Below are 71,502 nucleotides of genomic sequence, written 5' to 3' on the forward strand. Positions count from 1 at the left end.
GAAAAAGTGGTATTAAAAGACTAGGGTATGTGGAGGGTAGCTCAGTGGTAGAGCATGTGAGAGGTCCTGGGTTCGATTCCTAGTACTCCCTGCAAAAGACTAGGGTGAAGTAGGGAAAGATGAAAAGAATATCCACCCCCTTCCTAGCTCCAGGCACCTGGCTCCAAGCGATGTGTACCTCCTTCTATTTGAAAAGCACAGGACCTAAAACAGCATGTCCCAACCATCAGCTGGGAACTGATCCAGGCAGATGTGTCACCTAGCTATGTCACCCAGGCAGGGGACAGGAAGAGACTTCTCTGCACAAAGTCCAAGCTGCACACTAAGGATTATTTTTCTACCAGGTAAAGTGATGGGACACTGAGCCAGAGCCAGACTGTGTTACTCCAGCACTATATCAGGAGCTTCGCTCAGGCAGAAGTGAGCGTTGGAGCTTTCAGAGAGCTGGTCTGAACAGGGCACCGTTTAGAAAAGGAATTTCCGCATTTCCAGGTTCTGAATTTCCTGGCCCTATCCAGAAGAGAACACTAACTAATCTGTTTTCTTTATAGAGTGGATCAGCCCAAAGGAATCAGGTAGAGGTGACAGACAGGTCTCTTACACAAGTAAGGAGGCCAGAGGGTGGAGTTGAACAGGCAGATTCCTAGGAATGAACTTCAGGAGGCATTGTTCTGGGGGTGACACAAGACAGCTGCTCCTTCCAAACATGTTACCCCATTGGCCAGTGGGGAAGCTCTTAGATGATTGCTGGAATGGCCTGATCTTGAATGTACAAATTTCCTGGCCACAGGGGACTTGTACTTGTGTGGACTTAGAACCTCTGTAACAAAATGCACTCTGGGGAAAAGTGGGGGTGTTTTGGGGGGAGGAGCAAAATTTTTAGTGTTGAAATAAAGCCACTGCAATACTCATCATAAGTTTCCCCAAATATATTTGCCACTCAAGATGGTGGAATAGTAATGTACATATGTAGTAATGTGCATGAGACTGGAAGTCCTTTACAGAGATAAGGATCATTGAAATTTTTCTAGGGTCTTTTCCACTCCAAATCCCTGCTTTCACTGACATAGCATTTTATGATTCTTGTCCTTTCTTGAGGTACTTCATTGAATATTTCTTATAAGTCATGTTAAGAGGTTGAGGGTATCCTCAAATATTTATAGCAGCAATTGTTACAAATGTAAAAAGGATATAACCTAAAGGCACATCAATTGGGACCTAGTAAGTCATGCATTATTATGATGATTTACATAGAAAATAAAAATACTATGCAGCCATTAAAATTTAAGATGAAGAATTATATTTATTGACATGGACAGGTATTTATTACTTAATATCAAGTGAAATAATTTCTAGAAAAGTATGTAGGCTATCATTTATTTTATATAAAACTGTACATATGAAAACTGAATATAGATAATACTTTATGTATATCTATATATAGAAATATGGGTAGAAGATTTTTAGTCTCCCAAATATTAACAGTGATTACCTTGGGTATAGAAATTTGATATAAATATTTTTAGTTTCTGCTTTGTTCTTTTCTATATTATGTAAACATTTTACAAGGAGTATGAATCATTTTTTTCTAATAAAGCTATTAAAATGTTTTTAAAGTATTGATCTCATGAGTCAGGGAGAAAGCTGAGATTCAGGGAAGTTGATAACTCAATAAAGCCACAACTGCCAGTCCAGGAAGCAGAACATACCCCCATACCATGCATCCCTCAATTTAATACCCACCCTTGAGTCCTGCCTCCAGCTGGTTAAGATACTGGGGAAGGATATGGCAATGGGGACCGGAGGGAGCTGGAGATCAACATTCAGATCAGAGGGGACTCATATGCTTCTGATGTTGTCTGCATCCCTATTATCTCTTCAAAGCAATTAAGCTATGACCACAACATTACCGGATCCCTATTATACAGCATGTTCTTGTGGGCTGGCAGTTGTCCAGGTCTTGAAGGAGCAGACACAAGTCTGGGGACAGAGTTAAGTTGAACCCCTTTCTTCTAATCCAAGCCTATTTTACATCCTGCCAGGGAAATGACGTTTTCAATCATGTTCTCCACTTGAAGGAAGAAGGAATGTGAAGCTGGCTGGGTGCAGTCCAGAGGCCTGAATGCATAAGGTTCTGGGTGGGAACAGCATGGCCAGTGATCTCCAGGAGGAAGTCCTGAGTTTCTCTTACTTCCATCTGCCCCTTCCCACCCCTCTCTAGTCACCAACCCACATTTGTCCACACTCCGAACTGCAGCACCAGAGACCCTCGCAACCCTTCCTTCAATACTCCTAGAGTTCTGGGCACCTTCAGCTCAATTCAACTTGGTGGAAAATTAGCATTAGGACAGGGGATTGGGGCTCCCTGAGCCCAGTGGCTTTCTAGAACACTGTCCATGTCCATGTCAATAAATATAATTCTTCATCTTAAATATTAATGACTGCATAATATTTTTATTTTCTATGTAAATCATCATAATAATGCATGACCTACTAGGTCCCAATTGCTGTGCCTTTAGGTTGTATCCTTTTTACATTTGTAACAACTGCTTTCTAGAAATTGGGATTTAAACAATAAAATCTCAAGAATGAGGTAGTGTATTAATCTCCCATTACTCAACTACAGGGCACTTACAGGGTCAAGGTGGACCCCTGAGCAACCAGTTCCCATCTTAGCCTACCCACTTCGAACACAGACACAGATTCAGAGCAAAAGGCCCATTTCCTCAATGGTCTTCCTTTGTGCTGCTGGAAACTTCTCCCCCCATTCTTCTCTCCCTGACCCCAGAACCTGCTGCTGCATTCCCTGGGAATATTTACCTGAAATTACTGCTCATGGATATGAAAAAGTGCCATTAAAGATGTCCCTGTTCCTTCCTGATAAGGACACAAAGAGAGAAAGTAGACCCTGACCCTGTGGGCAAGAAAGAGGGGCAGGCGGCTTTTGATAGAAAGAAGTGGATAAATTTACACATCCTGGTTAATTCTGAGCCAGTCAGAGCGTCTACAAATTTAAGTGTGGTAATATCTGGCCACGGAGTCAGCCCCCTTGCAGAACACGAATAATCACAGATTTTCCACCGTAAGAGAGATACAGAATTAAAAGCAGTCACTGGGAAGGCTGGGAGTTTGCTCAGTGCTCTGGAGCTTGCTCGGTGGTCTAACACTTACCTAATACATGCTTGCTTAACTTGTGAGGCATTAAGTAATGCTCTGTTACAGACCATCTTGTATTATTCTCATCTTTCATATTCGTAGGTCTCCATCTTTGTTTCCTGTTGGACCCTAATCCTTAGCACAGTGCTTGATACGTTAGTGGTTGTTAAGTGGAAAAAGTTCCTCAAAACAGCACAGTGCTAGGCAAGAGAAGACACTTGGATACTAATTGGTATATAAGAGGAACAGAATACCTCAACTGAACTAATTCCCCCAGACAAGACAGAGTCCCTGGGACCATCAACCCCTCAGGCTTTATGTAGCCTTTTCTGAAGGTGGCTGAGTTGTAGAAGGGTCAGAACAAGGAGGGTATAAAGAGTACAGACAGGTCGTACCCTACCTTCTGCGATGCAATCCATACACCCTGGCGCCCAGGATTAGGCTGCCTCTCGGCCAGCTCCTCTGGGAGAAATCTTTTGACTCAGGTCTACAAAAAGAAAGATTTTTCCACTCTACTCCTTCCCAGGACCTAGTGGATGAGATGTTGTGATAGAAATTCTTAAGCTATTAACGTTGCCAAGTCCCAAGATATCCTCCTGCAATCGCCGCATCTGGCTGAAATTTCTCTTTGAACTGATATGGTGAAGTTGGGACAGGCACGCGGTGTCCCCCCAGGGGAGAATGGTTTAGATAGCAGCATAAAAGCTTTTAACTGCAAAGCCTTCTCATACCCAGTCTCCCCTTAACAATACTCCTTTGTCCCTCCTCAGACCACTAAGCTCCTTGTATCCTGGCAAAGGGAGGCACAGAGGGGAGGTGACCAGATTGGAGTTTGGCTTTTAATCTCCAAAGCAGAAATTCTTTTAAATCTGCCCAGCACCTGGGCTGACTGCTGAGTCAGAAATGAGAGCAGTGGAATGGGGGTTGGGGGAGAGGTGTGTATGTGGAATGGGGGTCCCCAAGTTTCCTAGTCAACTCTATCCCCAACAGATTTATGACCTTCACAGTTAAACCCACATTTAAAAGTATGAAGTCGTGTGCTTTCAATGCACGTTCATATTCTCTCTTTGATTTCTTTAGCTGTGGCCTTTTCCTCTGTTAGTCTTATGAACCTGCACTAATTTTCAGGACTGACTTACTGCATGCACATTAATGTCTCAATCTTTATGGATGAATTCACATTATCACAGAACTGTGAGCTCTTTATTTTCAGGCTCAAGGTGTTCATGAGTACAGCATAGTCCTCATCCACTGTATTTTTAAAAGCGATGATGGAAAAAAGAGAGGGAATATGATTTTTAAATATCTGCAAAGTAGGGCTGAGGATGTAGTTCAGTAAAATGGAGCATGAGCTTAGCATGTGCGGGACCCAGATTTTGATCCCCAGAGCCAAAATAATAATAATAATAATAAATTTATAAAATATGTATCCCCAAAGTAGGGAGAATTATTATTTTGAAAGTTGTGCTAAAGTATATATCCCTTTCCCAATGAACATAAATGGCAAATCTTCTAATAAACCTACAGTCAACTTGATCATTAATGCTGGGTCTCCTTTGGTACCTCTTGCCATCTCTCTGTGACATAAACATTCAAGGAACCCTTAATAACCTTTTTCATTTACTTCTCCTATCACAATTCAGTAGTTCCATATCTGTGCAAAGTCTACAAAAAGTCTGCCTTTGTAATGTAACCTATAGACATACCTTAAGGTAAATCATGAAGTTTGGATGATAACATGTTACCCAGCTCTACCAACTCCTGCAAAAGTAATGATGTTGTTCAGCATCTGTGTCTTCAGAACCTCCTACTGCTTTCTTGAGATTTTATCTGTTTCTCCCTTTGCTTTCTCTCATACCTGGGAACCTTATAAGGAACAATGAGATACCCCACATCTACTATAATGACCCAGATCCAAAGCACTATTACCACCAAATGCTGGTAAGGATGGGGAGCACAGGAACTCTGAATCATTGCTGATGGAAATGCAAAAATGGTAGGGCCACTTAAGAGGTCAGCTTGGAGATATCTCATAAAACTAAACATATTTTCACCATAAGATCTAGAAGTCATGCTCCTTAGTATTTCACAAAGCTGTTGACACATTATGCCCACACCAAAATCTGTACACAGTTTATAGCAGCTTTATTTATTTATTTAGTGGTGCTGGGATTTGAACCCGGGTCCTTACACGTGTACTGTGGTACATCTAAACAATGGAATATTATTCAGTGCTAAAAAGAAATGAGCTATCAAGGCATGAAACAACATGGAGGATACATAAATGTATATTATAAATGAATGAAATCAATCTGATGAAAAGGCTATAAATTGTATGATTCTATCTATGTAACATTCTGGGAAGGGTATATCTATGGAGACAGTTAAAATATTAGTGGTTGCAGAGTTAGTGGGAAGGGAGAAATGAATCAGCAGAGCCCAGATTTTTATGACTGTGAAAATATCCTGTATGATACTGTAATTGTGAATATAAGTCGTTATACATTTGTCTAAGCCCATAAAATGTGCAATATCAAGAGTGAACCCTAATATATACTATGGACTTTGGATGGTGATGACACGTCAACATGGGTTCATGAATCGTAGCAAATGTAGCTCTCTGATGGCAGGATGTTGATAAGAGGGAATGCTGTGTGCCTACAGTGTCTGGGAGCACATGGGAAATCTCAGTACCTTTTGCTCAATTTTGTTGTGAACCTAAAACTAAAAATTAGAGTCTAGACTGGATGTGGTGACATACATCTATAGTTCTATGTGGTCCTGGCTACTCAGGAGGCTGATGCAGGAGAATTCCAAGTTGGAGGCCAGCCTCAGCAATTTAGCAAGACTGTGTATCTAACATTGCCTCCCACACACCTCCCAAGGGCGCTGAGTCAGATATGAATTTCCCATCTGTTTGGGGGCTACCTAGTTGTCTTTCCCTTCCTTTTGGTACAGCCTCTTGGCTCCCCCAACCTTTGGTACCAGGGATGAACCCAGAGACACTCAACCACTGAACCACATTCCCAGCCCCCTTTATTTTAAGTTCTGAGACAGGGTCTTGCTAATTTACTTAGGGCCTCGCTAAGTTGCTTTGAACTTGTGATCCTCTTGCCTCAGCTTCCTGAGCTGCTGGTATTACAGGCATGAGCCACCATGCTCACTCCCTTGGCTTCTGTTTTACTGCTTACCTCTCAGTTATGGTGTGTGGGGCTGCTCAGGCTCACACCATGGGGACCAGCTGGGTCCTTCCTTGGCCAAGAAGAAAGGTGAATGCATGGCTCAGGACTCATCTTGGGAAACTTTGATACTCTTGATAAAAAGATTGCAGTCTAGTTTTTCTGGCAGCAGAAACACTTGAGGAGTCTCTCACTTGCCATGTCCTAGGCCCTCAAAATTGGTCTGCTCCTAGTCTTTTCAAACTTGTTTTTATTAGCATTTCCTTGAGTCTGAGAGCTACCTGCTCATATCCTTGTAGTAAATTCCCTTTAGACTTTAGATAGCTAAAGTCAGTTTCTGTTGTTTGTGGTCAAAGAATCCCAAATGGCACAGATTTGCATTCCTTAGCTTCTTTTCTTCCTTTCTTCCTCTCTCTCTTTTTTAAACAACACTGGGGATTGAACCCAGCGGTACTCTACCAATGAACTACTATATCTCCAGCCCTTTTCATTTTTTACTTTGAGACAGGCTCTTGCTAAATTGCCCAGACTGGGCTTGAACCTGTGATCCTCCTGCCTCAGCCTCCTGAGTTACTGGGATTGCAGGCCTGTGCACCATACCTGGAGCTTTCCTTAGCCTCTTTATGCTCCCTTTCCTTCCTATTTAAAGAAGGGGTTATTGCAGAGACTTCCCGAATTTCAAATACAGCATGTTGCTGCTTATCTAGAGCGTAACCCTCCCCCACTTCTCTTTCACTCAGCTTGTTTTCTATAAAGCTAATTCAAATAATTCCAAACACGACATTGCCTTCAACACTGATGCTTCCTCTGCCTCCATGCCACTTCTCTGGCTTATCACAGCGTCTGTGACAGAGTGTATGTGGTCCTTCTTGATCACTAATTTCTGAGCTCAGCTCCCTCCCAGACCCTTTCCCATCTGGTTGCAGACTAGTCCCTCCAAGAAATTACTTTCGAGTCACATTTGTCCTGAATTGCGGTCAGAGGGCAACCCCGGGGGAACCAATCCTCTCTAACAAGCATAAAGAAATCTTTCTGATTCCCTTTGAAGGTCATCAAGAACATTGCTTATGGTGGAGACAAGAGCAAGCCCTTTATGGATGGTGTGCTTTGGAGGAAAGACAGAGAAGTTCTTGTCCTTAGGAAAAGACACCTAAGAACTGAACATGTTCAAGGTTCTTTAGAGACTAAAAGGATACTTGGAAGACTCTTCTTTTCCCTGACTGGTGGCAAAAGGAAGGGCTGAAGAGAACTACCATCAACTGCCTATTGTGGTGGGACTTTCTATGTCATGTAGAGTTACTGCCATTCATGACCTACACACTATGTGCCTGGAATCAAAGGAAGCTCCTTATACACACCATCTTATTTTTACAGCAGCCCCAGGGATGGGTGTTATTACCATGTTCATTTTGCAGATGAGGAAACAGGCTGAGAAAGGCTAAATGAACTGCCTTAAGGATGTCCAACTAGGATATGGAATCTAAACTTCAATCCAGGTCTGAGGAGCACTCGTTCTATTTTATAGAATGAGGTGTCACCTGAATCTAGAATTGCAAATAAAATCAAGAACTTAAAAAAGAAATCCAGGTCTTCCAGAGCTAAATCTACCTCTGTTTGTTCCCCACTGCTCTACTTGCTTTGGCAAGACTAGAAGGAAAAAGGGGCTGGCGTTCTTTGGCGTGTATTAGTGTAGGGAGCTTGGTTTGTCCCATCTTCAATTTGTACTTGAATCACTATAACCATGTTGACTGTGCCTACTTTCACAAAACTGTGTGTGGGTCTCAGTGTTCTTTGGGGGGAAAGCTAGGGGACCACTCATGGGTACAGATGCTAGTTTTAGGTCTACTGCTTCTCTGCCCGGTACATGCCTATTGTAATTTGAAATCTTGGTAAGATGGAAAGAACCTTGGATGGGGTGCCAATAGACCTGAGTTTGAACTCCTTTTTGCTTTTACTAGAAATCTAACCTTAGCCAAACTATACAACCTTTCTGATCCTTGATTTTTCTCATTTACATAATGCCCTGCCCAAAGAGAGGAGGCACTATATAAATTGTTGTTAGAAAGATCCCTAATGTAGGAATGAGTAAAATCCCGATCGTGTTGTTAAGTCTTGAAGAGAGCTGGATAGAGACTGGATGATGCCAAGCCTTGTATCTTAGTTCCTAATTCTTCCATCTTTCTGATCCTGTAACTGGCATCGTGGCTACCATTCTGAGGATGAAAATATTATCATATAGAAAACATTTTGACTTTAAGCCTTATTTTTTTCTACTGATTTTAAAAGAAATTTGTGACTGTGGGCCCCTAAAAATATTGTTGGCACTAGAGATTAACCTACTCTACTGTGCTTAATGGACAAGTTTCAGGTATTCAGTTCTTGCTACCTTGCAGCCCATTATGCCTTCCTCTGCTCAACGCTGCCTCCCAGAGCCCAGAAGAGAGCTGAGCCTGCCAAATATGCAGAGAACTAGAGTGGGAGTACTACACCTCCTGCAAGGGGTGTCCCTCTTCCAGCTGGACCTTGCTGCTAGATTAATGAAGCTGTTTCTTGCCAAAGTAATCCTGAGGGGGTCTCTCTTCTGTCTCTCTGACAATGTCCTAGGCACAGCCCACGTACCTGCCTGTAACTCTTCTCCCTTCTCCCTGCCTTACCCCCAGTTTCCTATAGGAAATAAAAGTTTCCTATTATTGAAAGCCTATGGTGTGCTGAGAACTTTACATGAATTATGATATTGAGTCATCATAGCATGCTTATGAAGCAGGTAATATTATCTCCTAATACAGAGGAGAACAAGAAGGTCAAGAGCAGTGGCACCTCATGGCTGTCTTTCCTATACAGATTTGAGGAACCCAAGATAATGCCCTGTGTCCCTGTTGGAAATCCAGTGCTTTTCTTAGAGAAAAATGGGTTGGCTACCCCCAAAACAGGGTGTGTTCGGGAATGGGCTTAGAGCTCCTAATTCACGTTGTCCACGCCTAGTTTTGGGATGCAACTTTGTTGATCTGTGAACATCCTGGCCAGGGATAGGAAGAGAATGGAAAACCCATGTTCCCCATCAGGCAATTTTGGGAAGACATAGGATCAAATTAGGTTTCAAAAGTAGGAAAGCTGCCCAGTTTCTTGTCCAGAATGGGGTAGACTTGCTGGATCAAAGTCAGGTTCATCCTCGAATACTCCATGTGACCTTGGACCTCTGAAATGCTCTGTCCCTGTGGCATTTATAAAAAAGGATAAGGACTGCAGTCTCTCTGGTTATCCCTCTCCCCATTTACTCCTTCCAGGTGTGTGTGTGTGTGTGTGTGTGTGTGTGTGTATTGGGAGTTGAACCCAAAGCTTCCTGCATGTTAAGTACTTGCTTTACCACTGAGCTACACTGCCAGGCTCAGAGAAGCAGCCATCACACCCCTAGATCAGGCCCAGGCACACCTGGGGTAGACACACATAGGGCATGTTGAGAATTAGAAAAGGGCAACCTCTCTGGATGGGTTCCTTTTAAAAAGGACAACTCTAGGTAACATAAATGCCATTTTCAAAAATATCCCTTCCTCTTGCTGAGGTACCTAGCACTGGACTGGAGTAGGAATGGAGGTTTTCGTTCCCATTCCCTGCTCAGTAAGACCCAGGATCAGTGTGGGGAACTGTCATGGTCCTCTCTCCTCCTCCACTTTCTCTGCTTCTGGGCTATCCGAGTTCCATGTTGGGGACTTCCAGATGGGTCCATTTTTTTCCCCACCTCCCAATAGAAGAACCTAGATTCTCTTCAGAAAGAACATATCGTTTAGTTTAGTGTAAAGCAAATTGTGGACTTTGGCGGTACACGCCTTGCCTTAGGCAAATTCTTGAGTTCCGAGAGGCCTCAGTTTCTTCATCTTGGAAATGGAAATCAAAAAAATAAACTTGTAGGACTGTTTCAATGAATGGACTGCATGGAGCACAATGCTGGCTGGCAGGCACATAGTGTCTGCCCCTCCATGTGAACCGTGACCCTCAGGTAGCCTGGGTCTGCACGATGTCCATAGTGGATGTTGTACACGGGTCACCACAACTCCTACAAGCAGAGAGGCGAGGGCCCCCTGCAGACACCTCCAATGCAGGAGGGGTGACCTAGGAAGGGTGGCCGAGGAGCCCTGCGCAGTAGCCACCTGCGCTGCCAGGGTCAGGGGCGTGTTTCTAGGGCGCCCGGGGCTGAGCCAACTCCTGGCGCAGGGAAGCGGCGGGAGGCGGCGGGATCGGAGGGGGCAGCCCGCCCGGCGGGCGAGCGGGCGCGCAAGGAGTTAAGCAGGGCCGCCGGCTGAGCGCTTGTCAGACGCGAGCATGTGCAGTTTGCACCGCATCCGTACTATGGGTGAGTGCCGCCGCCGCCGCCGCCGCCGCCGCCTGGGGATCCGTTCTGCCCGGGCAGCGGCGGTTGCAGCCCTCCAGCCCCCGCGCCGCCGCGGCGGGCGCCGACACACGATGCGGGACTAGGAGCGGCGCGGGAGAGCCAGGCGGCGTGGGGGAGGCACGGCCGGCAACTCCGCGCGGGGGGAGCCCGAGCGCCGGGCGTGGGGGCGGGGAGCAGGCGGCGCAGGAGAGCGCCCCGAGTCCTGGCGCGGGAGGAGGAGCGGGAGCCAGCCGGGGAGACGGCGCTTCTGGCGGCACCTGCGCCCCGCGGGCGGCCGGCCCTGCCCTGCCCCTGCCCGCGGCCCCGGCCCCGCACCGGTAGGTGCCCCCGATGCCCGCAGAGAGGCCTTTCCGCCACCGGGAGAGGTGGCCGAGCGGGGCGGGCAGCGCCAAGCGCTGGGGGCGCGGGCGATGGGGGGCTGTGATGGGGAAGACCGGGCGACCGTGCTTGGGGGCATTGCCGGATCCCGCTTCCTCTTTGCTTTCGGTTTCGAAGCGGCTGCCCCAGCTGGAGAGCGAGCCGCAGATTAGATGGTGCGCCGGGGCTTGGATTCCCTGCGGGGGATGGGCGCACAGGGGGGCGTGTTGGGGAAAGGGGTGCCCATTGGCAACTTTCCCCGCCTGAAACAAAGGGGAACCGGGGAAAGGCGAGGGTGAAGGATCCGGCTGGAGATCTCGGGCAGCAGAAGGTTGACACCTCTTCCCCTAGGCGGAGAGCACCCCGGAGGCCGCTTCGAGGGAACAGAGGGGGGCGCCAGTCTAGGTAGACACCGGGGAGCCACGGCCTGGGAGTGGGAACCACGGACCCTCCTGAGTTTGAGACAGGACTTTGCTGAAGGGGAGGGAACCCTGTCAAAATGATCCTGTTGCCTCCCCAATGGGGGAATGCATAAAAAATCTGGGTGATGGTGGGCTGCACAACTGGGCGTTCTCCATTCCCCAGGCCCCTGCCCAGCCCGGATTTAGAACCGTCCCGACCCAGCCTTAGGCTGCCAGCTCTTCATCTGCCCTCCCTGATCTCTGGTCCTTGGTGGGAGATGCAGGACTGGGATGGAGAGCCATACAACCCTGATCCTGGCAAGGACAGGGAGGCATTGGCTTCTTTCCCAGGTGTCTTCCTTCCCTCTTTCTCTGCCCAGTCAGAAACTGACCCTCTTTGCTTCTTTTCCTGTCTCCTCTCTTTTTCCAGGGTTTCCTGGGGGGTTATGTTTGGTTGCTTCAGGTACAGAGCTGGGGGTGGCAGGTTTTGATGCTGCTTCAATACTCTTCCGGGAAGTAAAGAGCAGGACCCTGGGGAGCTGTCTGCCAGCGTAACCTTGGGGGCTCTGCTCATCCATTCTCATGTGGTCTCAGCACCCTAGTAACAAATGAACTGTTACTGTGGCCTTCAGGGTTGGATCATCAGGAAGCCTAGGTTTCTCTCTGCTGTGCCAGGAAAAGGGTCAAGAGAAGGGTTGAGCAGCCTGCCTTGGGGGTGGTACAGTGTCTTTCTCTCTAGAAAACAAATGGGCCAGGTTCCAGGTCCCCAGGCCCTGACCTTGTGTCCCCAGGAACGAGGTGTCTTGAGCTCCCAGCTGGCTTGCATGTGACCACTGGCTTTCATCCTGTGGCAGGACAGCCTTTAGGGAGTTCAGGTTTTTCTGTGGTTGGAAGGCAGACCTGCTTGCCTGTGGAGACAGCACACACTGGAGGGCTCTGAGCTTCTGAGTGACTCTTCACCTAACCCGTGAGTGAACTAATGATACAAGTGTTTGGGCCAGGAGTGGGCCTACTTAGGACACCTGACTCTAGAGACATGGATGAAGCTAAAGTCAGGTCCAGACGCTGGACCAGAGAACCCAGCTAGCTGCTTCTGTTGACTTATCCCCTCTAACTGGACAGGGTTGAGGATTGCTCATTGCCTCTTTAGGTTTATCCCAAGCTGTTTATTCATAGATGAAGAGGATGTTATGGAGGTCCTACCTCCCACCCCAAGGGATGAGAGAGTGGGCTCTGCTGTGAACTAACTGTTCCTCCTATGTACAGAATATAAGATGGAACGTGATACTCCCCTGACTCCCTCTTTGAAAATGATGAGGCATGAATTTTTACATTTATAAAGTGATTTAAGAGTCTTGGGTCCTTGAATGAAAGAGATTAACTGCGTTAGTGAGCCTCATACTGTGTTTATTTCAGTTGTATCGGATTTGCATATTGTTTCTAAAGGGAAAGGTGTCACTTTACAGGAAAGGGCTAAATTACAGCTTTTGTGATAGGGAAAGCTTAGTGTTAGGTTTAAAAGTATAGTTTTTATCAGAAAAACTGTTGCTGCTGTACACAGGCAGCATGTCTTTTCTATCTGCCTCTGTTCCTGGGACATCTTGGAACTCCTCCCTAGGGGAGTTTTTCCTGGGAGAGATCCAACCAGGACATTAGTGACAGTCACCCTCTAAGCTCTAGGAAGGGTCTCTGATGATGTTGGGGGCTCTGATGTCATAGAGAGGGACCTGGGTACAAGCAGTAAAGGGAGGCAGCCCGACCTTATCAGCAACTCTATATCAGATCTGGCTGTCCTTGAGGGATGAAAGGGATAGCTAACCCTCCCCCAGTTGGACCCCTCTCAAATTTGTATCCCTTTACTCTCTCCTCCCTGTTTTCTCCACCCCCAAATTATAGGTGGTTTGGGTTTTATTTTTTTTTTTTTTTTTTTTTTTTTCAGGTACATCCCTTTTAAGATGTGTATAATTTCTGTCTGGCAAACTCTCAGCCCCTTTTTGTGGCAACACCTGGCCAAGGAGAGAATGGGGAAAGGAATTCCGATATTCTTTCAGAATGAAATGCAGCCTTACTGGCCAGATTTTCTGTTTCTTCCCACTCCCAACTCTCCCCGCTCTAAAATTATAAGGGTTTGATTTGAAAAGTAAAGTATAAGATGAACTGGGGTAAAGGGGTGCACAGGGGAATTTTCAGTTTTGGTTTTCTTCGAAGGAAACTGAGTTTCACTGAGTCAGCATGCTGTCTGTGCATATGCTGGGGGAGTTTGCCTTTCTTGGGATTTTGAGACTGTTTAGAATTAAGTATTCTATGAGATTTATAGGTTCTACTTTTCCATTATAAGACAGTGAAACATGAAGACTTTAGGTACCTGTGTGTTTGGTTCAAGATGTATGTTTGCCTCAGACTTTATGCTGCAGGATGGTCCATGCTGCCGTGATTCTAGGAAAGAAAGTGGTTTCTCTCCTGGAATGAGTATCCATAGAGAACTGAGGTGGAATAAGTAACCCAGCACATTCCCAGACTAAAAAGGAAAACCTGCCCCTGTCCCTTTGCTCACGTGCCTCAGGCTGCAGGGTAGACTCCTGGCTTCCAGGGACTTTGATATCCTTTCAGGGCTCCTGGCTCCTACTGTAGCTGGTATTGTAGGATAAACAGCATCCTTGAAATTAGAGCAGTCTACATGGGCAGGACTTGGGTCTTCAGATTGCACCTTCCTCTGGAAGCATGGCAGCATACAAGACTTCACCTGCCAATTACTATAGGAAGGTCTAGTAGATAAGGAGATATAAACTGTGTATGATCAGGCACACCTGTAATCCCAGCCACTCCAGAGACAGGTAGGAGAACTGCAAGTTCAATGCCAGCCTGGGCAACTTAACAAGACCCTGTCTCAAAATTTAAAAAATAATGAAAAGACCTGGGAATATAGCTCAGTGATAGAGTGCTCTGGTGTCCAATCCCCAGTACAATTAAAAAAAAAAAAAAAAAAAAAAAAGGGGATGTAATTGGAGAGAGCACTTTCTGACACTGCTCTGCTCTCCAGAAGCCTTACATTCAAAACATACTAGATCAGCCACTTCTGACTGCTTTTGCTGTGGGACGTGGGTGAGGAATGCCTTCTAGCTGGTTCATTCATTCATTGGCTCAGTTTTGAGAGGCACTTCTGTCATGAGCTTCTGGAATGGTTTGTGTTCATCAGAAAGTTCACTTACCCTGAGTTTTAGTAAGGCCTTGACACCAGCCTCAAGGAACTAGGGAACAGCTACAAAGAGAGGAGTTTGAGGAGTGCTTCATGCTTGGAGATAAAATGTGCTTCTTGGGGCTCCATGGTTTCATTGCTGGCACAGTCAGTGGAGGGACAGGCCCTTGTCAGCAAGAAGTCCATCTTGTCAATAACTTCCGTTTTTTGGAACATTGACAGGGACCTGTTTTTAGCCTGCTGGCAACTCCCATTACCTTTCTCATGACGTCTGTGGTTAGACCCCATCTTAGTTCCTAGTCCTTAGGATCTTTTCCCCTCTTGTTCCCAATCAAAAAAACCTTTCCAAAGCCAGGACATGGGTCTTTTATCTGCCATCTTAAAACAGATATGGGCAAGTAATAGTGTTACCACTGGGCAACTCAAGCAGTGGTTCCAGGCTTATGTCTTGTCTTGTTTTTTTCCTTGCTGTCAGTAATGAGGTGACCTTCTTAAACTGACCTGTAGATGCCTTAAGGCTTTCATGTGGCCACACAGTTTCTAGAACAGGCACGTGCTTATTAAATCACCAGCTATGATCCTCGAATGTGATCACTTACCCAGATTTCTAGGTCATTGGGCAATGATGCTGTTTATATGGGAGCAAATGATTGGCAAAAGTTTCAGGAATCAGGAAATCTGGGGTCCCCCCCTGATTCACTCACTTGAGTGATCTTGGATAGCCCAGTACAACCTCTGAGATATAATTTCACATATGGAGTTTCAGCTGGCTTCAGTGTTCATAGCAATAACAGTTGATAGCCACCATTTATTGGATGAGAACTACGTACCAGGCATTGGGTTAAGCACTTTGCCTGTGTTCTCCTTCTCTCACAGTAATGAGTAATAGCTATTATTAATTATCCTTATTTTAGAGTTGGAGAAACTGAGCCTCTGTAAGATAAAGTGACTGCAGTTTTCATACAGCTAATAAGCATCCCAACTGAGATTTGAATTGAGGTCTGTCTCTGTTTGGATTGGTAATAGAACACGTATTGGGGAGGTTGTTAACATATAAGAAGAAGAGTTAATGTGAATCAAGCACATTTAGTAAAAGGAGATGAAAGTACAGATTCTTATTTGAAAATGAGCATCCCAGTAAATGTTCAGGAAGGAGGGAGAGATCTGTACCCTGCAGTGGGGAAGCAGACCAGATGGCCTGGGAGTTACTATAAGGGGAACAGTTTCTTGCTTGGCATAGGCATGTGTTTTATAAACCCCATTTTATTTTGATGACAAAAATTTCCTCTTGATTAACAGGCTCCAGGGCAGCATTTTCCTCTGTTACTCTACTGCACTAGACATAGCAGCTTCTCTTTGCAGATACTTGACTCCAGTCTTCATTCACCAGCCCAGTTTCTGGGCCTTCCCCTGTCCGTAATTATAATGCAGCTGGGAGACCTGATTTTGACTTGTATCCCAGGTACACTCTGCAAAGTACAGAAAGCTTTAGACTGCCAATCCTTCTGAGGAAGTATTTATGGCCACTGATTACTCCATTCAAAGATGACTAGCTAACCTGGTGCCTGTAATCCCAGTGGGTCCGGAGGCTGAGGCAGGAGGAACATAAGTTCAAAGCCAGAGATCCTAAGCAACTTTGTGAACCCCTGTTTCCAAATAAAAAAATAAAAAGGACTGGGGATGTGGCTCAGTGGGTAAGCACCCTGGGTTCAATCCTCAGTACCCCCCAAAATTAAATTAAATTAAAACTAATGACTAGCTAGTTTATTGAGATCCACACTTGTTTACTCCAGGCAGGTTAGCTATAAATCTCCTCTACCATTTTGAGGTGTTTGAAGAAGAAGAATAACGGTTGAGGTAGTGGCCAAGGGGAGGTGAGCTGACCCCTCTTAGAGTTAGCATGATGCTACAGTGTGCTTGAGGCCAGGAGACTTGGGCTCTTGTCTCTGCTCAGTCACCCTGGGCATGACATGAGTTCTTTGGCTTTTAGTTTCCCTATCTATTAAGAATTAATAATTAAGAATGTTGGACAAGGTATTCTGTAACCTCTCTTCTGGCGATTATGCTGGGTGGTCCAGAATCTGGATATTTGGCCTTTCTCAGGTTAAAAACTTAGCTGGTCTGAAACTGGAGGAAGTCAGAGTTGGAAGAGCAGAGATAGAATTGAGGAGAAAGAAGCCACATTGGAAGTTAAAAGACTTAGCTGGAGTGAGTCCCTTCTTGTGAAGAAGGGCTGGGTCAAGCCATTCATTCCTTCTTTGTTTCAGTGGGACAACTGATGAGAGGCGGCCTTTGTATATCTTTCTGCTCATAATTTCCTACACCACGGGTAGCACCTCTTTTTTGGGGGGGCAGTATTGGAGATTGAACTCAGGGGTGCTCTACCACTGAACCCATCCCAGGCCCTATTTTGTATTTTAGTTAGAGACAGGATCTCACTGAGTTGCTCAGCACCTCGCTTTTGCTGAGTCTGGCTTTGAACTTGGAATCCTCCTGCCTCTACCTCCCGAGCCTCTGGGATTACAGGTGTTTGCCACTGCACCCGGCTTGGGCAGGGCAGCACCTCTTGCATCTTATCTTAAAACTTCACCTCGCTTGGTCCTCTGCCTGTCCCTAGGGAAGAAACTCCAAGCAAGGCCACAGTAAAGTGCTTTTAGTATATGTTTCACATTCTGTACTTGAATTTGACCTGGTTCAGCCCAGGATTCCCTCCCCTGACCTGCCCGCCCTCTCTTGCGTGTGGCCCATATTAGTCCCAGGAACCAATCATACATCCTTTGGTGCAGTGAACCTGGGTATGCAGACTGACCCCTAGCTCAGTATTCTCCCTTGACCTTTGACAGCGGATGGCTGGTCTGTGTCTTACCCTTTGAATGTCTCAGTTGGTGGTCAGAGGCCAGTCCACCCTGTATTATTTGCAGGAAGCAGACATCAAGTTTCCTGTGCAGTCCTGTTGTGGCCCCTCTCAGCAGCTTGCCCTCAGGGTGGGGGTAGGGTGAGATCACAGCACAGCAACAGCACTCCCCAAATTTCTCTACAGAGGTGCTCCTCCAGCCTGCCCATTGTGATGCACCCTCAGACTGAGAAGGAAGCTTGCATATCTTTCTTGATAACTGGGGTCACACTGGACAGTGTTATGTCCACTGTATCTTGGTGCCTTATGTAAGAATTTTGATTTAACATCTTATATGCATATCACCAAAACTAAAACTGTCACAATGAGTCCACAATGTCATGGATATTATTGCTTAAGGTGAGGCTACGGTACATCTTTCGGTACATCTTTTTTTTTTTTTTTTTTTCTTTTTGTTAACCAGTAATGGCAAAGCAGTTTATTTATTTTTTAAATTTAAATTTTTATTTTTATTTGTTCTAATTAGTTATACATGAGAGCAGAATGCATTTTGATTCATTGTACACAAACAGAGCACAACTATTCATTTCTCTGGTGGTACATGATGCAGAGTCACACCATTCATGCGATCATACAAAGTACCTAGGGTAATGATGTCAATCTCATTCCACCATCTTTCCCACTCCCCTGCCCTCTTCCCTTCCCCCATTCCCTTCTACCCAATCCAGAGTTCCTCCATCCACTGCCTCCCATTATGGATCAGCATCCACATATCAGAGAAAACATCTGGGCTTTGGTTTTTAGGGATTGGCTTACTTTGCTTCTCTAGCTCCATCTGTGTTCCTGCAAATGTGTTTTCTTCTTTAAGGCTGAGTAATATTCCATTGTGTATATATATATATATATATATATATATATATATATACCACAATTTCTTGATCCATTCATTTATTGAAGGGCTTCTAGGTTGGTTTCATAACTAAGCTCTTGTGAATTGAGCTGCTATAAACATTGATGTGGCTGAATCACTGTAGTATGCAGATTTTAAGTCTTTGGGGTGTAGACCAAGGAGTGGTCTATCTGGGTCAAATGGTGGTTTTCTGAGGAATCTCCATACTGCTTTCCATAGTGGTTGCACCAATCTGCAGTCCTACCAGCAATATATGAGTATATATCTTTTACTGAAAAATTGACTGAAATAAAGAAGTTGATGAGAACAACTAATATTTATTGAGTTCTTATATAGTTAGCCCTCCGTATCCATGGGTTCTGCATCTGTGAATTCAACCAACCACAGGTCAAAAAGATTCAGAAAAAATAGTGTCTCCAACTGAACTCACATAGACTTTATGTTTTATTTTGTTTGTTCGTTTCTGCAGTACTGGGGATTGAACCCGGGGCACTCCACCATTGAGGTAACCCCATCCTTTTTTATTTTTTATTTTTTAATTTTGAGACAGGGTTTTGCTGAGTTCCCAAGGCTGGCCTCCAACTTGCAATCCGCTGGCTCAGCCTCCCAAGTCACTGGGATTACAGGCATGTACCTCCGCGCCCAGCCTGTGTGCACTTTTAAACCACTGTGCTCTGTCACTTCCCATAAGGGTAGCTGGAAGCCATGGCAAGTGGCATGTAGATGATTGGGAAATGCTGCGTTGGGAGGTTTTTGCAGATTCTTCCCTCTGATTCAAGCTCTCCATGCACGGCCTTTATTTACTTTTTTAAACTTATCTCCTCTTGCTCCAGCAACTCCTACTATGCCCTTTACCAAAGCCTAGTCCACCTGCACAGTGATCTGCTTTGCACATGCTCATCCTGCCTCACAATATCGCCCTGCCTGGAGGGCTCTTTCTGCTCCATTGCCCTCCCACATCTACTCTTTTTTAAAGTCAGAGCCCTCTGGGCACAAAGGTATATTTGACTAAAACCACTGTACTTGATGTCTTGTCATGTCATCACTAAGCTGCAATTATTACACTCTCTTATGCAAAAGACAGTGAACATACAGTTAGAAAACACAGTCTTTATTCTTCTTGCCAGAGGCTGAGACAAGAGGATTGCAAGTTGGAGGCCAGTCTTAGCAGTTTAGCAAGACCCTGTCTAAAAAAAAAAAAAAAAAAAGAAAAAAGAAAAAAAAAGAAAAGAAAAGAAAAGAAAGAAGCGGGGGCTGGGGATACTTTTTATAGTAGAGCACCTGTGGATTCAATCCCTAGTACTAAAAAAAAAAAATGAATGTGGATTAGATCCCTTCAATTTTCAACCATGTGTGATTTTGTTTTCTTTTTTTCCCACTGATTTTTAAGTTCCTGAGGGTTCAGCACTCTTCACACAAGGTTTTACACACAGAAGGTATTTAATAATATTAGTTGTTGACTGGAGAAAAATACTGCAATAAGTCTGCTAACTGACTTAGAAATTGCCTTCCTCTGGTTAATCACCAGCAAAGACTTAGCAGTTCTCTTTCAGCATTAGTTTAAAGCAAACATTTTGGGTCCAATCTACTCCTTTTTTTTCTTTATGTAATGCTAATAAGACCCACAGTCCTTTCTTGGCAATGTCAAAATCTGAAACCTCTTCTCCTTATCCTCTCAGGCAGTGCAGGGGATTGAACCCAGAGTCTCCCACATGCTAGGCAAGAACTCTACCACTGAGCAACACCTCCAGCTGTTTTTATTTTGAGACATGGTCACACTGAATTGCCCAGGTTGGCTTCAAACTTGCGCAACCCTCCTGCCTCAGTTTTTGGAAAGGTTGAAATTGAATGCATGAGCCACTGCACTGTCAGAAAGCTTTAACTCCATGATAGCAAGAGCTGACCTGAACTAACAAGGCCTTCAATGGTCTTTTCGCATGGCAGAGTATTCATACATGTTACTGCAAAAAATGTTAATGGGTTTGACTGCAGGACTCTGCCCCAGACCTTGCTGTGAGGATTATGTAATTTATAATATGGGCTCTATTACTGCCTTTTTTAAAAATCCAAGAAATTTTGAATTCCTAGAGTTGTTATAAGGTCTTGTGCTGAATGACATTTCTCAACAAAGCTAGTGTTGGCACTAAAGGTGGGACCAGTCTTTGGATTCTTCACACATCATAAAATCTTACATAGCTTTTGACAATGGTTCATTTATTTGATTTTTTAAAATTGCATTAAAATAGAATTTATCTTGATTCCTAAGGATTTTTGTTTTTGTACTGGGACTTAAACCACTGAACTACATCCTCTGTCCTTTTTATTTTGAGATTGGATCTCACCAAGTTGCTGAGGGTCTGGCTAAGTTGCTGAGCCTGGCCTTGAATTTGTTGTGATCCTCCTGTCTTAGCCTCCCAGGTCACTGGGGTTACAGGCATGCACCTCCCTGCCTGGCTCGATTCCTGTTTTTTGGTGCCCTCTTAAGTTTTGGGCTTGTGGTGAGAGTCTTTCTTGCCTTACTTCAGCCTTGGCCTGTTGCTCAGTCCCATTCAACTCCGGAACCAAGACTTTTCATTTTCCCATGACTCTGGGATGAACCTGTGCCTCCTCAAGGTGGTAGGGGGACATACCTGCTGAAGGGTGGCATTTTGGTTTAATGTGGTGGGGCCCTGTTGCCCCGTGGCAGAGTTAGCTCATGCCAAGAAGCTTGATGCCCCTGGAGGCATTTCCTGTAACTGGGTATTGCTTTGGACAAGAAAGCCTTGTTCCCCGACTCCCATCTGGGAAGAGATGCGGCTACTCATATGAGCGTCAATTGGCTTGTTAATTCCTATAACTGCTTCATCAGACATTTTATATTAAAAAAACATATATATAAATGCTCATGGAAAAACATGAAAACAATAGAGAAATTCATAATGATGGGATATAAGTTGGTCTATTGTGTTTTATTTTATTTTATGTTGATGAGGCAACTGTGAAGAGCAGTGATCAAAGCTGTGTATGTCCGAGGACAGGCCAGGCCAGCAGAGCCCTGCTTCTGGACCTTCCATGATGTAGGAGGCCACTCCCTCCCCATCTCCCCAGGCTCCTGGGTGTCCTCATATTGTGGAAGACACATAAATCAGCTATCGCCTCTTGGTCGAAGGGCACCTCTTTCTAAATTTTTTACCCTTTTGGCAAGGCACGTGGGAGTTGGGGCCACCTTCACCTTTCCTCCACCATTAAATAACTAGCCCCTCTCAGCCCAGGTGGTAAATATTTCTGGCTCTGCCACTTTAACCTATTGGAGGTCCTCTGAGATGCTCACTTCCCTATCCTTATTCCTGTCCATGATTCCTCACGATATAGCATTTTCCATAAATATCCTGAAGCATCCTTTTACATACTGTATACTCATCTTCTCGTCCATTAAGGAAGATATTCCACAGATCAAGCCTGGCACCTATTTCTTTGGCTTCCTTTAAACACATCCCTGCCTCCAGACATTGAACCATTTATCATTTCCTTGACCCCTCCAGATGACTTGAGATTTTCTTCCTATTGTCATTATGCTGGAAGTGCTGAAATAGAGTATAATTTGAATTAATCAGGGAAATGAAATTTCCCAAAGGTACCCGATTGAATAGGTGTTCTTAGGCCCCATATGTTGACCACATTGTCTGTGTACTCATCATCCGGGAGCTTCACATCAATGTCAGTAAAAGACCATTGTTGGGCAGAGTGTCTCTCAGTGGTAGAGCACTTGCCTAACCCGGTGAGGGCGTGAGTTTAGTGCCCAGCACCACAAAATATATAAATAAATGATTAAAGACCCTTGTCTTAGCTGGTCACAGTGTCGCACACCTGTAATCCCAATGGCGCAGGAGGCAGAAGCAGGAGGATTGTGAGTTCAAAGCTGGCCTCAGCAACTTAGCGAGGCCCTAAGCAACTCAGTGAGACCCTGTCTCTAATAAAATACAAAAAAGGGCTGGGAATGTGGCTCAGTGGTTAAGGGCCCTTGGGTTAAAAAAAAAAAAATCCTTGTCTTTATCCTGTGGAACTGATTATTTGAATTCACCTAGTTCTGATTGATTTCTTTTCCCCCTTGGCACTGAAGTTTCCCCTTGCTTTCAGGGCACATGATCTACAGTGGTATTCCCTTTAATTTAGCAAGTATTTATAATGCCTCCTAATTAGTCTGAATAAAATTCATAGATAGTACAGGACTCAGTGGTACATATCTGTACTCCCAGTGACTTGAGAGGTTAAGGCAGGAGAATCACAAGTTTGAGGCCAGCTGGGCAACTTGGTGAGACCCTAACTCAAAATTAAAGAAAAGAAGTTTAAAAGACTGGGGAACTGGAGATGTAGCTAAGTGGGAGAGCACCCCTAGGTTCAAGCCTAGTACCAAAAAAAAAAAAAAAAAAAAAAAACACACAGATAATATGATCTACCTATATACATACCTTTTAATCTTTTTACTTTGTTCATTTATTTTTGTGTGTGTCGTGCTAGAGATCAAACTCAGGGCCTTGAGTCTGCTAAGAAAATGTTCTACCAAAGTGGTAGAAAAGTGGTTCTGGGAGTTGATTTGATTTTCCAAAACAATGAACCTTTCTTAGTAAAGTTCCAGAGAACATAGAGCATGGTGTCCATTCAATTGACATGCTAATGGCATTCCTGGACAGTTCAACATACATTAAAACCATGCAAAAGGGGCTGAGGGTATAGCTCAGCCTCTGAGCAGGCAGAGCACTTGCCTAGCATGCAGGAGGCTCTGGGTTCAACCCCCAGTACTGCAGAAAATCAAAAACCATGCACAAATACCTCATCTTTATTTCAAAAAGAGAATTAGATTTTAGGAATGGATACTTTTATAAACTTTTCACTTCCGTGTTGTTCAGTGGAACATTTTAAAGCCACTTGGGAGTTGTTGGTGGGCTGTGTAGGATTTGCAGAATGTCAGACATTCCAGGGCCCCTCCTCTGAGTACCTGTGACACTCCCCACATACTGTGGTACTGTCTGTGCGGAACACCTTTCCCCCTACTGGTCTGAATGAAGGGCAGAAGGGCAAAGAACTAGGCCCTTCTATGTAAAGGGGATTAAAACGACACATGTGGATTGGGGATGTAACCTAGGGTAGGTAGAACACTGGCCTTGCAGGTTTGGCCTACAGTGCTGCAAAAATAAATAATTAAATTAAATTAAATTAAAAATTAAGTTGCACATGTGTCCTGCCCGCCCTGGGATTATGGCTGACAGTACTCTCCTCTCACAACCTCAAGACAGCTCAGGGCCTGTGTGTGCCCCATAGTGTACACCCCAGCCACGGCCTCTCCCTCACTATTTCCTCTTAGCACTTAAGCATCCTTAGATCTCTCATATCTTGAAAGGGAAAGAGAAAGAGGAGGGGAGAGGAAGGGAGAGAAGGGAAAGGGGGTAGGGAAGAGAAAGAAAAAACGGGAAGAGGAGAGAGGGCATCTCTCTCATGTCTGGTACTCAGCTGGCAGCTTTTCTCTGTCCTCTCCTTCACCAGCTGATCTCTCGAGCCACCTCTCAAGGTCACTGCCTCAGTTACCTCCCTTTGCAGCCTCTCCTTAAATGTTTATAGTGATCTTGTGCTGCTGTCTTTCCAGTCCCTGTGCCCCGTGCCTTTGCAGCCTGGTACTCTCCTGCCTCCATTTCCCTGGTGTCCCAGGGCCCTTTCGTGGGTGTCCTTCCTCAGCCTTCTTCCCGGCACCTTGTCCTCCACCAGCCCTGGTTGTCACCTCACATGCCTTCGCCCCAGCCTACTGCTCCTCCGCAGTGCTCCACCTGGGCCCCCCACCCATCTCCAGCCTCCAACTGGCCATTCTGTGTGTCCTGTTGGCATCTCAAACATAAAGCATCTGAAACGCAGCTCATCCCAGATTCCCAGACTGGTGCCTCTTCCTGCATCCTCTTCTCTTAGGGAATGACACCGCCATTGCCAAGTCAGAAGTCTGGGGATCATACCCAACTCCTCCCTTAGCTCCTCCTTCCCATAAATCACTCACCAAGTCCTTTCAGTCTGGCTTTCTTAATAGCACTGCACTAATTGTGTTGTTTCTTAATAGGCATCACTAATTTGCCTTGGCTGCTTGACCCTTGTCAGCATTTAAGATTATAATCCCTAATTTACTATTCAGGTTAGATTAAGTCCTTTAGAGACCTGAGTGCTGATGACATTAGGATCCCATAGGTTATTAAAAAGAAATTAAAGTAATTATAAATTATGATATAAAACCTGCTTTTAGAAAAAACAAAATTTATATGTGTGCTGAAGCCACAGTACCTTCTTTTTATTCTCTCTCTCTCACCCTGCATGGTGCTGTGTATCAAACCCAGGGCCTCTGGTGTGCTAGGCAAGCACTTTATCACTGAGCCACACATCCAGTCCCTTCCTTTCTTTTGAGACAGGGTCTTGCTATGTTGTCCAGGCTGGCCTAGAACTCCTAGACCCAAGTGATCCTCCTGTTTCAGCCTCTTGAGTAGCTGGAACTACAGTACAGGAGAGCACCCCCAAGTCTGGCTTGAATTCTCAAGGTTTTATCTGCAATTTTTTCTTTCTTCTTTTTTTTTTATTTTGCAGTGCAGTGCTGGGATCAAGCCTAGGGTCTCATGCATGTTAGGTAAGTGCTCTACCAGTGAGCTACAACCCCAGCTCCCCAAGATTTTATATTTCCAGTGTTTTAAAAACAATCAGCCCACTGATGATTGATGGCTTGATGGCAGACACCTATAATCCCAGTGATTTGGGAATCTGAGGTGGGAGGATCGCAAGTTCAAAGTCAACCTGGGAATTTAGGGAGACCCTGTCTCAAAATAAAAAAAATTTCAAAAGGGACTTGGGATTGTAGATCAGTGGCAGAGTGCCCCAGTGCCCAAACCAAACAAATAAATAAAATAAAAATATAAAAGCAATTGGACCCACTTCTGTGGGCCAACACTCATATGCCAAACTACTTAGCATCCAGTGGTCTGTACATAATAGATGTGTATACAGGATTTTGAACTAATAAATAAATGAACCTGTGCAATAGATGGTTTGCTCAAATCCCTTTAGCACTCAGTGTGTCTCTTTAAAGACTTTTTCAGCTGTCTGCTGCACATTTTTCAAATGTGCGCACAGCTGGGACATTGAGCCTGAGGAGGGAGGGGGTCAGTGCCTGTGTCTGGGGTGGGGGGTTATTTGGAATTAGGTGGTAGGGATGGTGGTGGGGAGTTGGAAACGGGGCATTTGCCCCAGAAAGCCTGTGTGAGATCTCAGAAGAGAGGAGCATGGCCTGAAGGTAAGAGGCAGTGTAAACAGGACTGGCAATAAAACTTTTTTGAAATGAAATACCATATAAAACCCAGAAGCTGTGGTTTAACAAGTATAGCCTGACTCATTATTATGGGCTTGCAGACAAAACAGGTGTCAGAACAGCTTTATGTACAAGTAGCAGTAGATCCCAAAGTTAACCCTGTCTTATGGCATTAAGATGGTGGCCCCCTAGAAGATTACTGATCCTGGGGAAGGGAAGGAATAAAACAACAGAGAAGCAAGAAAAGGGAAGGGCAAATTGGGAGAGAAAATATGTTCATTTGAAAGGTAGAAAGTCCAGAGCTGGAATTTTTGTGCCCAAGAAGACTTCTGATGACCACCATTGTTCTCCTTGGATTTGCTCTTTATGTCTGTTCCATTCCATCCCTGCCACCCACTTTGGATTTACAGGTATTTCTGGCCAGCCCAAGGAGTGGAAATTCAAAGCTCTCTGGGATCAGGAGGTCCATCTGGGGGACATTGTCCAAGGGGAAGTGTGTTAGCCTTCCCCTAGTGGGTGTGTTAGCCCCGCCCCGTTAAGTCACCTCATCTTCATGATTGTTTTCCTCTTCCTACTTCCAACAGAAACAGCTCATTTGTCATTCAGCTGACATGTAAGAATGTTATTGCAAAAGCACTCAGCTTTATTGGGCACAGTGGGGTATAAGAAGTCTAGTGCCCTCTCTGTGTCCTTAGGCTGCCTAGGATAAAGCTGCAAGACAAGTCTTCCACTCACTGAAAGGTAAAGGGTATATAAATTGTCAATATTGTGACCCTGCAGCACAGCTTGACCTGAGCTGTCCCACGATCCTGGAGAATTAGGTACCTTTAGGAGCTTGGAGAAAGAGGGATTATGGTGGGTTAGGTAGTTGTTGTCTTGCTGGGGCCTTTTGCTAAGAAGGACAATCTTTTTTTTTTTTTTTCCCTGTTTGGGAAATCTTTGAGCATTGGAGGACAGGCAAATGTGGACAAACAGACAGGAGAGACCAGAACATTCCAGATGGAGGGAATTCTGTGAGCTGAGATCCAGAAGCAAGAGCATTTGCTCAGGGGCCAGTGAGTTACAGACCAATCTTTTGTGCCAGGGACGACATTCACTGCCTTTTTCTTTGCAAAGTAGTTCATTTAACAAAATTTTATTGGGCATCTATCTTGTGCTAGGCATTTAAAAAAATACCTTTCTTGTGTGCTTGGCCTCCAGTTAAAAGGAAAATAAATAAAAACTTTCCTAATTCTGAAAGTAATACATATTCTATATAGGACGTTTACTTCCTTCATTCCTAAGATATTTAACTTTTCAGTTTTTGGTTTCATAGATTCAGTAGCCTCTCTTGTACCTCAAAGGATAGTAATAATACTTTTTAAAGCATTCCGTTCTGTGGGCCCTACTGATTTTGTTTTTTAGTCTACAACTTTTTCTGTTTCTAAATTCGGTGCTTCTTTCACAGTCTCAGTTTTTGTCCTAATCCAGTAACACCATCTCAGGGCCCCTCGTGTGCCTTGGTTCTGTTGCCTCCAAACATGGAGTCCTGGGAGCTGCTTCTCTGGCAAGTGTAGGATCAACAACCATGGTGCTTGGGTTCAAATCCTCGCCTTGGCCCTTACTAGCACTGCAACCTTGAGGTAGCGGGGTAATTGCTTTGGGTCTCCCTTATACAGTAGGGATAATAGTCTATATCTCAAAGAATTCTTGTGGGATTTAAATGATATAACATATGGCAAGTTCTTTTTTTTATTGTAAACAAATGGGATACATGTTGTTTCTCTGTACATGGAGTCAAAGCATACCATTTGTGTAATCATAAATTTACATAGGGTAATGTTGTTTGATTCATTCTGTTATTTTTTTTCCCTTCCCTCCCACCCCTCCCTCCCCTCTTTTCCCTCTATACAATCCTTCCTTCCTCCATTCTTACCACCCTCCTTAACCCTAACCCTAAACCTAATCCTAACCCTAACGCTAACCCCTCCCACCCCCCATAATATGTCCTCATCCGCTTATCAGTGAGATCATTCGTCCTTTAGTTTTTTGAGATTGGCTTATCTCACTTAGCATGATATTCTCCAATTTCATCCATTTGCCTGCAAATGCCATAATTTTATCATTCTTCATGGCGGAGTAATATTCCATTGTATATATATGCCACAGTTTCTTTATCCATTCATCAATTGAAGGACATCTAGGTTGGTTCCACAATCTGGCTATGGTGAATTGAGCAGCAGTGAACATTGATGTGGCTGTATCTCTGTAGTATGCTGATTTTAAGTCCTTTGGATATAGGCCAAGGAGTGGAATAGCTGGGTCAAATGGTGGTTCCATTCCAAGCTTTCTGAGGAATCTCCATACTGCTTTCCAGAGTGGCTGCACTAATGCAACCCCACCAGCAATGTATGAGTGTACCTTTTTCCCCACATCCTCGTATGGCAAGTTCTTAGAACAATGTCTGTCACATATATGAACTACATGAGTGTCAACCATTATTATTATTTCATGGTTTTACTTTTTGCGGGGTGGTTTCTCCACCAATTTATTCCTACCCGCCTTCTCTTTTCAGGGAGCACAAGTAATTCCTTCTTGTCTTCAGTTGTTGTAAGGGCTATATTCTTCCTAGAAAATGTCTTTTCTGCCATTTCCAGGGTCTTGAGGGGAGGCAGATGTGTACTCTCAGCTGGCCCTCCTGATGGTCTTGCATTTCTCTCAGGTTTTCTTTCTCTGTGTCTACACATATGCTCTTAGTATCTGCAGTAGATACACCGATGTATCATTGTCACATGCAAACACTCACCCACGGCCTAGGCCTGCCTCAGGCTGGTTCTAGGCTGGCCTAATGAATGTAATGGGTCTCGTTTCCTTTGTCAAAAGGAATGTTAATTATTTTCAACAGTCTAATTACGTGCCTAATGAGAGACTGACTGAGATAACATTCCCTTTAATTACTCTTGCCTAACTGCTGTTTGGAGCCATCCTTTGAGCCTGTTGCAAGGCTGGGTGCTCTGTCAGTGGAAGGAGCTGTCCAGCAAGAGGCTGAGTGGAGCCAGGGTTGCTGGAAGTGCCTGGTGTGGCTGGCGTCGGCGCTCAGCCAAGTGTGGGCCAACCTTTTCCATGGGCCATTAGTTCAAGGAAAGGGGCAGCCCCAGTCTGGTCAGGTACATAGCAAAGTGCGACTGTCACAACTCTCCCATGTCAGCTGTCATTCTTCAGTCTTCCCCGCTGCCCCTGCCATCACACACCTGCCCTGCAGGTCCCTTTTGCCCAGGCCCCCTCTCTCTTGAGAACCTGTACCCTGCCCCTCCCCACAACCAGTCTGGCAAATGGATACTCTGTCGAATGCTATCCAGGCTATGAAGATGCAACGGTAAGGAGCCCATGGTTCAGATAACTTTCTAAAATAAATTTGGATCATACCCCTCCCCTCTTTGCCTGGGAGAAATGCTGCATGTCTATGTTGTGACCCCTACCATGTCCCCACCCTGAGCAGTGCCGTGGGCTTCCTGTTGCACCTTGTGGGCAGACCCTGGGGAGGAGGCTCTCTTGAGCCATGGATGGACTTGAATTGGCTACAAAGGGCAGCTCACAAGAGATTGTCTTCCATGAGAAACTGTGGTCAACTGTCGATGGCCCATTGCTATAGGCAAATCAAGTCCTCCAAGTTCCTATCCCCATCTCCCCTTCTCTCATGAGTGGGAGGAATAGGGGGAAAAGCCCTGTAAGGCCTAGGCCCTTCTGTTTTCTAGCTGTGGACTTAGGCAAGTCCTTTCATTTCTTTGAGCTTTCTTGCTTCCTGAGCCAGCTTGTGCTCATCCCTGTCTCGGGCTTGAGAAGAGACTGAGGAGATGACCTGTTGGAAGCTACCTGGCACATGGAAGGTGACCCGTAAGTGTGGGGGAGTTTTCAAACCCTCCAAGCAGCATCCCAGAGTCTGACCTATAACCAGAGACCCGGACCTGGCCTCATTCACCGAGAGCCAACGCCTTCTCCTAGGCTTTTGGAGATAAGGCACTCTTCAGACAGCAGGCAGTGATTCTCATGAACAGAGATGAACCCTCCCCTGCAGCTCCCAAGGGCAGCCTTAGTTAACTAGACCTGTGCCTGAGGGAGGGAGAGAAGGCAGGTGCCTCTTCAAGAGAGGATTCTCAAGAACAAGGGGATCGAGCTCAACTTTAGGTTTGGTGATCTTTGGTCTTTTGATTTTTATTGATGTCTTTGGTGATCTTCTGGTCACCCTTAGCAAATTCTAGAGCAGTAGTTTTCAGTAGAGTTTTCTGTGATGATGGAAATGTCCAATGTGACCAACACTGGCCACAGGCAGCTGCTGACTATTTGAAAGGTGGCTAGTGCAAGTGAGGAACTGAATTTTTTGTTTTATCCATTTTTACTCAATTAACACTTAAATTTAGGTAGCCAAAAGAGACTAGTAGTTATCCAATTGAATAGTCCAGTTCTGGAGTTTGTAAAAAAAAAAAAAAGTCTATTTGAGCACTACCTGTTCTTGGCTTGTGCCTTGTCTTTGGTCTTTACAAGTCCTGTTTTCAGGAGATAATCAAGGTGTGCTAGTTCGCTGGTAAAGGTCAGGTGAGTCATCCTGTCTACTAAAGGAGAAATGACCCAGTCTGGACAGCAACCAGAAGGGAGATTGAGAGTCCCCAGTGCAATAGCCATCCTACTCAAATTGATCAACCTTGCTTGGAATCTCAATTTTCTTTCTTTCTTTCTTTTTTTAGTTTTTGATGGACCTTACTTTTATCTATTTATAGGTGATGCTGAGAATCAAACCCAGTGCCTCACATGCTAGGCAAGTGCTCTACCACTGAGCCACAACCCAAGCCCCAGAATCTCACCTTTCTTATTCTAAGTTCTTCCTTTCCTGAATCCATGGGGAAGAGCCACAGGTTTTTATAGCAGCAGAGGTAGACAAGTGGTGTTCGGATATGTGATCCTTGTGCCAACCAGATGTGTCCCAGATGGGAAAATCACCTGTTTTAGGATGTTCTTGATTATGAAGGCCTCAGTAAGCAAACACTATGCTACTGAGCTATGTGACACTATGCTACTGAGCTATGTGACCTTACTATGGTTCATACAATCTTTCACCTACTTTGGGGTCTTTTCACTTACTGGTCCCTTTACCCACTTTCCCCAGAACTCCTTGCATGGCTTCTTATTACTGGATCAAACGTCCAGACTGCTTATCCAGAGAAGTGACCAAAATTCAGGCAGAAGTTGTTGGTGGATAGGAATTAGGTTTATTCAAAGCCAGCCCTGAGGAAGATAGAGGCTCTAGCGCCTCAGAGTGCCAAAAGTTTTTGTGGAGAGGGAAAGAAGGCAGGGAGGCTGCCATCTGGACAGGGTCTTCATCAGCTAAGTCGTGTATCTTCATGCAGTGACTTCTACCTTCTGTGCTGGTTACTAAGGAAGGGTGTTACAAAGGTCATCTGGGAGCTGGGCGCAGTGGTGCACACCTATAATCCCAGCATCTTGTTAGGCTGAGACAGAGGATCGCGAGTTCAAAGCCAGCCTCAGCAAAGGTGAGGCGACTAAGAAACTCAGTGAGATCCTGTCTCTAAATAAAATACAAGATAGGGCTGGAAATGGGGCTCAGTGGTTGAGTGCCCCTGAGTTCAATCCCTGATGCCCCCCCACCCCCAAAAAAACCCCAAAGGTCATCTGGGGCTGAGCATGGTGGCACACACCTGTAATTCCATGTACTCAGGAGGCTAAGGCAGGATTGCAAGTTCAAGTCCAGCTTGGGCAAAATAAAAAATAAACATGACTGGGGATATAGCTCAGTGGTAGTGCATCCCTGAGTTCAATCCCCAGTAATGCAAAAACAGAACAAAAGGCCATCTGGGTTCCATGAATCTAAAAAGTGACTTAGCAAATAACATCCAGGTAGAGCTTCTCTTCAGCCAAAGGATCAGAGAGGGATGGAAGGGCAAAAGGAGGTGGGGAGTGAAGGACAATTTCAAGGGAACCCCTGTTACGTCCTCATCTTTCTGATCGGGGCCTGAATGCTACCTCCTTACGGAGTATGACTTGCCCTCCAGAGTCCAGTTTTTTCCTCTCCCCCGCCAGGCCCTTCTTCTTCATGGTATGATATCAGATATTCTAATATGGGTGAGATTGCTTATTTGTTATCTGTTTCCCACTGGCCTGTGAGCTCCAGGGGTCAAAAGCTTTGTTTTTCACACCTCGTACAGTGTCTGGCCTTTAGTGAATACTGCCAGAATACAACAGCTTGAATAAACAGGACTTCTTGGACTAGACTCCCTGGTTGTTTGGAAACCCCTGGGGTGGCTTGGCTGTGGAAGTCCATGAGAAGCGGAGCGTGTAACACTCCCTCCAGCCTGGTCCTCCAAAAGGCCCTCTGGACTTCTCTCTGCCTGCACTGAAGTCAACAAAGGGCAGGCACACATACACCTTCATGTTGTGGCTGAAGGCATAGTGTGGTGGGTAACCTGGGGGTCACCCTAAGAATGTAGGCAGTAACGGGGGAAACCCAGATAAATTCTTGGTCACTTTGGGGTGAAGCCACCATCTTCTGGCTGTCAGAGGCTTGTGTTCTCATGTGATAAGGATTCCAGGGCCCCCGGCTGCTGTCTGATGGGATCTGCAGAAAGGATTATTGATGAAGGGGAGGTGAGGCAGCTCCTTACGGTAACACATGCCTCACTCCGGGACAGCGGCCAGGCAGCTAATTAGAGAGCCCAGCAGCTGTCCAGCCTTTCAGGCAGCACGCAGCAGCTACCCAGTGCCAGGGAGTAGGCTGGGAAGGAAGGGAGAGAGGCAGAGGGCCAGAGACCACCCTCCCAGGAGCAGGAACTGAGCAATCAGGCTATACTCAGAGGGACGTGGGAAGGGGCATATAAGGTAGATGAGCTGGATGGGAAGGAAAAAGAGAGGAGGGTGGCAGGACAGGGTGGCCTTGGAGTGAAACAGAAGATAAGGCAAGATGTCAGGCAGACAGGTAAATAAAATCCAAGCCCAGAGGGAGGGTACTGAGTGGAAGGACAAGGTCAAGCGCAGTGGGGGCCCTGCTGCCATCTCCACCCACTTTCCAATGCCTCCTCCTTGCTTCCCAGGGAGATCTGGCTAAACAAGGGCTTCCCCTGGGGCCAAGCTATGCGAAGCTATGCGTGGTCACTCCTTGGTTTGGGAAGTTGCCAAATTCACTAGTGCTCGGGGTTGGTCTTGCTACAGGATAAGTAAAAGCAATTGCTTTAGGTCCTGTGGGAAGAACTGGGGGACTCCCTAATGGGTCTTTGGGGCTCTTTTTATTTTGTGGGCACATGGGTACAGGGAAATGTATATAATATGAAATATATTTGTTCTTTTTCTGATCTCTGTTATAGAATCCTAAAACCTTTGGGATTTGCTAAGTGATAGAAATGTCTTTTGTTATTTATAAAGAGTTCCTTTAGCAAGGCCTGGTGGTGCAGGAAGATAGCAGATTGGAGGCCAGCCTCAGCAACTTAGTGAGACCCTGTCTCCAAATGAAAAATTTAAAGAAGGGTTAGGGATGTAGCTCAAGGGTAAAGTGCTACTGGGTTCTATCCCAGTACCGAGGGAAAAAAAAAAAAAAAAAAAAGCATATGCCAATGAGGTACTTGGGGTGGGGTTCCTAGGTGACCTCTGGAAGGGGGTTGGCAATCACCAAAAAGCAAGAGATCAGAGGATTAGAGGATTGGAACCTTTAGTCCATCCACCACTTCCAGGAAAGGTGGGGGTAGGGAGGGCTAGAGAGGAAGCTCTTGAACAAAGTTTAATGAGCTCCCCAGTTGCACAACACATGGAGTTACTGGGTGGGGGGACCCATGTCTTGCTTCTTCAGCTGGCTGTCCTGGTTAAGGTATGTGTTCCTGTGAGTTCTGTGAGCCATGCTGGCAAATTATTCGGACCCAAGCAAGGATCATAGGAACCCTAGTTTGCAGCCAGTTGGTCAGAAGTATAGATGACAAGCTAGGTGTGGTAGCTCAAGCCTGTAATCTCACCAACTTGGGAGGCTGAGGCAAGAGGATCACAAGTTCGAAGCTGAACCTCAAGCACTTAGTGAGACTCTGTCTTGAGATAAAAAGAAATAAAAAGGGCTGGAGATGTGGCTCAGTGGTAAAGCACCCTTGGGTTCCATCCCTAGTACCAAAACAACAACAACAAAAAATTAGTGTAAATGACAATCTACAGCTTGATTTGCATCTGAAATGGGGACAATCTGGTGGGATGAGCCCTCGAAATGTAGGATCTGGTATTATCTTGGGTTAGATAGTGTCAGTTAAAATGAATTGTAGGATAAGTAGTGGTGTCCACTGGAGAACTGGGTGGTAGTGGAGGAGGGGACGGGGCAGCCATCCAGTCCGGGGTATTCTGTGTTTAGTGTGAGCATACTTTATTTTTCCCTTTACTGGGAGATTTTGGTAAGGGTTAAGGAAGAAGAGAATGGGAAAGAAAAAGGGAAGGCATTTGCCACACGCTTTCCTGCTTTAGACCTAGGTTCCAGGCCACGGAGGTGGGAGGGGCCAAAGGATTTGAGTTCCGGTCGAAGAAGCAGAGACTCAATCCTGCAAGCCCAGCTTACCCTAAATAGTTATAGAGGAGAGAAAATGATGCAGAGGGAATTTCCTGCCAGCAGCTGCTGGTTAAACCTCTTTGGGAAATGAATCCTCCTGCGTGAAAACTGGCTGTGCCTTTTGAGAGTTGTAGAAATAACAGAGTAGGCATTGTTATTCTCTGACCTGCACCGTTCTGGCCCCCTGCCCATGTGGGAGTCTGCAGTGTCTCTCAGGATGCCTGCTTCATAGACCCAAGCTAATGGTGCTTAGTGGGAGTGACCCTTCTATGATGGCACCCTAGAAATTAGAGACAAACACCAGACTTGCTCGGCTTGGTTAATAATGCTGGATGATTCTACCACCCAACAATTTAGCTGAACTTTCCTGCCTTTTGTCTATCTATCCAGCAGAGATTCTATGGTCACTAGGAATTCATCATCTGGCAGGGCACACAGACACATATGAAATAATTTTCAGATGGAACACATGCCAAGGGAAGCAAGGTTAAAGTCGTGAGGGGCCATCATGATGGGATGAGCTGAGGCTGTGGATGGCTTCATGAGGGAGTGAGGTGCAAACAGGGTCTGGAAGGAGCAGGAACATGTGGGCTGCTGAAGAGGCAGAAGATAAAAGGGCTTGACACCATGTGTGGTTCCTGCCCCTTCAAGTTCCCAGGAGCACCTCAGGTGTGTTGAAGGAGAAGCTGGATAGAAAAAGTCAACTGAGTGTTTGCAAAGTAAGAGGCTCTCAGGATGGACTGAACGATCCCACTGAATGAAAGCCCTGTGCAATGCATGTACGTTGGAGAAAAGATAGCCTCCTTAACAAACGGTGCTGGGAGAACTGGAAACCCATATGCAGCAGAATGAAATTAAACCCCTGTTTCTCACCCTGCACAGAACTCAACTCAAAGTGGATCAGAGACTTAGGCCCTAGAACAGAGATCCTGAGCCTACTAGAAGAAAAAGTAGGACCAAATCTCCTCCATGTCAACTTAGGAACTGACTTCCCTAACAAGACTCCTAAAGCACAAGAAGTACAATCAAGAACTAATAAATGGGATTGGATCAAACTAAAATGCTTTTTTTCAGCAAAGGAAACAATAATGTGAAGAGAGCCTATGGAATGGGAGAAAATCTTTACCACAAACACCTCAGATAGATCATTAATCTCCAGATTATATAAAGAATTCAAAAAACATAACATCGAGAAAAAAAAAAACCAACAATAAATAATCCAATCAATAAATGGGCTAAGGCACTGAACAGACGCTTCACAGAAGATGATATATAATTGATCAACAAATATATGAAAAAATGTTCAACATCTCTAGCAATTAGATAAATGCAAATCAAAACTACACAAAGATTTCATCTCACTCCAGTCAGAATGACGATTATCAAGAACACAAGCAACAAAAAAGGATGATGAGGATGTGGGGAAAAGGTACACTCATACACTGTTGGTGGGACTGCAAATCGGTGCAACCACTCTGGAAAGCAGTATGGAGATTCTTCAGAAAACTTGAAATGAAACCACTATTTGACCCAGCTATCCCACTCCTCAGTTTATATCCAAAGAACTTAAAATCATTATACTACAGTGACACAGTCGCATCAATGTTTATAACAGCTCAACTATGGAACCAACCTAGGTGCCCTTCAACAGATGAATGGATTAAAAAAAATGTGGTATATATACACAATGGAATAATTACTTGGCCTTAAAGAAGAATAGAATTATGGCATTTGCAGGTAAATGGATGGAGCTGGAGAATATCATGCTGAGCAAAATAAAGCCAAGCCCAAAAAACCAAAGGCCAAATGTTTTCTCCAATATACAGATGCAAATTTACAATAAGTTGGGGGTGGCTAGGGAAGAATAGAACTACTTTGGATTAAACAGAAGGGAGGGGAGGGAGTTTGGGGGTAGGAATGATAATAGATGAATTGGATATTATTACCCTATACATATATATGATTTCATGACTGGTGTGATTCTACATCATGTGCAACCAGAAGAATGAGAAGTTATACTCCATTTATGTATCATGTGTCCAAATGCAGTCTTCTGTCACGTATAACTAAGTAAAATGAATTTAAAAAGAAAAGAAAGGCCTGTGCAGACAGGTGCCTTAAGGAGGAGGCTTGGGTGGGAAGCAGTTTAGAGGTGTGCAGTGTAGGGAGAGGGATGACTACAGCGTGGGGATTGGGATTTGAATCACATGTAAGGGTTGGGCTGTCTCGGTGTTTTAATCCCTAGTATAGGTGATCACTTCTGCCCTTCCTGCCCCACAGGAGTCCTGAGAGAATCAAGAAAAGTGATGTACTTGGAAAAAGCCTAAGTTCTGCTTATGTGAGTTGCTGAAGGGCTCTTCACATATTCGTATGCTCCAAAGGCTTCCGGCTCTGTCCCCTGTGACCTGCTCTTGAGGGCCAGGGAGTGTCAGAGGAAGTTGGGACAGCTTGTGCTCTTGCAGGGACCCCTGCTATGCTAGCATTTTGTGCACACCCATCGGGGAGCTGGGGGCTGGGGGTACTTCAGACCTGGAAGCAGGAGGTGTCCTGCAGAGGCTGGTTCCTGGAGGGACCTGCTCTGACCGTTGGGGCTGTATCTGCCAGGCAGCACCTCAGCCAGCAACCGGCTTCCAGGGCTGACTGCGGCCCCAGCCAGGCTCTGCTGGCAGGATGTGGTCTTTGGTTTCTCTTTCTCTTTTGACTTGTGCTATTACTGTGGGCTGCTTAGGCTCAGGGAAAGGGAAGTTGCCTCTGGGTGGGATTGAATGCCCAAAGCTGTGGGTCATGATGTTGCTGGTGGTAGCGAGTATCGGACATGCCTCATTAAGGCCATTTCCTGGAGGTGATAGGTATGTGCCTCGGCAACCTCTGCCCTCCATCAGGCAGACTGGGAGGGGGAGGGGGCTGAACAGGTGGGGGAGGGTTGGAGGTTCCTGTTTGTGGGGGAGCTGGGGAGGGACAGGCAAGGCTGAACTTGGCAGCCCAAAGTGTGTCACAAGTCACGCCTTCTGCCTTTCACTTTTCTCTGTGCAGAGGCCCTGCGGCGAGACCCAGAGCATGTCCCCCAAAGAAGCACATTTACACAGGGCGTTTCAGGTTCCCAACCTGCCCTTGCCCTTTCGCTTTTCAGATCCCTTGCTGCCTCATATATTGTCAGCTTAAGGGACAAAGGGAGAGGATTTGCTGCTTCTCAGAACCTGGGGGAGGAGGAGGGAACCTGGGCACCTCTGTGGTCCACCCTGCTTGGGTGGTCAAAACATGGGGACATATGAGAAGGGCCACACCCTGTTCTCCCTTCTCTTGGCCACCACCCTGCTGGGCCAAAGCCCTGTCCTCGGGCCTGTGTAGATGGTGCTGTGTCAAGGGGGTTTCCCAGGAAGCTCAGCATCTTCATATGAGAACAAAAAATCTGGATATCTGTCTGCCTTAGAGATAAAAACATATATGCAGCAAGAAACCTCACCAAGTAAGATTTATTTAGCGCATAGCCAGTTGCCAGTGTTAATAGGAAGGGCCTCAACAATAATAATGATGAATAATTAAATAAGATAAATATTAGAGAGGTGGGTTGCAGTAGGTTAGCACACATTTTGTTTGCCTGTTTTTCTATGTGTGATTGTATTTGATTGCTAAAACACTAAAACAAATGTCATACTTGTCTCCTTTCCATGAGGTTCTCAACTGTCCTTGGTAACAGATGTCCCCACTGCAGGGTGAAGGTGACAGTGTAATTTGAAGCTGAGAATGGAGCTGGATTCTAAAATTATACCCCCTCTGAGATTTACAAGTGTGCACACATTCATTCACTCATGGCTTAAGCCCTAAGTTCTAACCCCACATGTGAATTACGCAGGAAAGGTCCCAGGCTGTCATGGCTGGATTAACCAGACTTGAGCACACAGGGCAGCTGAGATGAGATGGCAGGTTCCAGGAGAAGGTCCCTGGTGACCTGGTATTGAGCCCTGAGCCTTGGATTTGACTCTTGGGCTGGCCTGGTGGCTCAGAGCTGGGGTGGATTAAGCTAATAAAGGCCTCCTCTTTTATTCCCAGGGATACAGGGAAGCTGTCCTCCCACCAGCCAAGGATCAGCTGAGCCCTGGGGCTGAAGCCTGCCCACATTGCTGAGATGGCACCAAGGCCCAGTCTGGCACCAAAACGAAGGTTAAGCCGGGACACTCCTGCACAGTGATCCTGATGTCTGCTCTGAACCACACACTCAAGGGTGCGATAAGTGAGTATGTTTTAGGTACCCAGGGGTCCCTGACCCTGTCTGCCTGCCTGGCTCCCCATCAGCATGGATCTGAGCGTTCTAGTTCTAAGCCTGCTTCCCATTCAAGGGCCTGTCACAGGGCTGCAGTTCTGGATTGGGAGGGGAGTGTTGAGCAATTTCAGGCTATGTCACTGTTGGAACCATTTTAGGGCCCCATGGCCACCAAAAACTGGGCCAGACCACATTGGCTGACATGAGTGAAGCGAGAAATCCAGCACCTGGAAGAAGGCACCTCCCTGCATTCTCTCTTATCAGTAGGCTCCCAGAGACTTGGGGCATCAGGTTTTACCTCCCTGCTGCGGGAGCTGCACCTTACCTGGAATTCGGATTCTACCTACAAGCCGTGAATTCAAGTGGTGCTGCCAACCCAGAAGGCCTTGGGTAGAACACCCAGTGCCCTGGCAGGTGAGGGAATTTGTGGAGCTGAAGCTATCATAAAAGTGATTCCCAGGGGTCAGGAGGGACAAGTCCTCTTGCTTTTAGCAGCATCTCTTCCTAAGTCCAGACAAGCCACATAGATGGTGAAAGGTCCTTGACTGTGTAGCCTCAGCTGGCCTTACCGCTAGTTTTCCTTGATGGTACTTTTAAAAATGACAATTGACTGCCTTCCAGAGGCCTGTCTGATCTGAAGGCTGTTATGTCTGTACAGAGCAGACTATCCAGCGGTGGGATCGGGGACCAGCAGGAAGGCAGCCCCTTGCAAAGCAGGCAGGCAGAGCTGGAGCTTTGGCAGTCTTGATTGGATAGGCATTTAGGAGCTTGTGGGATGGTTCATGGGGTCATGCAAACTCCATGCAGGTGTTTGCAGAGAGTGGTAAAAGAATAACTAGGTTATTTCTTAGCTGTCGGCAGGTCTGGACTCTTCCAGTTGAAAATTCACAGCTCGGAGCCACAATTTGTTTCCCCTGTGTTTTGGGCTTGCAAAATCAGTTTGTGACTCAGGGGTCTTTCAGGAAGGTGTTCTTGAGTTGATTTGTAGCTGGGTTAATGTGAATGAACCTGGACCGGAGGAGGGGAAATGGTGTGGGGAGATGGCCATGGAGGCCACTAGAAATGTAATGACCCAGATGGTAGACCTGTTCTCCACATGAGACAGGTTCTCCGAGCGATCTACACTATGAGTCTTAAGGCTTTTGTATCCTTTGGTCCAGTGATTCCATTTCTGGAATTATTCACTATGGAATCGTTCATTAGCAAATAGTCTCAAAGAAGAAAATGGCTAAATTCTTTTGTTAACAGGCATAAAAGATATTTCTGGACTGTCATCTGTGATAGCAGAAATGGACCATAATTGTTTCCTTTGCTGAACATCTTGGTTAAGTACATTGTTTTTCTTTCCACTTGGTGAAATATTACATAGCCATATAATTATAAGCACATATAGCTATAAAACTACTTGGAAAAAAATGTTGATACATTAAGTGAAAATGTCTGGTTATAGAATGAGTACATTATTGTAACTTGTAGAATACACACTGGGGGCACAATTGTGGTGGCACGTGATGTTGACTGGTTTCATTATGAATGCTTTTCCTTACTTTGATGCATGGATCAGCTTCTTAAAACGATTCAATTTGGGTGACTGAATAATATACCATGAATAGTGACCTTCTTTAAAATGTGGGATTAGGAGAGTTTTATTTTTATTTATTTATTTTTTTTCTGTACTGGGAATTGAACCCAGGACCTCATGCCTACTAGGCAAGTGTTTCACCGCTGTGCTACATTCTGAGCACATTATTTTAAAAATAATATATTTTAGAATTAAAATTTTCAAAAGGCTCTACTTCCCAAGAGGAGAAAGGCTAAGCCAGCTGCTCTGAGTATTCCAGGATGCGGGCCTGTCTGTACTCCTGCATGCCTCCGTCAACTCATAGGTATTATAGCAGGACCCCATTCTAGGCAATGATCGCCCAGCAACGCCCAGGGCCTCATGGAGCCTTCATTATAACTGGGGAGAAAAGACCATAAATAAATAGCAGAATGTTAGGTAGTGAAAGTTCTATGAAGAAAATAAAATGGGATGATGTGAATGGCAGGGAAGCTATTTTGGACAGGAGACCAGAGAAAGTCTCTGAGGGGTGACAGCTGAGCTGAGGCCTGAGTGATAACAGGGAGGTAGCCATGTGCAGTCTGAGAAGAGCATTCTGGGCAACACACAGGATGCCCAGCCTGCAGGCCTTACCTGCCCTTTGCTTCCTGAGCTGTGGACTCCATTCCCTTAGCCTTCTTGCCACCCCGCCTCCCTGGTGCTTCCAAGCTAGCATTTGCTTAGTATTTGAGCCTCTTGAAAAATCCTCTGTGTGGAATGGTTCTTTCTGATACTGGCTGCTGCTGCTCTGGGCAGATGGCTCCTCTGGGCAGCCTGTTCACAGGCCCCTGCTCTTGGCTGGCATTTCTATAACAGGGTTAGGCCATCTGAGATGCTAGTTGCACCGGGGTGGGCTGGAAGTAAGGAAGACTCTTGATAAAGTGTGCCTGGTGAGGGATCTTTGGTTCATGCCTTGAAGTCCCCAAGGGATGGCTGCTGCCATGGTCCTGTGAGGGTCAGCTTTGACCTTGGAGAACTTTTGTGTGGATCCTGCCAGAACTTGGCCTGAGGAAGGGACTTGGAGCCTTCAGTAGCTCTGACAACCAGTTCTGAGCTTCGCTGATGATCCACCTGCCAGTGTGCATCAGTCTTGCTTCCTGTTGATTCTCCAGATGCCATCCCAACCTTCCAGAAGCAGAAGTTTGGAAAATGGTAATGCCCCTAAAGGCACGTGTAGTCGGCTTCTGAGGAGGAAGTGTGCTGATTAGGGGTGAGACTCTGGAGCCAGTCTTGTGGATTTTGAAACCTAGAGTTGCTTTTTATAGCCACAAGAACATTATCTATCTAAGTTAATGCATGAAAAGTACTGAGAAGAACATTTAGTTATTATCGTGATTTGGGAAGTGAGGAGAGGACCCCATCAAGGCAGGCAGTGTCACTGACTTCAGTGGGCTGTCCTGGGGGATGCCCACAGTAAGAATGGTGGTCACTAGCATCAGTGGCTACGGGAGCAGCAAGCCTAGTTTTTCCTCCTCCTACCCTGAGGACTGCAGGGAAATCTCAGGATGATTTCAGGCCTTACAACTTTCTCCATATGGAGAACAGGTGCCCTGTCTCACTGACTCCACTGGCCCCCAGTGTGGAGACCATCTGGGCACTGGATCTAGAGTCTCAGAAGCTTTGCCCAGGGTCCTCTAGAAGGGCTGTGTGTCTCCCCAGAGGATGGAACAGTAGTGATGTAGGTGCCTGGGGATGGGGAGCGAAGCTTGAGAAGCAAAAGGGGTGAAAGAAGTCCTGTCCATCCTGACTGCCTGGGAGGGGAGGCTTGATTTTTCTAGCAAACTGCTTCTCTGGACAAAAATTCCCAGAGTCCTTATGCTGTGGCACCTTAGCTTCCTGGAACAAGATGAGAGTTTTTGGCAAAACCAAGGGCAGTCATTCTGTCTGGCTTTGCCTCCTGCCCATCGTAGACTCATGGCAGTCTCTACCCCTCTCACCTGTCCTCTGCCCTCAGCCACCCTGTGGAAGAGCTCAGCGGGCTCTGAGAGCAGCAGGTGAGATACTCTCATCTCCCCTGGAAGCAAGTGTCCATGCACAGGTGGACAGGCCCTCTTTCACCCTTTCAGAGCATCTCCTTGCAGGACACTGAAAGCTACCTCTCCCCTCCCATCACCTGTTCCCTTAGATGGTAGTTGGCGGCCCTGGCAAATCACCCTGAGCCCTTTGCAGGAACACTGCGTTCTAGGCCCTTCATCAGTAAGCATGAGGGCTCTTGGAATCAAGTGTTATTTCCCAAAACCCTACTTGCGAAACCATCCGCTCCTCTCCAAATGCTTTTTTCATGCTTGCAGTCCTGCCCATGCTTGTCCTCTTTACTCCACCCTGAATTTCCTTTCCTGGGCTGTCCTGTCTTCATGTCACAGTTCTCAGGATGGTTGTGTTTGTCACCAGGAAAAAGAGGCCAACATCTGTGGAGCTGCTGGTTCTAACTGCTGCAGGCTTTCCCAGGGCTCTGGCTCCAGGGCTGAGCAAGGAGGTATTGGAATGGGTCCAGGGGCAAAAGGGGTAGAGGGTGGTAGGTTGGGGGTCAGGGCAAGGAGTTGGGGCCTGTTGGGTCCAACATAGGGTGGGTGAGCTTGTCCTAGCTCAAAGATTAGGCTCAGCTCCTGTGAAAATGGGCTTGGTAGTGGAGCTAAGAGCATGAACCAAGCCTGTCCTACCTCTTATCTTAGCATCTCCCACCACACGGAACTGCATCCTCCAGATAACATTGTCTCATATTCCTTTGTCTTCACCCCTGTCTTCTGCCCCCAGCCAGGTCTTTCAGTTGCCCCCATTCGTCTTGCGTGGACCAGCTGTGTTCTCCTGACACAACCTTCAGACAAGGTCTGACCTTGCCTAGGTATGCTTCCTCCCTGCCCCCACCTACCAAGTGCTTCCTGCTGCCCAGAAATAGAATCCATTCCTGGGCTACCCCTGTTCTCGCCTCCCATCCTCTCTTCTGTTCAGAGCTTGCCCTCTTTTTTTTTTTTTTTTTTTTTTTTTGTGGTGCTGGGGGTTGAACTCAGGGCCTTGTGCTTGCAAGGCAAGCACTCTACCAATCAAGCTATGTCCCCAGCCCAGAGCTTGCCCTCTTTCACCCTAGGTTCCTCTCTCCCTTTGATGGCTACTCCTTTCATCTTGCTTCTACTGACAGGGTTTTGGGGTTCAGTTCTTCCAGGTTACCTGGGAAAGGTTGGAGCCTCTGGTTTGTTACTGGCTGGGAAACCATTCTTGTTCACCCCAGGAAGATGAGATCAGAGACAAGGAGAGCAAGGTTAAAGTCAGCATGAAGGTGGGGGCTGGAGAGAAGACCCATGCAGTCACATCAGAAGTGAGAACTCCTTTCCCTACCCAGGATCCCAGGCGGCCCTTTCCTCCTGCTTCCGGAGGAACAGGGGTCTCTGAATCATGGTTCCTGGGCCACCTACCTCAGGGCTGTCAGCCCTTCCTGTGTTTCCCTAGAGCCTGAGTCTGTTTTCTGCTCACCTGGGGAATGGGGGTTCAGGATAAAATGAGGGTTTAAGAGACTGTGCCGGGGATGCTGTCCCTTTTATTCTACCCTCTTTTCAAACCTAATCCTCAGAGGGCTGGTTCTGATGCCCTTCGCCTTTAATTCATCACTCCACAACCACAGGGATCCTGGAGGCTCCCCTTGACTGTCTGAGGCTGTCTGTGGGAGTCTTTGTGCCCCTGAGGGAGTGCTATATGTGGGATTATTGTTTTCACATGGCTTCTTGATTCACTGGCTTGGTGCTCTAGTTATGGGAAAAGATCTAACCTGCTTGGCAGAGAAGTCTACCCTAAGTCTGGTGAGAGCTGGGGCACGGTGATCCTGCCTCAAGTAGAAGATAGCTTTTGAAGCAGGAAGCCCTGTCCAGAAGCCTGTTTCTGTGCCAGAAGGGACAGCTACACTTACTGGAGTATTTGCTGTATTCAAGTAGTATGTATGTATATCCTGTTTATTTTTATTTATTTATTTAGTTTTTGTAGTGCTAGGAATTGAACCCAGAGGTGCTCTACCCCTGAGCAATATTTCCAGCCCCTTTTATATTGTATTTTGAGACAGTGTCTTGCTAAATTGCCAAGGCTGGTCTTGAATTTGGCAGTCCTGCCTTAGCTTCCCCAGGGATTACAGGCATGTACCACCGTGCTCTGCCAAGTACTATATATTTGGTAGCTCATTCATCTTCACAGTAACCAGTGATAGTTACTGTATTGTCCTCACTCTATCTAGAAGGAATCTGAGATATGGAATAATCAGCTAACTTGCCTTAGATCCCTCAGGTGCTGAGTATCAATCAGGACTCTGACTCAGGCAGTTAGGATTCAGGGCCCCTGAGCTTAACCCCACACCACATTCAGGCCTGGGTCATGGTTTGTTATTGGAGATGACTCAAGAGGGAAGAACCTGCATTAATTTTACATGACTTCAGACTTCCTGAGGTCTGTTTGTTTGGCAAATTTATTGAACATCTTCGAAACACAAGATCCAAAGAGTATTAATACATATTCATTCAACAGACTTTTAATTTCATTTTTCCCCTTCAGTGCTAGGATTGAACCCAGGGCTTGCACATGCTAGGTAAGTGCTTTATCACTGAGCTACATCCCCAGTCCCAGCAAGCAATTTGTAATATAAAATTTTATTTTTACAAAAGTTATACTTACTCCTTAGGAAAATATTTTAAAACATACAGAAAAAAAAAATCCAAGGAAGAATCATATATGTTATTAGCATCAAGAGATGATTGTTGCTAATTTGTGTGTGTGTGTCTGTGTATTTACATGTACACCTTTGCAAAATCAGTCATGTTAAATACTCAGTTTTGAATCCTGCCTTTTTTTTTTTTTTTTTTTTGTGGTGCTGGGGATTTGAACCCAGGGCCTTGTAGCTTGCAAGGAAAGCACTCTACCAACTGAGCTATATCCCCAACCTCCCTTTTCTCTTAACATTGTAAAAAATGTTTCTCAAGTGGCTACTGGTTTTGGGCTTCAGAAGAATCATGCAAAGCCCAGTGCTTCTGTAGCCACAGGCAGGTGAGCTGTGCAGATGTGGCAGACAGGGCAGCAGACAACTCTGGGGTTTGGGGAGGATTGTAGGCTCATGGGCCATGGTGGGTGTGGAAAAAGCAATGATGGCGGATGGGAAAGGCATCCCAGGGAACAAAAGCAGCAAGGTGGAGATCCAGAGGACAGGTTGTGAGGCCATGCTGGGTTGTGAAGGGCTTTGCTAGCCATGCTTAGGGTTGGAGATGTTGAACGACTTCAAGTGGAGAGCAACCTCAGATTGGCATTTTAGAAAGATTACTCTTTCTGTACAATTTAGTCATGTGATTTGAATTGGGAGGGGGCAAAGTGGGGAGACTTTCAGAGTTAGCCAGGTGAGGCATGATGAGGGCTTGAACCAGAGTTGGCAGCAGCAAGAAGGAATGAACAGGAGACTGATTCCAAAGAGATTTAAGAAGTCGAAAGGGCAGGAGTTAGTGGCTTTGCCATGTGTCTTGCTTTCATAGCGGGCATGCCTTAACCAGTCTTTAAAATCTGGATTGTCTTTTTATTATTGAGATTTAATGTTAAATTTTTTTGAGTTGACACATAGTCATTGTATATATTTATGGGTTGCAATGTGACATTTTAATACATGTATACAATGTGTAATGATCAGGTCAGGGTGATTTGTATATCCATCATCTCAAATATTTATCATTTTTTGAGAACATTCAAAATCCTTTCCGATAGCTATTTTGAAATGTATGATTAATTGTGGTCAACCACAGTCACCCTGCTGTGCTACAGAACACTAGAAATGATTCCTCCTATCCCACTGTACCCTTACGCCCATTAATCACCCTCTCTCCCTCTATTCCTTTCCCCTCCTTGACCAGAGTCCTGAAAAGAGCATTTGCAGTTGGGCTTGCTTGCTTTTGTACTGCTGTCCTTACTTAGAAGGGTATGCCCAGGCTAGTCCAGCGGGCCTGGGAGGAGAATGGAAGACCAGTGGAGGAGAGCCACCCCAGCTAAACCTCCCAGCCAAGCATAGAACAGAGACCCAGATGACGCACAGCTTCGTGATCAAGGCCAGCCAAGATCTGCCAATTCACAGATGCGTGAGCTGCAATAGTAAATGATAGGCAATTTAGGCCCCTACTTTGGGAATGATTCGTTAGGTGGCGTTTGCTAACTGATTGGAAAACGTCCTTATTCTTGTGTCAAATGATCATCTGGGTACTGGGCACCATGCCGGGGACTGGGATGGCAGTGCTGAACCAGACAGAAACTCAGGTTAGGGGTGGGGTGTGTGTGAAAGGGGAAGACAGAGTGATTCAGGGCTTCTGGCTTCTAACTGAGTGCATAGTGATGTCATTAATCAGGATGGGGTTAGAGGAGGAAAATAGGTTTGGGGAAAAAAGAATGAGTTTGATTTAGGAAAGAAATTTCAGGAGGTTGTGGGACATTTAGATGGAGGTGTCCAGGAAAAAGCATGATATAATCAGGTGTGTTGGTACACACCTGTAAACCCAGAGACTTGGGAGGCTGAGCCAAGAGGATCACAAGTTCAAGACCAGCCTCAGCAATTTAGCGAGACCTTGTCTCAAAGTAAAAAATAAAAGGGACTGGGGATGAAGCTCAGTGGTAAAGTGCTCCTGGGCTGAATCCCCGGCCCCCCTTCCCCCCAAAAAAGTGCCAGGAAGACCACAGGGTGATGATGCATAAGGGTGAGCAGGTATTGTTGCAACATGGCCTGTGTTAGCTAAATAGCTAAAAGATGAGGCCGGCATTCCCAGGCAGGTGGGCGAACTGCAGATCTCATCTTGTTAACCTCTCAGTCCCCTGGCCTACCTTGGAAAAGGGTTGACACATGTCAAGCCAGGAGTTCTTTTGAAGATTGCAAAGCTTTCCTATTCTTTTTTTTTTTTTTTTTTTTTTTAAATACTGGAGACTTGTGCATGCTAGGCAAGCACTCTACCACTGAGCTATATCCCCATCCCTTTTTATTTCATTTTGAGACAGCATCTCACTAAATTTCCCAGGCTGACCTTGAACTTGTGATCCTCCTGCTTCAAACTCCTGAGTTGCTGGGATTGCAGTTGTGCACTACCATGCATGACTAGAGCTTCCCATTTTTGTTACAATCCTGAACTCTCCCATGTCACCCTCTGCCTAAATAGGACATATCATTTAGAGAGTCCTGCTCAGGAGAGGCCTGCACCAATGACTGCAAAATAGGACTATAAAATAGCTACTGATCTCAAGGATTTCACAGACAATATCACAAGGGCATGCACATCAAAAAGTAAACATGGTGGCATCTGATAATGGGCCAAATGAGTGGTCCTGTTGCTCTCTGGTAGAAGAGGAAGGAAAAGCTGAGAGGCCTGTGGCCAGGGCAGGCTTCAGGGAAACAGGGTGGGATGAGAACCAGTCCCTGAAGACTGCTGGGGTTTGAAAACCAGGAGGGGCATGGAGAAGGAAAGGGGAGCACTCTCTCGATCCACTGGTTTCCCCTCAACATTGAAACTAAACACCAAAATCCCATTTAATGTAGCAGTTAAAGGCAAAATGTGACCACAATGAGTACTACTTTAGATATCTCATTAGGATGGCCATTATCAAGAAAAAAAAATGGTCAGGATGTGGAGAAACTGGAACAATTGTACGCTGCTGCTGCCAATGTAAAATGTGAAGAACAGTGTGAAAGTTCTTCAGAAATCAACCACAGAATTACCATAAAAGGTAGGCATTCTAGTTTTGGATACAGACCCCCCAAATTGGAAGCAGGGTCTTAAGAGATGTTCATACACCCATATTCATAGCATTATTTACAGTAGTCAAAAGATGGAAGTAGCCCAAGTGTCTGTGAATAGATGAGTGGACAAATAAAATGTGTTTGAGCTATCTGATGGAATTTATTCAGCCTTAAAAAGGAATGGGATTGAGATACATGCTTCATTATGTGGAGGACATTATGTTAAACGAAATAAGCCAGTCACAAAAGAACAAATACGTATGATTCCACTTACAGGAGGTACACTTCAGTAGTCCAGTTTGTAGAAACAGACAGTGCTGAGGGAAGAAGGAATGGGAAGTGTGTTCCATGGGAACAGAGTTTCTGTTTGGGATGATGAAAAGGTTCTGGAGATGGATGGTGGGGATGGCTGCACAACAATGTGAATGGACTTAATGCCACTGAACTGTACACTTGAAAATGGTTAAAATGATGAGTGTTTATGTACATGTTACCATAAAAAGAGAGAGAGAGAGGTGATAGGGTGCTTAGATTTCAGAAATTTGAGTGACATAGAACTATTTGAGAAGTGAGGGGAGACATGGGATCCCAGGGAATGGACAGCTCTTCAACTGACCACAGATGATGATGATGATGATGATGATGATGATGATGATGATGATGATGATGATAAAAAGTCTGAGTGCAGCAGACATCCCCAAATAGTTGCAAAGAGTTGTTCAAAGGAAACCAGTGGGTTGGGTTGTTCTCTTCCAGTCATTGCTCATGCCACAGCCTAAGGAAGAAAAGAAAATACAGTAATGAACATGGAGTAAAGTCAAGAAGACAGTAGGTGTGGGGCATCTCGGGGTCCACCTGTAATCCCAGGCTCTGGAAGCTGAGGCACGCAGGTCCCAGGTTCCAAGCCAGCCTTAGCCACTTAGTGAGGCTGTAAGCAACCTAGTGAGACTCTGTTTCCAATGAAAAAATAAAGAGGGCTGGGACCATGGCTCAGTGGTTAAGTGCCCTTGGGTTCAATCCCTGATACCAAAAAATGTGAAGAAAAGAAAGAAAGGAAAGGAAAGGAAAAGAAAGAGAGAGAGAAGACAGAAGGTAGCCAAGGAGGAGGGGAGAAAGGTAGAGGCAGGCATGATGAATCCCCTCCACCCTGGTCACCCCTGGGGCTTCCTGCCTCATGCGTCTTCTCTGTGTCCCCAGCAGCAGGCCCCAGTCGGCACCATGGCTTCTGCTGAGCCCCTGACGGCGCTGTCGCGCTGGTACCTGTACGCCATCCACGGCTACTTCTGCGAGGTGATGTTCACAGCCGCTTGGGAGTTCGTGGTGAACTTTAACTGGAAGTTCCCGGGGGTCACGAGCGTGTGGGCCCTCTTCATCTACGGCACCTCCATCCTCATCGTGGAGCGCATGTACCTGCGCCTGCGGGGCCGCTGCCCGCTGCTGGTGCGCTGCCTCATCTACACGCTCTGGACCTACCTGTGGGAGTTCACCACGGGCTTCATCCTGCGCCAGTTCAACGCCTGCCCCTGGGACTACTCCCAGTTCGACTTTGACTTCATGGGCCTCATCACCCTGGAGTACGCCGTGCCCTGGTTCTGTGGGGCCCTCATCATGGAGCAGTTCATCATCCGAAACACCCTCCGCCTCCGCTTTGACAAAGACGCCGAGCCTGGGGAGCCGGGGGGACCCCCAGCCCTGGCCAATGGTCACGTCAAGACTGACTGATTCTGGGGGGAACACGCGGGAGGGCTTGGGGAAAGTCTCTCATGGAACCCATGGACAAAGAGACCAAGCTGGCAGGGTTACCCCTTCTGTTCAGCACAAGCCCTGCCCCAGCTGGGCCTTAACCCAGTATGGCACACGCAGCCCCATACCCTCCAGGTGGGATGGTGTTAAGGGGTGGGGTGTCTAGGCAACAGAAGGACATTGGTAAGGGTACATGGATCTTGGCCCCAGTCCAGGGGCTGGTGGCAGGAGGCTTGTGACTAGGCGACGGTTGACTGTTGGCAGAAGCAGGACCTATCCTGGCTAAGGGTTGTTGAGAATGGGGCAGCAGGTGGGAGGCAAGCTCTGCGGAGGCTTTTGGGCTGCTGCTGCGGTCACCTCCCTCCCACTCGCCTGGATTTAGCTGGGCTTTGGCTGGTTCCATTAGGCAATATTCAGGTGCTTGCTTGCAACCAATACCTCCCTGGGGGCCTGCTGAGCTGCAGCCTAAGAAAGATGGGGCAGCCAGGAGGCTGCTTGCTGCCATGCTAGTCTGCAAGGGCTGGGAAACCTTCCCCTGGCTCCTCTCCCCTCCCCCAGGGCCCTGCGCTGCTCCCTTGGCCTTCTGGGGGCCCCGTGGTGCTGGATTCCCACCAACCTTGGGCTTTGGGAGGTTTCAATCCCTGCGTGTTCGGTGGCGTTTCCCCTTTTCTCTTTTTTTCAAGGCCTTTGCCACTAGGACCCCTTTTATCCATGTCAGCCACCATACCTGCCCCACTCCCAACTTCCTAGCCGACGCAGAAGCAGCCAGAGGTGGAACCCTGACATAGACTCCACCTGCCTTTTCCTGGTCCTCCATCCATGGCTGTCACTGGCCTGATGACTGGGGAGGCCCAGTCACCAGTTCTGCCTCTCTGGCCATAGTCTGGTGAACAGTGTTCCCCTCCCTGCAGGGGCCCTACTAAAAGTGAATGGTGTCCCCCAGTGCACAGTTGGGCCAGGAGGGGCCTTGTGTATCCACATTGGGACCGAGAGGCAAATTAGCTGATGGGGGCTGGGGAGGCAGAGCTCTAGGTCCTATTGACTCTGACTGGTTTATGTTCCAGGCAGTGTCTAGCTTTCTAGGGGACAGAGGAGCAGGTATCCAGCATTGGAGACCAATGGAGAATGAGGAAGGAAAAGAGGAGAGTGGAAGGACTAGTTCTGGTTCTACCATGGCCCCAGCTCTGTAGCTGAACCTCAGGGCTGCCCCCCACCCCCAGCTAGGCTGCCCTTTGAACTCGCTCCTCAAACAGTGTTAACCCTGCCATGCTCATGGGCATGTCATCTTGATCATCTCTCTTTTCTCCTGTGACAGGTCCATTGCCGGCAGTGGACAGGTGAAATCCTCCCTCCAGGCCTTCTGGCTCTGTCTGCCTATACTGAGGAGAGGGGTCCATTAAAAAGCCAACCATTCCATGGAACATGGTTTCATCTTGACCACTAGGACTGAAGTAGAAATTAGTCTTCCCCTTCTTATAGATCATTAAAAAGTGACTACCGCCTGGGAGAGAATCTCTTGGTGGCAGCTCCCCTTGGACCCTGCAGACAGCAAGGATGTCCTTGGCTGGGAGAAGGTCTTGGAGACTTGGCCTATGGCAGCATTTTTCTGAGTTTACCCTGTCCAGGGCAGGATGTAAGGTGTTTCCCTGTCCATTTCCTGTGCAAGCTCCTCAAATTGAGAACTACATCCTGTGGGGGATAGTCCTGCCTTTGATTTTATTGTGGCCCTAATTCTAGGATTTTGGGGGTTGCAGGGAGTCGGACTTCCAGGGGGGGTGTATTGCTGTCCATAACAGATGGTTCCCTATTGCTGGGCATCATTTCTTTGGTCCCCCCAATTCTGTGGTGTCTCATTCTCTTGCACCCTAACAATCCCCCAGCCACCACCTTTACATTCCCCTCCTACAACTGAATTCAGTGGCCAGCTTGCTGAAGTCTCCCAGCACAAGACCTCCCTACCTGACAGCTAGAGCAAGCCCTTAGATGGCCCTCCGGGTCTCACCACTCCAGATGTTGCCTTGTGGGCATTCCCTGGTCCCACTTTCTCTCCTCATCCTATAAATATCAAATGCAGGAGTTCCTGGAGTGAGCATGCCTGCCTGGCACCATTCTGCATTGTGGGCCTAGGTATCCCATTGCTCCTATGGCCTCTTATAGGGCACAGAGCCCCCAACAAGAGAGCTACAACCCATGGCCTGACCACAGGATCTGCAAAGCTCAGATCTCGCCAGGAGTAGTTGAAGAACTGTTGCTTTGGGCTGGGGGCAGTTATCTTCAGGTGTCCGATCCCTTAGTGCTCAGGGCCTTAAAGTTTGGGGTTATTCTAGCCCTGCCAAGCAGTGAGGGTGCTGGTGGGGAGAGTCTGCTGGCTCTTTAGGAACCTCTGGTATCCTGGGCCAGTCCAGACCATGGCAGCATCTCTTGAGTTACAGATTGCAGATGTGCTGCTTTGCACAGTTGAGTTGCTTTGAATGTCTGCTAGGTTTCCTGTGCCAGTGAGTCACAATGGCCTATGCTTATTCACAGCAATAATACTTAGGGGGTGCCCATGAAGCCCTTTTGTCCTGGTCCCTCGCTCTGCATGGGTCTCCTGGTGAGGCAGCTGCGGAGTGGTCAGCTCATGTGAGAGCCTGTGCTTAGGAAGCTCTGCACCAGGGGAGGCAGGCTGACTAGAGAGGCCTAGTCATTTAGCTATGGCTAAGGCAGGGAGAATGCCTTCTACCCCGAGGCCACCCAGACTCCTTGGAGCTGCAAAAAGGGGCTGTTGAAGTGTTGGGACTGTCTTCCCATTGGGCAGCTTTTGAGAAAGAACATGACCGGTTTGTGTGCCCATTGCCTGCTGTGTCTCTGTTGGTCTCTGTCTTTTCCTTTTCATATCTAAAAACATAAAATATACTGGTGTTTGTGTTCCAAAACTGGCTCTGATCCCTTTCTTCTACAGTGGAGCTCCTTTCCCAGGGGTTACGGAAGGCCTGGCCCTTCAAACCCTGGCATCACTCTCTCCTAAGCCAGGAGGGCTGCCATGGGGGTGGGTAGGTGACACTCCCTGCCAGTCATTTTCACTGGCTCTGCTCTGACCCTGTCTAGTAACCTGATTTCACCCCGGTGCACCCTGCCTCTTGTGTAGCATAATTCTGGTTCAGTCTTTTGTGCCAGACCATGAGGCAGATGAAGAATACTGGGAAGTCTACAGGTTGGCTGCACCTGCCCATGAGACGAGCTTCTCTTGAACACACTGGCCATGACCTGTAATGTCCTATGGTGTGGGAGGGCCTGAAGGAGGAAGCCAAGGGTGTCCCAGAGAGCTAAAAGATCATAGCTGCTTTGCATCACATTGAAAGGCATGCTTTGACAGAAACAGCTCTGCACTCCTCCCTGACAACTCTGCTTTCCCTGAGAAGTGCCTTTATGAGGGGTGGAAAATCCTGCCCCACTTTGTGCCCCTCTGCAATATTTAGTTCTAGCTCCTCCCCCACCGCGCCCTTGCCCATTTTCCTACATCCAGGAAGAGGATGGAGGGGTCAGGAGCTGCTCAGTCCCTCAGCTAAACCAAATGGCCTGACCCCTACTATCGCCTACTATTCTCAACAGTATGCGATATAATTTACTGGGAAGGCCCTTGTTTTGCACCCACTCACTTGAAGGTATTCGCTGCTTTGAAAGATTTTCCTGTTACAAAAATGAGATCACAGAAAGCCCCTGTAAGTCATCTACATGTCAATATACATAAATCTATAAGGTGGTTTTCTTAGAGTAGGATTTTATGGAAAGAAAGGCAAACAGTGAAACAGTTTACTTTATGGAGCTTCGGAAGAGGCAAGAGGCAGGGCCCTGACTCAGCAGACCCAAATCTCTTCTTAACTAGCTGGCTCACGGGTGCCTTCCTCTCTCAGTGCTTTTTCTTCCCCCTCTGTCCCTCCTTCACCCAGTCCAAAGGGACCTTCTAAGGACATCGCACAGACCAAATGCCCTGGAAGACAGTCAAGGATCTGTATCTTCTGCAATCTGCTTGGTCTTCACAAAAACCAAATGCTTAATAACTGTGAATAAGCCAGGCGTGATATCGCACACTTGGGATCCCAGAAGTGGAGGCAGGAGGATCATAAGTTTGAGGCCAGCCTCAGCAACTTAGACATTGTCTCAAGATAAAATAAAAGGGGTTGGGGATGTAGCTCAGTGGTGGAGCACTCCTGGGTTCAATCCCCAGTATCTCCAAAAATAAAACAAACAGTGAATAAATGACCAGAACCTTGGCTTTTATTCCTGGGTGGTGATCTCAGAAGAGTGCATTGTCCATACTGCATCCATGGAACTGGTGGACTGCTTTGGTTTGGTGGGCAGGGAAACAGGTACAGAAAAAAAAAGTCACTGACCAAAGGTTAGAGTAGCTGGGTCCTATTTTAACTGTGGCTCCTTCCACTGCTAGCACTGTGACCACAGGTCCTGTGACTGTGACCAGGTGTTGTGCTGAGTGGTCTACAAGCATTCTCTCATTTTCTCCCATTTCAGATAAAAACCTTTATGTCTCTATTTTACAAAGGAGGTCTGCGGGTAATCAGTCTGAAACCTTGAATTTACCTCATTTCTCTGCAAATCACCCTTTCCTTTCCTTGAGATGAGGTCTCACTGTGTTGCCCAGGCTGGCCTTGAACTTGGGATTCTCCTGCTTCAGGCTTCCAAACGTATGGACTATTGGCATGTGCCACTTGCACCCAGTTTTGCAAATCTCTCTGGTTTCAATATAAGCAGAAGACCTTTCAGGGGGACTTTGTGACCAGTCAGATGCCCCTCTGTACTTGATGAAATTCTGGATGCCTTTAGAGTTCAACTCACATGCCTTTTGAAATTTCAATTGTAAGGATCCACCAGATGGTGAAAGGTCCCCATTGAGGCTGAAGCTTCTTAGATAGAGATTGGGGTTTCATTAGTTTCCCAAGACTGCAGTAACAAATGACCACAAATCAAGTGACTTAAAACAACAGAAATTTATATCTCACACCTCCAGATGCCTGAAGTCTGGACTCAAGGTGTCACCAGGGCTGCAGTCCCTGCAGAGTCTCCAAGGGAGAATTGTTCTTTGCCTCTTCCAGCTTCTGGTGGCTGTTGGTGATGGCTGGCTCCTGGGCTTAGGGCTACATCATTCCAATTTCTGCTTCCACACACACATGGCCTCCTCCTTTTCTGTTTTGTGTCTCCTCTTTTTCCCTCTTCTGTCTTTTATAAGGACACTCACTGCATTAGTTAGCTTTCTGTTACTCTAACAAGTACCTGGGATAATCTGTTTAAGGGAGGGGGCTGGGGATGTAGCTCAGGGGTAGAGCACTGGCCTGACCTGGCATGTGCAAAGCGCTGAGTTCAATTCCCACTACAAGACAAACAAAAACAAAACTAAAGAACAGTAGATTTCATGCCATAGACCCTGGACCTGTGGTGAGGCAGTACTGCATGGTGGGAGTTCATGGTGGGGGAAACTGCTCACCTCCTGGCAGTTTGGAAGAAAAGAGAGAGAACAAAAGAGGAGCGGCCAGGGTCCCCTGCAAGGACACACCCCTCCATGACCCGACTTCCTTTCACTGGCCCTGCCTCCTAAAGGTTCTACCCCCTCCCAACAGTGCCACAGGCTGGGGAACGAGCTTTCAACATACAGGCCTTTGGGGGACATTCAAGATCCAAACCATAGCACCTACCATTGGATTAGGACCCATTCAGGCAATCCATGATGATCTCATTTCAAGATCCGTACCTTTTCCAAAATAAGGTTAACATTCACAGGTTTCGGGAATTTGTGCCTGGCTATCTATTGGTGGTAGGGGTGTCAACCCACTGCAGGAGTAAGCGAGGAGATTTTATCCTGCGCCCACTTTGGAATTCCATTAAGAGCAAGAACTAGAAGTGCACTGTGAGATCATCTGGGAGAGGATGTGGGATTTAGGTTAGGACAGAGCTCTGCATCCCAAGATGCATCTTATACCTATTGTGGTTTTCTATTTCAACGCAGGTCTGACCATATCACTACCTTCTTCAAACTCTTTAATGATTTCCTGTTCCCTTAGGCTCAAGCTCACCACCTTAGCAAGGCTTACAAAACTTTGTGGTTTGCTCTGATTTCTCACCTTCCCCTCAGCCCTCCAAAATCAGGGAGACTGACTTGTTGCCCCTCCAGCTCCAGCTCACTGCTCTGGGCCTCCAGCCCCTGTGTTCCCTCTTCCTGGAGCCCACTTATTCTTTTTCTTAGCCCAACTGGAGACTGATGAGCTCACATAAAGCCAGAAACATTGGTCCTACTGACTGGGAGCCTTCCCAGGCCCAGCTCTGAGGTTTCTTCAGGCAACCTGAGGATGGAAGCTGTCTCCCTGGACACTCTCATGGGACAGTCACCAGCAAGAGTAGCTCAGCATTTCCAGTGCTGTCAAGGCAGCAACTTTCGTTGATGAGGTTTAGTTTGAAACCTGGATGATGATGAGCGTCAGCAAGGGGAGAGGGAGGAAGATGATTTCATGCAGAGCAAACAGCTGGTACAATAAACCTGGATGGTCTGAGGTACAGATCAAAGGCCAGTATGGCTGGAGTTGGTGAGAAAGGGGGTGAGGAGGAGCACGGGTGTGGGTGACAGAAGCAGCAGAAGTCAGAGTCTGTAGAGCTGTGGAGGTTTGAGGCAAGGAGAGTGGGGAGAGGGGATGTGAGAGCCCAGTGGCAGTCAGCTTTCCATCACTATAACAAATACCTGACATAATCAGCTTAGAAAGAGAAATGTTCTATTTTAGTCCACAGTGTTGGAGGTTTCAGTTCATGACATTGGCTCTGTTGCTTTGGGCCAATGGCAACAAAGTACATCATGGTGGGAGTGTGTGGCTCTGCCACTTAGTATCTGATTGACATTTAACAAGACACTGAGCCCCTCTGGTACTTCATTCAGTAAATCTGGTTCAAATTTAGTCAGTTTTGTTTAATTCCTTCAGAGTACATTCTAGCTTCCCCCAGGCTGAGTGCAAAAGTAACTACATAGAAGATTTAGAGTAACCAGAGGGGGCATTAGATCTCAGTTTGGCACTGCACAGCAAACATCTTAAAGTGAAATATTAGATATCTATAGATATCTAATTGTGACCAGAAACATTGGCTTAGACAGGAGGATTGCAAGTTCAAAGCCAGTCTTAACAACTTATAGAGACCCTAAGCAACTTAATAAGACCCTGTCTCTAAATAATATTAAAAAGACCTAGAGATGTGGCTCAGTGGTTAAGCACTCCTGGGTTCAATCACAGGTACCGAAAGAGAGAGAGAGAGAGAGAGAGAGAGAGAGAGAGAGAGAGATGTTGTGAAAAGACTAGACTTATGGGGGCCAGGCCAGTGGTGCACATCAGTAATCCAGCAGCTGGGGAGATTGAGGCAGGAAGATTGCAAGTTTGAGACTAACCTTAGCAATTTAGCAAGGTCCAAAGCAAATTAGCAAGACCCTGTCTGAAAATAAAAAATATAAAAGAGCTGGGATGTGGCTCAGTGGTAAGCACCCCTGAGTTCAATTCCTAGTACAAAAAAAAAAAAAAAAAATTGTGGGTATTGCCTTTGGGGGATTTTTCAATGGCCAACTCTGGTCTACCTCCCTGTTGGTTGGAGAGTGACCAGCCTTCCCAGTTTGCCTAAGAATAACAGGCTTTCTAGGACATGGGACTTTTGTGCCCAAACTGGGCCAACCAGGATAAATTAGGGACTCTAGTTAATAGAAGCATAAAACATCCTTACAGTGCAACTTAGTTCCTGCTTTGCAGAACAACCCCTCTCTTGTTGGACATGGTCTTGGTGGGTTCTCTCTGCAGGTCAAGGATGGATTCATGTCTCAAACCAGAGAAAACAGCTTCCAATAATTCTGCTACTTGGATCCTTGGAGGTGTCTGCATTCCTGTGGTTTTCTCAGGTTGTTCTTCAGTCTTTCCTTTGACTCTGTGAGGTGCCCCTCATGGCTTTCCAATAAATTTCTTTTTGGTTTATGTTAGTTGGTTCTACTGCTTGTAATCAACTCTCTTCTCCACTCTGTACATCATTGAAAACCTTCTGTATGTTGACAATTCAGATCCTTGCTACACACCCCACTTTTCAAAAAATATCTGACCATCTCCTATTTTCTGGTTGTCTTCAGTCCTCAAATTCTCCCTTTCTATGCTTCATGAGATGCTGTTCATGCCTCGAGCTAAAGTATCTCCTTTCTAATCCCAATAGCTTCTCTAGGAAACTCACCTGTTCCAGTCTATGATCAGCACCCCTTCACCCATTCCTGAGTCCTGTGTCGACTCTGATAAAAGCTGGAGGAATCTCCAATATGGGAGTGCCCAAAACTAGGTCCTTCTTTAGAAATTGTAAAGGGCCAGATCTTTCAAATGCTATAGGTACCCCAAGATGTAGACCTGATGCATTTGGGATTGATCCAATATTGTTGTCCTTTCCTGCAGTAGGGTCCCCAGGAATACTTCAGAGGCAGGTGATCAAGGTCAGCTAATGTCCAGGGCCTCCTACCTTCCCATTGGCAGCTCCTGCAATAATCTGACCTGTAAAAGTCTGTCTGGACCTCTTCAACACCAAAGGTCCAAGCCTTTTCTTTGGATCCCTTTAGAAATAAAAACAAAATAAAATCAGGTGTTGTTTTACTGACTTCCACTCAATCTGGTCTCCCAGGGTCGCAGGCCTGCTGACCAGCAGGACCAGATGGCACCTTTTTCAGGAATAGCTCATTGTTTCTGCCTTTGCATGGGTCCTGAATATCCTAAGAAACAACTTGTCTTCTTCTGATTGACATATCTGGGCATCCCTTCTAGTTATTTCTGTATTTTCCCTTCCTGTGACTCTGCTGAAGGCACTTGACCCAATCCTGGCTTGTATTTCATCTCCTTGTGACTTTGTTGTCTGGGAAGAGGATGACAGTAAGATAGGGAGAAGGATTAGGAAATGGAAGGAGCTGGATTGCTTCACATTCGTGATTGTTTGCAGACAGCCCCATTCTGGAATGTGGCCACTCCATACACTGCTGGGAACTTTCTGGTTGCCCAACGAAAGGATTGATAACCCAGGCTTTGGAGTGATTAGACCTGAGTTTGAATCCCAGGTTCCTGACTCACTCGGGCATGTTACATAATTTAAGCATCATCTGAAAACAGGGCTAATAATAGTTTGAACTCCCAGAGGGTAGAGATTAGTTGAGACAAAGAGTGTCAGGTGCCCAGCAGCAATCAATGTTGGATATTGGGAGAAATATTTTCCTTCCTTAGTCTCACAAGTAAAATGCAAACAGGTGCCACTCCAATGAGCATTTCTGGCTTCTGGCTGGTTGATCATGATGACTAAGATCATGGGCTTTGGAATGCATCTGATCTGGCCTGGATCACTTATTATTTTAACTAGAAGGCAAATTGCTTAAGCTCTAACACACAAGTTTTTTCATCTGTAAAATAGAAATGAGAAACCTACTCTATAGGATTATTGTGAAGGTTAAGTGAAAAAAAAATATGTCTAATCTACTTAATACGGGTCTATGATCCCTTACACAACAGCCATCAGATTTTACAAGACTCTTTGTATTCAAATAAAGTAATACCATTTATAGGCTGCATATTTTATAATTCCTGAACTAGGTGTGAGTCAGAACACCACAAAAACATTATTTATACACCTATGAATATCATGCACCTGTGAATATCAAGGTAAATTGAATTGCCTTATCTTCTTACCTGGTGACACAGGCAGGGGAAGTAGTCTAATGTCTATTTTGTAGGTAACAAACTTAGGGTCAGGAGTGTGGGTTATTCAAGATCACATGATCCAAAATTGTCAGCACTAGGATCCCTAGTTCCTCTGATGGTCCGTCTCAGGAACTCCCATGACACCAGGCCCTGTTATAACCATTTCCTTTGTCTAATGAACTTGATAGGTTGGGGGGAGAATTTACTACACAGTCAAGTTTTCTTCTTGTCTTTCTAGGTAGATTTATATTTCAGCATTCTTTTTCAGATTCTGCTTTTCCCACTTTGTTATCTGGTATATATTTCTTTGTATTGAAATAGACAATATGCTTGCTTTTAAATTAACTGTAGTCTCCCAGAATCTTAATACAACCTGATTAGCTTAGCTATTCCCCAATTGCTGGGTGTCTACATGTTTGCAATTTTGCACTGTTCTAAAATAATGCTTTAGTTCTTCACTTTAAACTTCGTCTAGGGGATGAGCAAGCAAATTGATTTGAAATCACCTGTCCCCTGAGCTCCCCACTGGCTGGCAGCCTTTGGGAGATTGTCTTTCCAGCCACTTTGACTGTATAGTTGTTGTTCCCAATCAACTAATCAATTAGGGTTTATTGAGCGTCTAAGTAGAAAACAGCATGCTCTTTGGTGCTTGGAGACACAGAAGCACAGGCAGCATCTGACCCCCAGGAAGCTTACATGTAACCAGGGAGGCCTTTCAACCTCACATCCAGCTGTGTTTGCATCTGGCCAGTGAGTCTTTCTAGGCAGGGCTGTCAGGATGGGCCTCAGGGTGTGATGTGTGGTGAAAGCAGGAACTTTAAATAGGCCTCTGATCTATTCCCTCGCCTGCCAAGGGTGCTGTTTCCATTCAACAAGAGGGTACTAAAAATGAAAGAGCAAATAGGGAAAATAAGCCTATGGGTTCTATGAAGTTTTCTGTAATACATCAAGCTTTGCTATCAGACTCTAATGGTCCAGTGAACCACTAAAAATCAATAGAGGGAGGCCAGGTGCAGGGTGCACACCTATAATCCCAGTTACTCAGGAGGCTGACACAGGAGGATTACAAGCTCAAAGCAAGATTCTGCAACTCAGGAAGACCCGACCCCAAAAGAGGTAAAGCACTTGCCTAGGGGATTCAATCCCCAGTACCCACCCCACACATACACAATCAACACAGGGAGGCAGAGCAAGATGGCAACTGAGTAAGATGCTCTAGTAACCTCCTCACAGGCACCAATTTGAGAGGCTATTCATGCAACAAAATACCCTCACAAGAGCTAAGGGAATTAATTTTAAAAATAAATTAAAAATTGAAACTGGGTGCAGCGCTACATATCTGTAATCCCAGCAACTCAGGAGGCTGAGGCAGGAGAATCACAAGTTGGAGACCAGCCTCAGCAACTTAGGTAGGCCTTCAGCAATGTATTAAGAACCTGCTTCAAAATAAAAAATAAAAAGTAGTGGGGATGTAGCTCAGTGGTAAAACTATGGTGATGTTCAATCCCCATTACCCAAATAAATAATTAAGAATATAAAACACCAGTACCCTGTCTCCCCTTGGTGGAGGTCAGTGAAAGGTCTAACAGGACCTAGGATGTTAGTCCTATCTAGTTTCCTTTTAAGCAAAGTATTCATCCTCTCTGTCTTTGCTTGCCCATCCATCAAATGGGAACAACAGTGCTTTAGTTCATTTGGTGTTGTTATAACAGAGTAGCCAACACTGGGTAATTTATAAAGTATAGAGGTTTATTTGCCTCACAATTCTAGTATCTATAGGGTCCAAACAGCATGACCACAGAGTTTTTAGCTGTGTCAAAATAGGACGGAGAAGTTAAAAGGGAACTGGCTGTGGTCCTTGATTTATAACAACTTTTTTTTTTTTTTTTTTTTTTTTTGAGAAATAGTTCACTCCAGCACCCAACCCATGCCCGAGACTAGCATCAATCCATTTGTGTGGGTGGAGCCCACCTGACCTAATTACGTTGCACCTTTTCATAAAGAATCCTGTACCTCAACATTTTCACCCTAGACCAAGCTTCTAACCCATGAATCTTTGGGTGACAAACCATTTCCCAATTCTAGCAAACAATAACGCTTTTGTGGGACTCAGGGTCGTAAGGAGTACCAATGGAGAGCCTAAGAAGTTCTTCAGAAAGAACACACTGTGCCCAAATGATCTGTATGATGCTGGGGACCACAGCTCATTCATTATATATCCTGAGTACCCAACATGGGGTGGGTCTGGCACACAGTAGGAGCTCCATAAACCTTTATTGACTGAACCAGAGGGTTGGCACTTATAATCATGAGTTCATAAAAAACAGTGTACCACACTTCATTTAGTCAGTCTGGCTCCACCCCAACAAACCTGTCCTCTCCAGGCAGTCCCCACCCTGACCCTGTCACCTTGTATCCACTGTAACAAGTTCCTCATTCAGGGCAGCAAAGATCAGAAGCAAAAAGTTCATTCCAGGACAGGGAAGCTGAGGCAAGAGCTGTCCTCAGCTCATCTCCTCAGGTTTCAAGTGCAACAGGAATCACTGCCACAACGGATGGACTGGCTCCACCTCCATTTCCCGCTCCTGCTGCTGAGGCAGGAACGTCAGACCCCAGGGGTCATCAGCCGACAGCAGTGCTGATCAGCTGAGAAGGACACTTGGGCACCAGACAGCAGCCATGCCCTTATCCACTGCCAGCAAGGGTCTCAGGTGTCCAGTTGTCTCTCAGCCCAGACAGTCTGTCACTTCTGGGCATTTGGTACCAACAAGAGATTCCTCGCCCTGTGCTGGGGAGTCAGTTCAAAGTGTCCAGAGCCTGGCCCACTGGGGGGACTTTTCCAAACAGATTTCCTGTTTTCCTTGAGCCAGTGTGGTCCTGCTCATTGTGAGCTCCTAGAGAATGTGACAAGCTTTGAAGTTCCCTGCAGCACCTGGGGTCTGTGACGACCCTTGCTATGACTCCTTACGTGTTTGTTCCTCTTTTCCTGTCTTCCGCACCCAAATATAAGTTCCAGGGGCAGTGAGTCTAACTTCCATTGCCTTCTCACTTCAGAGCTGGGAATTATGCCTCACCCAAAGCTAATGCTTAGCTAATATTTGTTGGACGAGTGAATGAACAAACAAAAGAACGCTTGTGCAATGTTATGATGGATGATACATGACAGTTATTATAATTATTATAAATAAGTGATTACTATAATGACTTTAAAAGGAAGCAGTCATTTCCATAGTCTCTCAGGATTAGTGAACACATCATCCTGCCTTAAATATTTGTTGATTCAACCCTGTTTTGGTCTATAGGAGAAACAAAATTTAGATAATCATGGAATGTGTTCATCATGACTGTGAAATAAGGATGCATAGTTCCAGAAGCAAGTGTAATGGGGGGATGTGAACTAGTCACGGAGGTCAGTGAAGCTACCAGGAAGTCACAATTGCACCAAGATCTAAAAGAAGAGAGTCATTCACTACAAGCCAAAGGGGTGTGGGTGCAGAATACCACGGACAGAAGGATGGACATAGGAAAGACTGGAGGCAGGAGAAGCTGAGGAACAGCCGAGGAGTGAGGAGAATGAGGAGGAGAATGGTCAGAAGCCACAGCCAGACCTGGGCAGGCCCCTCGTCTAGGCCAGAGCAGCTGCAGATGGGCCAGCAGTATCCAAATGGGCTCAATAGGGCCACCCTGAACAGGGAAATGTCGCCTCCTCCGGAAGGAAGACTGTCCCCAGTGCCTAGCCTAGATCAGGGCCTCTTCCTTGTCATCCTATGGTACCCAAGTTTCCCTCATCATGTAACTCTTTTTGCGTGTGTGGAACCCAGGGTCTCATGCATGCTAGGCAAGTGCTCTACCACGGAGCTACATCCCCAGTCTTTCCTTATTATATGACTCATTAAATTCTACCTCATGATCTGGCATTTTGGATTTTCTACCTCTCCATTTGTGAGCTCATGGAAGGCAGAGAACTTGACCATTCATGTACCACCAGTGCCTAATGCCGTGCCTGCGACAAGACAGGTATCCTATTAGTGCCTAAAGAATGAATGGGTGAGAGAGTGAATGAATGAGAACCTGCAGATCACAGAGCATATTGGATGTGCGTTTGGAGTTCTACACACTCAGGAAGCCCCAGCTAAGTCCTGGGCTGCCCACCACAGTGTGGATAAAGGTTTCTGCTGGCATTAGGAGGAGAAGGGGCCAGAAAACTGTGGTGGGGGAGGGGGGTGTCAGAGGCTGCTGTGAAGTTTTGATCCTATAGACCAAAAATAGCATTGAAGGAAGAAAGGTGTCCTTATTACAAAGATGGAGGGACCACAGTTTCAAGGAGAATTTGTCTACCAGATGCTGGAGAAGAATTTCAACAGGTAAAGGTGCATGGGTCTATAAGGGTGAACAAGAATGTCAGCTGTGTGTTTGGCAGACACTTGTGAATTATATGCCAAGCATTGCAAGTAAGTGTTTTGCAAGTGTTAAACCATTTAAATTCTCTTGCACAAAGCCTTTGGCTATTACTTTGTCTATTTTATAGATGAGGAAATCGCAGAGCAGAGAGGTTAGGTACACACCTGAACACACACTGCCCCTCCTCCAGGGCAGGCAGTTAGTAAGTGACTCAGCCAGACTTTGAACCCAGTTTGGCCCTGGAAGCCAAGCTCCACCCAATTCCTGTGCTACCCTTCAGCCGGCCTGTGCTCTGCTACTGATGCTAAGGTCTTGATACCTTTTTAAGGGTCCTTCTAAAGGGAGGTGTGATCTCCTGCATTTTTCAGTTAAAAAAGCTGAGGTTTGGGTTGAGAATATAGCTCAGTGGTAGAGTGCTTGCCTTGCATGCACAAGACCCTGGGTTCACTCCCCAGCACCACAAAAAAAAAAAAAAAAAAAAAAAAAAAAAAATGCCGAGGCTCAAAAATGTTGCCAAAGTTCAGCCAGCAGAGAAGTTCAGAGCCAGGTTCTACTCTTCCAGTCACCCTCACTGTCTCCTGTGCCTTCCAGATGCTGAGCTGCAAGCCCAGGTGGCCTGTTCTGTCGCCCTGTACAGATGGGTCAGGGCCCAGCACATGATTCCACTCCATGCCCATCTCTGACTCAGCAGCCTGTTCTTGAGTCCCTGACTTTCCATCCCACCTCTGAACTTCTACCTGACCATGATGGAGACAGGGACACCACTCTGACCTGGCACTGGATTAGGAACAACTCAGATCATCAGCAACTTTTGGGGGAAAAAAACAGGAGCAGCTAAAATCTATTTATACATCCCTGATGGGCAGGAAGGCGACAGCCTGTCCTAAGGAAAGGTTGTTCAAGGATTCAGCAAGTCAGCATCCTGGGTCCCTGAGCAGATTGATGGGAGACATCCAGATGGGGCATGGCGCCTCACTGAGATAGGCCCTGTGTCTCACCACTTGACACAGGATGCTTTTCCTGGTTCTGCCCCATCCCTTGCGACATCCCTCAAGAGCTTCCTTTGCATGATAGCTAACAGATTCAGGAAGCAACAGAAACCAGAGAAAGGAGTAATTTTAAAATTTCATATTTTTATTTTATTTATTTTTGAGACAAAGTCTCATTATGTTGCCCAGGCTGGTCTTGAACTTCTGGGCTCAAGTGATTCTTTTGCCTCACCTTCTGGGACTGTAAGTGTGCCACCACACTCTGCAAGAAAGGGTCAATTGGACCCATCAAACCAGTTTCCCAGGGAGCTCTAGGGCCACACTGACTTTATGGGAGGGGTCATTGGAGCATTTCTCGAACTCACCGTTCAATTACTTTCACCTCATGAACCTGGCTCAAGTTGGGCACAGGTGAGCTTGCCTGTATTCCCAGCAATTTAGGAGGCTGAGGCAGGAGGATCAAAAGTTTGAGGCCAGCCTCAGTAATTTAGTGAGATCCTCATCAACTTAACAAGATCCTGTCCCCACCCAAAAAAGAATAGGGATGTAGCTCAGTGGTAAAGCACCTCTGCGATCAATAACCAATACCAAACAACCAACAAACAAACACTACGCCACTATGAACTGAGCACATCACTTAAATGCTTAGTAGGGCAATATTCTTGTCTGTCTCCCTTTTCCATGCTCTCCCTTCACTGTCCTTCAAGTTTCCAGGCTTCCTTCTGGAAACTGCAGCTTCCCTACAAACTTTATTCATGTAGTCCCACTATCAGCCTCCAGGTTCACTATGACTGTATTCCCAAGACCAGCTGACCAGCTAAAAGGTTGGCACTAAGTTTAAGTTGGTCCCATCTGTTCATGTCCTGGGACTTCTGGTCTCAAGTGCTTCTCTGGTGACTGAAACAGTGAAGCATAAAACTCAGCTTCTATTGATAGCCATATCCACCAAGATAGAATAGACTCTTCTCTGGAAATCCTGAAATGTTGGTGACTTAATCCAATGAAAACTTCATTCTTTCTCATGTGAAGTTTCATGCAGTTGGGCAGGTCTCTTGGGAAGCTCTCCTCCTAAGATCCTGCTCTTCTGAGGGCTCCATCATCTTAACAGTCTTTCAACAGTTGGAAGGAAGGAGTTGGAGATAATGGTGTGGGGCAGGAGTGGAGAAGACCCACCAGTTCTGAATGGCCTTGGTCTGAAAGTGACACACATCACTTTCACCCATGTTCACCAATCAGATGTCAATCCATAGCTTCACTTAACTATGGAGGATACTGGGAGAGACCATCTTTCTTTTCTTCTTTTTTTTTATTTTTAAAATTTTTAAGAATATTTTTTAGATGTTGCTAGACCTTTATTTTATTCATGTATTTCTATGCAGAGCTGAGACTCAAACCCAGGGCCTCACACATGCTAGGCAATTGCTCCACCACTGAGCCACAACCCCAGCCCTTCTTTTCTTTATCTCTCTTTCTTGTGTGTGTGTGTTTTACTGGGGATTGAACCCAGGGGCTCTCTATCACTGATCTACACCCCCAGCCCTTAAAAAAAAAAAAAAAAAAAACAACTTTTTTTTTTTTTTTTTTTTTTAAGCTTGTAAGCCACCATGCCTGGTGAGATATCATCTTTCTATGTGCTGAGGAAGATAAAAAAAATAACAGTTGGTGAAAACTAAATAGTGGTAGGAAACTTTCTGTAGCCATGTTTTTTATTTCTTCCCCTTCACAGAAAGTTGATCTGTACCCAAAGAGGGGTGGCCATAGTCAGGAGAAGAGGTGGGGGATGGGAAGAAAGGTCCTGAGGAGATGATTACTGAGCCTCACTTGCCCTCTCTGGGCCATTCTTCCAAAGCATTTCTCTTGTGCTGAGCTAATTTTGTACTTTTGGTCACATATAGTCAAATGAGTGATATGTAGCTAATACAATCTTTGTCTTAATATAATAATGCTGTAATGCAGGCTAAATAACGATACCCCCTTTTAAAAAAACGTTTTTACTTGAACTGCCTCAAATTCAAATCTCCCTGCTAAGCTTCTGTCCCTCTCCCAATACATTCGTCAAAATCCTAATCTCTAAGGTGGTGGTATTAAGAGGTGAGGCCTTTCTTTTATAGGGATTAATGCCCCTATAAAAGAGAACAGAGACCTCACCCCTTCCACCACGTGAGGACACAGCAAAAAATTAAAATCTTTGAACCAGGAAGTGGGCCCTTGCCAGACACTAAATCGGCCAACACCTTGAAGTGCCCAGCCTCCAGAACTGGGAGAAGTAAATTTTTATTGTATTTATAAACCATTCAAGTGTATGATATTTTGAATAGCAGCCTGAACAGACTAAGATATGCCCCATCTGGTCTTCCTTGTTTAGGTTAAGGGTCAGCCAGATAGTAAATATTTTAGACTTTGTAGAACTTGTCCTTGTGAGACCTTGTCTCAACTCTGCCATTATAGCATGGAAACAGCCATAGATTGTATCAAAACAAATGAATGTTGTTGCACTCAATGAAACTTTATTTTACAAAGGCAGCAGGAGGGGCTGGGTAAACAGCTCAGTGATAGAGCGCATGCTTAGAATGTGCAGGGCGTGGGTTAGGTTCCTAGTTGCACAAAACAAAACAAGACCAGGTGGAAGGCTAGATTTGGCACACAAGCTGTAGTTGGAGAACCCCTGGTCTAGTTGGTTTCTTTGGATCTGAGCTTGGGAACCTCATTTCTCCCTATGAAATTTAATCCTATTTGCTTTGGTCCAATTTTAAAGTCAGTGGCATATTTTTGAATCCTGATGTGATCAGTCAGCAGAGCAGCTGTCATGTGCACATTGAATAAGCTTTAGTGTCTTAATGGCTCGCAAATGAGCAAACTCACCAGGCATGGTGGTGCGCTCCTGTAATTCCAGAGGTTGAGGCGGGAGGATCTCCAGTTTGAGGTCAGCTGCAACACCTTAGTAATACCCGGTTTCAAAATAAAACAATAAAAAGGACTGGGGGCGTTGTGGCTCAGTGGTAGAGCATCCCTGGGTTCAATCTCCAGTACTGTAAGACAGGTCTAGTTTTTCTCAGTGCTAATGTTTGAGTACCTGTCCCCTCCAAAACTCATTGAAATTTAATAACCATAACAGCTTTAAGAGTTGGGACTTATTCGTGTTTCTGTTTTTGCAGTACTGAGGATTGAACTCAGGGGTGATCTAACACTGAGCTATATTCCAGCCTTCTTAAAATGTTTTTATTGTTCAAACAGTCTTTCTAAGTGACCCAGGCTGGCCTTGAACTTGTGATCCTCCTGCTTTAGCTGAGTAACTGGGATTACAGGCACGTATCACAGCACTGGCAAGATGTAAGACTTCTAAGAGGTGATTAGAACATAAGGGGGACTTTTTTCATCCTCTTAGTACTGGGGATCAAATCCAGGGGCACTTTACTACTAATCTACACTCCCAACCCTTTTATTTTTTATTTTGAAACAGGGTCTAGCTAAGTTGCTGAGGCTAGACTTCAATTTACGATCCTTCTGCTTTAGCTTCCTGAAGTGCAACCAGCCCATGAAGGTGAATTTAATGCCTTTTCAAAAGGTCTTTCAGGAATGGATTTTTTCTTTGATCTTCCACTCTTCTACCATGTGAGCAACAGCATTCTTCCCCTTCTGAGTGTTCAAGGACCTTTCTTAGAAGCAGAGACCAGGCCTTCACCACATGCTTGATGTACGCACCTTGATCTTAGTCTTCCTGCCTCCAGAACTGCATTGTACAAATTTCTGTCTTTTATAAATCACCCACCCAGTCTCAAGTATTCTGTTATAACAGCACAAATAAGGACTGAGAAAATCTATTTTTTTTAATTACTTCACAAACTTGGTTCCATAGCCAAAAGGACTTTACATGAGCCATAGGCAATGCTTTGTGAATTACCTCCCTTAAACAAGGTTGAGTACCAGGAATTTCCTTGTGAATTACCATTTCCATTTTCTTCACCAACGCTTCAATTCTGCCACACAGACTGAGAGTCCAAAAACTCAATTCAATTCAACTTGATCCTGGCACTATCTCCTCTCCCTGCCATAGAGATCAAAAGGTGTGACTGAAAGTTCCATCCTCAGTTCATGTGTTGGTCTCCCTGGTGTCCTGCCTCCACCCAGAAGCCATCTAGGAGTCCCACCTCATTAGCACAAACTCAGTTCTGTTAGTTCTGTTAGGAAAGGGGCTTGTTAAGAACAACAAAAACCACTCCTATCACTCAGAAAATTCTAAAGGTTTTAGGAGCTCTGTGCCAAAGTCAAAGAACAAATATCTATTTGTAGTGTACTACCCTAGACTCCGTAGCTCCTGAGCTGGGCACAGTGGCACATACCTGTGATCCCAGTTATTGGGAAGGCTGAGGCAGGAAGGGTGCCAGATTAAGGTCAGTCTGGGCATCTTAGACCTTTTCTCAAAATAAGAAATAAAAAGGACCGGGCGTGGTGGTGCACTCCTGTAATCCCGGGGGGTTCAGGAGGCTGAGGCAGGAGGATCGCAAGTTCAAAGCCAGCCTCAGCAATGATGAGGTGCTAAGCAACTCAGTGAGACCCTGTCTCTAAATAAAATACAAAATAGGACTAGAGGTGTGGCTCTGTGGTCAAGTGCCCCTGAGTTCAATCCCCAGTACCCAAAAATAAATAAATAAATAAGTAAATAAAATAAGAAGAGTTGGGAATGTAACTCAGTGGTGAGCACCTCTGGGTTCAACCCCCAGTACCACAAAAAAGGAAGAAAAGAAAGTTACAAGGCACTAAATACTTTGTGGTAGTGGTAGTTTTTTCATGGTACTTTAAAATTTGATTGGTTTCTACTTTTTCGCTGGAAGAAATAGCTTTACATGGTCACAGAACAAATAGATGTATCATTTTGGGCTTCTCACTGAATGTAACTTTTACTGGTTTCATCACTTTTCTGCCACTCACAAACAAGTGCTTCCCTATGAGAGGCTGGAAGGATACCTGCCTGACCCTACTTCCCTTTCCCTTGAGGCCACATCTGTGGTCAAATTCCAGTTCATCCTCCCAAGCCCTGCTCCCGGGCCTTCACCCTTCATCCAGTCTGTGAGGCCTTCACCCTTCATCCTGTCCAAATTAAAGTGTCTGTCCCCAGCACCAGACTCTGCTCTAACTGCTTGTTTACAAGGGTGTTGCCTGAGAAGGCTGCAAACATCCAGTAGTTTATCTTTGGCCTGAACAGTCTGACACATCATGTAGGCTCGCTAAATATTTGGGGCCGGGCTACAGGAGTGAGATCAACCTAATTAGACAGGACACAGAAAACTGGAGGCAGAAGCAGGGATGGCGCTCCTTGACAGTCACCCTTGTTTGAAGAAGCCATTACTCATCCTATGCCTGGTGCTGGTTTACTCCGTCTTTTGCATGGTGAGAGCCATCCCCCACTGCACACACACACGATTCTATTAATAGATAAAACTCAAGATGACAAGTCCCAAAATAACTCCTTCTTCAAGGTCAGCGGAAGGCCATGGGATCACCATCCAGGTCAACCCACTGAATCAGTGGGAGGACACTGGCTCCCAGATACAAGGTCTTCAACCCCTAAGGATGAGGGTGCTACAGAGTGTTAGCAAGGTCTCATTATGACTTGCATGGATCTTAGGCACTTGTGCATTTGTGGGGCCTATTATTCCATAAAGATGTATTGAAAATTATATTTTATGATTACATTGGTATAAAGTAAACATAATCCAAATTTTCTCCTCCTCCTCCTCCTCTTCCTCCTCCTCCTCCTCCTCCTCCTCCTCCTCCTTCTATTAGAGGAGGAAAAGTTTATTTTGGCTCATGGTTTCAAAGATTCAGTCCAGGGTTGGCTGATTCCATAGTTCTGGGCCCCAGTTGAGGCAGAACATCATGTCAGAAGGATGTGGCAGAGGAAAGTAGCTCAGGACATGACAGTCAGAAAGCAGAGAGAGCTGTATTCACCAAAGACAAAATATGAATCCAAAAGGGTACACCTCCAGTGACTTTCTTCCTCCAGCTACACCCTACCTGCCTATAGTCAGTTACCACTCAGTTAATCCACATCAGTGGATTAATCCACTTATTATATTATTGGTCTCATAAGAACATTCTTGTATTGTCTCACACATGAGATTTTGGGGAACACCTCACATGTAAACCACAACATTCTGCCCATGACCCCCAAAAGCTCATGCCTATTGCACAACGCAAAACACAGTCCATTTCCAAGAGTCCCTATAGTCTTGCTCAAAAGTCCAAGTCCAAAATCTCATCTGAGACTCAAGACAAACTCTTGGATGTTTTCCCCTGTAAAGATCAAAAGCAAGTTACATCCAATTTTAATGGCACAGAGTAAATGTGTTCCTACCAAAAGGAAGAAATAAGGACATAGAAAGAAGGGATGGTACCAAAGCAGGACCAAAATCCAGCTGAGCAATAAGTCCTGTGGATCCATGTCCAGCATCTGGGGTACGTGGCATCGTGATGTTCTCTCCAAAGGGCTTGTGTAGTTCTGCCCCTATGGCCCTGGTTTCATGCCACATGACTTGTTTCTTCTTTCCTGCAATTTTCCTTGGCAGACATTCCAAGGTACTGGTTCAGGGTCTTCACTGCATCTTTGACTTGCTTCTCACATCTTCATGCATCACCCTCTCAGGGGCTGCCTGCAGATGTTCTGACCTGGCTACATTTTGACTAGCCTCCCAACCTTCCTTTGAAATCTCAGTGGGAGACTCCACGATCCCCTAACTCC

General features: G+C 45.9%; 1 protein-coding gene across 14 annotated transcripts; it reads left to right on the plus strand.

Moving 5' to 3' along the window:
• Window positions 1–10,704: 10,704 nt before the first annotated feature.
• On the plus strand, window positions 10,705–52,557 carry TMEM229B (transmembrane protein 229B). Of its 14 annotated transcripts, none has more exons than XM_079127183.1 (5): window positions 10,705–11,039; window positions 38,360–38,540; window positions 42,562–42,646; window positions 42,925–43,012; window positions 49,097–52,557. In XM_079127183.1, exon 5 carries the CDS (start codon window positions 49,118–49,120, stop codon window positions 49,619–49,621), a length of 504 nt encoding a protein of 167 aa, XP_078983309.1. In that variant the 5' UTR covers window positions 10,705–11,039; window positions 38,360–38,540; window positions 42,562–42,646; window positions 42,925–43,012; window positions 49,097–49,117; the 3' UTR covers window positions 49,622–52,557. The 14 variants fall into 14 exon arrangements, with proteins under 14 accessions (XP_078983309.1, XP_078983308.1, XP_078983311.1 ...); XM_079127182.1 differs by having other exon boundaries at window positions 49,100–52,557; XM_079127185.1 differs by lacking the exon at window positions 42,925–43,012.
• Window positions 52,558–71,502: the final 18,945 nt, after the last annotated feature.

This window comes from Sciurus vulgaris (genome assembly GCF_902686455.1).
Source record: "Sciurus vulgaris genome assembly, chromosome: 2".
In the NCBI taxonomy this organism is placed as follows: domain Eukaryota; kingdom Metazoa; phylum Chordata; class Mammalia; order Rodentia; family Sciuridae; genus Sciurus; species Sciurus vulgaris.

Excerpts from the sequence above, each read along its gene's own strand:
- TMEM229B (XM_079127179.1), top strand. The coding sequence starts at position 43,439 with ATGAAGGTGGGGGCTGGAGAGAAGACCCATGCAGTCACATCAGAA. Across the intron at positions 43,484-49,096 it reads CCCATGCAGTCACATCAGAA|CAGCAGGCCCCAGTCGGCAC; the intron begins GTGAGAACTCCT and ends CTGTGTCCCCAG.